We start from the raw sequence: 60,948 nt of genomic DNA on the forward strand, positions 1-60,948 counted from the left end.
GAATAATAGATAAAAATTGTGATTATAGTTACACTTTTGAAATAATTTTTACATCCACTGTGTTCTTTAATTTTGAAACATCTCCGTTATGTAGGTACTATAATCATCTACATTATTTACAGTTTATAGAAAATGAAACTGACTCAGAGAGATTCTTATTCCTGCTTTATTTCGAGGCTCAATTGTGCAATGGTATCTACTCATTAGACTGTAATTTGTATATATACACAAATATATGTCCTATGCTATGGTTACCAGTTTCACCAAATGAAGAAATTCTTCGTTGATCTTTCCAGTGAACTGCTTAAGAGTGTATTTGGTAAACAAGGAGCTCAATCTTTTCAGAACATTCTTCTTCCTTTTTGGAAGATGGCATTGGTGAATAGGTAAATTTTCTTTGTAAAGTGTAACAGTCAATAATCTGTTAAAAAAAAAACGTAGCTTGTCTCATCCCCTGATGGGGCAACATTCTATTAAAATCAGTATGAGAAATATAATTTGAATGATCTTTTAATCAATGGGAAGATGCCAATGAAATAATATCAAATAGGAAAAAAGCAGAATTGTTCCTTTCTTCTTTGGGTTTTTAAATATTTTTTTTTTCTGATTTCCCATAATGAGCATGTATTAATGTTATAATCAGTAAAATAATGTTAAATTATTTGAGAGATATATAATGTGAGATCACTTTTGTTCCCCAAATCACAGGTTTGTTGTGCTCAGTTTTTCTGGTCTCAAGTTTTGAATTTATCATCAACTAACTTGGCTGTTCTACTCTCACTTGAAAGCAACATTTCTAAAACCAGATTAAGTTGTCTCCCAAACCAAACTACCCTTTTTGGCATCCCTATCTCTGTACCTTTCATTCTGGATTTTTTTTTTTTTTTTTTTTTTTTTTTTAGTCCATCTCTAGCTACTTATTTCCTCCCCAACGTCTTTTCCTCCAGGGCTTGTCTTTGTCACTGCAAGTTGAAATTGCCTTGACACAGAATCCTTGTTTTGGGCTCTCTCACTTCTGGCTGGCATGCCATCACCGCAGAGCCATCTTTCAAAATTATATATTGGTTCATGTCACTTCCTTACTCAAAAACCAAGTACATGGCTTGTTGGAAAAAGAGCTATTCTGGTTATTTATAAATTCAAAATGAGCTTGGTACATTTTGTGCCAGGAAGTAAGGAGGTGTTCAAAGAACGACAGGGATATCTCAAAGGGCTTGACTTGGCAGGAATTGACTTGACAGGATGTTCTCACTGGCCATATTTGGACCAAATGAGCATCTAAAAGAATAATAACAGTTATGAATGATAACACATTGAATTAGAAAATCCATACATATACAATAATAGAGAAAGAGAGAGATGGGAAATGGAAGTTTTTCTGTGCAGAAAAGTAATAAGGTATAAATGCAGAAGAAATGATAGAATGAGATAAGCAGCACCCTGCAACCTGTCATTGTGACAATTAGTAATCAATGGATATGAGGCTCATCAGTGGATGGTAAATCCATCGTTGAAATGTCTTTGGGGGATAGGATATTACACAGTCTCAAAATATTACCTCACCAATTATTTACTAATTGCAAAGTGGAAAATATATGTTTATAGACCTGAAGGACACCACCTTAACCAAGAGGTCAAGGACATCACCAATAGCAGTGAGAGGTCCCTAAGGTATTCATGCCCATCAGGTGTTCTTGCCAAAATGTTTAACCCAAGTCTAGTTGTGAGGAAGAAATCAGAGTAGCCCAGATTGTGGGGGACATTCTATAAGACAACTGACTGGGATTGTTCAAAAACAATTTAATATTCTAAAAAACAAAAAGGCAGTAAGACTAATGTAGATCAAAGGAAACTAAAGAGATGTAACCCTGTGCATAAACTCTCATTGGATTCTGTACAAAAAAGCAAAACACAGTTGCAGAATAATAGAATATCTTTATTTTGGGGAGATATGTGCTGATGGGTTTAGGAGTGAGATATCACAGTATCTACAACCTACTTTCAAGTGGTTCGGGAACAGAAATGTGTAAATAAATACATACATGTGCATGGATATATACATACACATACAGAGAGAGAGCAAGCAAAAATGATAAAATATTCACAGAAGATGAGTCTAGACAAAGACTATACAAAGATACATTGACTCTAGTATACTATACTGTATGTTCAACTTTTTGGTAGATTTGAAAAAAAAAATTAAGTGAAAGGTATGGGGGCGGGGGAAAGCTACTTGCCCTGAAGGATGAAGCCCACCCTCCTTGATCCAGCATTCAAAGTCACCTTCTGCCTGCATATACCAAGTTGCACTCACTTTGTAAGCAATGCTGAAGGCTGGATTGTGTCCAACAGCCCCATTTCCCCAACATTAGCAAACGTGTCAATCTGGTCTTCATGAACTTCTCTCTAATGCTTGGTGGGAACCCTCTCTTAGATCACACTAATCTATTTACCCTTACAACTCTGCTTGTACTGATCTGCCTGTGAACACTGCTCATTCTCTCTACTCCAAGGAAAACACCCTCTTCCCCATCAATCTTATCCTCACTTGAACATAAATATGGCCATGTAGGCTAACACCTGATATTTCCCCTCATATTCCTGTAAGTGAAGGTATTCACATATCATCTTCACAGGAGAAAAGCCAAGGTCCTAGCTTCTGATTCTTAGAGAACCCACCCAATGTAGAAAAGAACGCCTTTAGTAAATATAGATGGATTGGTCACACCCTTTCACTGCATTAATGTATGATCATTATTTTGATATTGAAATTCCAGAAGAAAGGAAGAAATGTAGTAAATTAACTAGGATCCTCTGTGGAATCCCAAACAAAAAGTCATTTTAAAAACTTATTTTAAAGATCAGGTGGGTTTGGATTAAATGTTTCTGTTTTTCTGTGGGCATTTACACAGACTGCATGCAGCAGATTTGGGTGAGTAGGGGAAGGTACCTATCTGAACATTTATCCACAATACCCCCTCGTCTCATTCGATGACACCAACCTCCTCCACCACCTTCTCCTCCTCCTCCTTCCTCTTCTTTTTTTTTTTTTCTGACCTCCTTCTTCTGTGTTTAATTTAGACACTACTGTCGATGATCTTTTCTGCCCTTGGAATTGCTTTCTCTGGATACTGCCTGGTCATATCTGCTCTGGGCCTCGTTCAGGGTCCCTACTGCCGCACACTGGATGGCTGGGAGTATGCCTTTGAAGGCACTGCAGGACGGTAAGGAATAATTCTCTAAATCAAGGGGCTCAGAAAGCCAGAAACACCTGGCTTCATGCTCATGCTCATTTTCCATGGTCACTTTGGGTTTCCATGTGGGTATGTTAGTGCAGAATTTTCCTATTAAATAATAGACCAATTTCTTCCTGCATAGATCTCTGTTTAGACGTTTTTCCTCTCTCTCTCTCTCTCTCTTTCTTTGGCCAGTCTTTTAATGTCATTTGCATTCACTATTTTGAGGTTGATGTGGAGATATCCAAGTGAAAGGTGTGTTTCTTCCAAACTTCAGAGCAAAGCTTCGTGGTTTCTGTGGCCTGGCAACTGCTGGAGCCTAGGACTTCAATGATTCTAACAACTCAGTTTTGTTGTGTGGCCAGTTTGGATTGTGCAGTCTGTTACAGCTGGGAAGGGGCTTGTCTGGGAGAGAATCCCAGTGCCCTTGGATGGTGTTACCCACTCTATACCATCAGGGACAACACAGAGATAGAAGCAGGTAGCGTGAGCGGCCAAGTTCAGAGTGAGATCCGGGGACACGACCAGGTGCAGGGGTTTGTGGGGGAACCAGGAGAAGATCTAGTGTGGACTGAAGAAGAGTCTAGGAAGGCAGCCTTACTTAGAGGGCTGGTCGTTCAGTTAGCTGTTGGGGAACCCAGTGCTGGATTGCAGAACACCTCACACTGGCACTGTACCTGCCACCATCTGCAGAGACAGCTCTAGAGGAAGCAGGGCCATCTAGAGATGCAGGAGACGTCCATTGAATCTCTCTTGATCTTGTCCTATGCTCAGAATTCTAATGGTATAAACAGAGGGAGTGTCTGTACCACTCCCTAAGGAAGTTACAGTCTCTTCTCAGTTCCCTATGACTGGCTCTGTTGTTCAAGACCCACATCTATTTGAAGTCTTTCATGCTCAGCTAGGCCTGGATTGCAAAACTTCTTTTGTGCCCATAGCCACCTTTGTCCTGAAGGTTCCACCAAGTGCCACGTGCTGCGAGCAGAGCTCTCTCTCAGGTCGGGAGAACCTAGAAAATAACCTCAGGCATTTCAGACCACTCCTGTGGGACTTTAGGGGCTCAGGAAAGGGGACCCTAATGAAAAAAACCCCACTAGGTGCAAAAAATGATTTTTTTGTGCCATCATCCCCAGACCCCCAAACCAAAGAAGATTTCCCTTTCAGTGCAAGAATCTGAGATTGCCCACATGCCTCTCCATTACTCTTTTTTTTAAATTTTTATTGTTATGTTAATCACCATACATTGCATTATTAGTTTTTGATGTAGTGTTCCATGATTCATTGTTTGTGTATAACACCCAGTGCTCCACGCAGAACGTGCCCTCTTTAATACCCATCACCAGGCTAACCCATCCTCCCACCACCGCCCCTCTAGAGCCCTCAGTTTGTTTTTCAGAGTCCATCGTCTTTCATGGTTCGTCTCCCCCTCCGATTTCCCCCCCTTCATTCTTCCCCTTCTGCTATCTTCTTCTTCTTTTTTTTTTTAAACACATATTGTATTATTTGTTTCAGAGGTACAGATTGAAAGTTGCCCTTGATATTTGTATTCACCTGACTCCAGCTACGGACAAATATTTGGGGGTAAAACATTAGAAGCCATGAAGGGAAGTTAAGTCTCTGGTCTCCTAGAGAAGTTTCCAAACCTTGGCAAATTCTGGGTGGAACAAGTGTTAATGTTAAAGTTCCACAAATCAGTTATTCATTTGTATGTTTTTCAACAAATATTTCTTGAGCATCTACTGGGCCCAGGCCTTGAATTAGGTGCTACAGAATCAAAGATAAGTCACACAGTTTTACTTCCCTCTAGGAGCTCACACGGACCTGACAGAACGTTCTGCTAAGATGGAGGTTTTGGAGTGAACATTGCCCTCATAGCACAGGCCTTCAATGCTTACACATCTGGGTTCACGTCTTCCAACTGCTACTTACAAACTGTATGACCTTAGGGGCACCTGGGTGCCTCAGTCGTTAAGCGTCTGCCTTCAGCTCAGGTCATGGTCCCAGGGTCCTGGGAACGAGCCTCACATCAGACTCCCTGCTCAGTGGGAAGCCTGCTTCTCCCTCTCCCACTCCCCCTGCTTGTGTTCCCTCTCTCGCTGTGTCTGTCTCTGTCAAACAAATAAATGAAATCTTTAAAAACAAAACAAAACCGTATGACCTTAAACAGATATCCCTGAGCCTCTGTAAATCATTTCCACCTCACAGAATTGACAATTAAATGGAAACAAAGCACAGATTAAGATTTAATAAATTTTTAGGATAAGCCAGATTTTATGATTAACATCATTACCAAGCATAGTGTTTTATGGCTCCATCTGCTGGGTAGTCAGTAGACTCAAGCACGGGCATGGCGACTGCTGGGGATCCTGAATCAGTTCCATTCAACAAGCATTTGTGGATCTTTGCAATGCGCCAGGCACTGCCTTAGGTCTTAGGTCTGGCTATTCAGGGGTGTAGAAATCACGGTAGGGCTCTCAGAGTACACAGCTTAGTGAGGGAATAGATACGGATACAGATAAGACAGACTTAAAAATATAAGGAAGTAAATGCTGTGATAGAGCTCTATATGGAGGCTGTGGAGGGAGTACCAGAAATAGCGTCTCCATTCCTTCCAGACCCTGCTAGTGCATTTACTACTCTGTGGTTTACAGGAAGAATAAATAAGCACCACAGTCCAGAAGAAAAATCAACACCATGGAGGTCATCTTGCTTTCAGGTGTTGGATGATCTGTGCAAAGCATGTACTGAGAAGTCTTGAGTGAGGATCTTGAAGGGATTAGCTTCCCTGGTGGCTGAGACTGAGTTCAGAGTATGAGGGTGTATGGAATGGGTCTAGGGAAATGGTAACAGGAAATTTTATCTGTATCAGGCTTTACAGGTTCCATAGCATTTTTACACACCTTTCACTGAATATTCCTAATAACCCCAGCATTCCATAAGTTAATCCCATTGTCCAAATAAGACTCTAGGGGTCAGAGATGTGAAGTCTCTTGTCCAAGATCCTACAGAACCAAGAGCTCCCTACTGAGTACTTTTGCCCCTTGAGACCTAAGTGCCTTTAGAAAGATCAGGAAATTCTCGGAGTCCTTCTGAGGGTCCCAGAGCATAGAGAGTAGGAACTACAGAAAGGGAGGAAAGAGAACTAAAAGAAGGGAATAGGAGAGAAACGGGGTAGGGTGGGGGGGGGTAGGGGAGAAGGAAAAACAAAGAGAAGAGGGAAGTCATGGTGGTGGTGTTCCCTGAAATGCAGAATTCACCGGTCCCACCACAGACACCAATGCTCCAGGCCACTTGCCCAGTAGGCTCTTTGCCTTAGCTGCCATCTCAGGAAAAAGCATATTGCTATTGACAAGGTATTTATGAACAACTCTGCCCTACAAATAGGTTTGATTATCTTTGTTTGGAGAATTCTCTGAGGAGACCAGTTTTCCATTTTGATATCATTGAACAAGAGTGTGACCCTTAGGAGAAGCACTGCGGGTCATGCTGGATCCGGAAGTGGGCAAATGTCAGTCGGGTAGATTCAGCGTGCTTTCAAGATCATCTTGGGGCGTGGTGGAATTCTCACAATCCAGTGCTAAACTAGACTGACGGAACCTTCCGAGTTTTTGCATCCCTACCTCATCACTTAAATTTTAGCAGCAGGAGAGCGCAGCAGTGTTCTAAAGGAGAGGTGCTCGCCCTGCGGACTCCAAACCAACCGCAGCGGCAGCGACACTGGGAATTTAGAAATGCAAAACCTCAAGCCTCATCCAGACCTTCTGGATCAGAAACTTGGTGGTGGGCGGTGGGGTGGGGGGTTCTCTGCAAGCTGCATTTTCACAAGCCCTCCAGATAATCCTGGAACCACTGTTTGAAAGGGCTTTGGGGACAGATTCTAGGAGTTTCTTTTCTTTTCTTTTTTAAGCAAAATAAGGCTTATAAGGGATTTATTTTTTTTTAAGATTTTATTTATTTATTTAAGAGAGAGCACAAATGGGGAGCAGCCAAGGGAGAGGTTGAGAAGCAGGCTCCCCGCTGAGCGGGAAGCCCAACACGGGACTTGATCCCAGGATGCTGGGATCATGGCCTGAGCGGAAGGCAGACGCCTAACCCACTGAGCCACCCAGGTGCCCCAAGTCTAGGAATTTCTAGAAGCATTTCACTTTGTTATTTCGCCACATGTGTGATTTTTTGTATCTAGCACAAGTTCAGCCTTGTCCCGGACAGCCCAGGCTAACTTCTGGACTTTTAGGGAATGAGCAGTCTTTACCTTTCTTGGTATTGACACGTGCTGCCTTTTATTACTAGTGAATCCTTCAGAATGTGTCTTCTCTTCTAACTGAATTAAAATTGTCTCTGAGGCAGGATCCCTGTTGAAAATAAGCATAGCCCAATGCTTTATGCATGCTATATACTCAATATATGTATTTGAATGGTTTTTTAAATGCTTTCATTCACATTTAATATTATGTATTTCAGTCATATATATTAATTTCCCAAACATACAAACATCTGTAGCCTTCTTACTTGGACCAAGTATTTTGACTTGGCCATGAGTCTTGTTGATTATATTCCTCCTCTCTCTCAGTTTCCTTACAGATTCCAGCATATGGACCGAGTGCCTGGAACCTGCACACATAGTGGAGTGGAACATCATTTTATTTTCTATTCTCATAGCTCTCAGTGCGCTTCAAGTGATTGTTTGCCTCATCAGAGTAGTCACTCAGTTATCCAAGATACTGTGTGGAACCTATTCGGTCATCATCCAGGTAGTAGATCACTAGTAGCACCTGTACCTCCTCCATTTTACCCCCCATTACCCAAGATTCAATGACTCTGGTTCAAAGGTTTTCAGCCTCCCATCTTTTTCTTTCCATTCCTACTGCCCTCAACTAATAGCTCAATTTTTTTTCAATATTCCAATGTGTCTGTTGGCTTGCCTAGGTGGATTGAATCAATGGAATAATTATAAAATCCGCACTCAGTCCTGAATGGTGAAAACAGCACAAGTGTTTTGAATGAGCCACAGTTAGGTGTTTTGTGTAGAAATAACTCAGAGCACAACGAAGTCTTACTATTTATTGAGAATTTCCCTGTTCATAAGATAATTGAAGGCTCACAACATTATCCCATTGAAATAATTTCTCTTCTGAATGCTGCTACATTAACCTAATATTCTTTATACTGAATCATTAGTAATTGGTTTTAAAGTAGAGAAAGATGTTTTTATCCCTCCCAAACTGCTTCTGCTTCATTTGCTAAAATACTAATGTTAATTTAGTTATGGTTGAAATTGCTAAAACTACCCAGCAAGTCCAGAGTGAAGAGAAATCATGAACGAGTTATCTTGTGTCTTATTTAACAAAAAATAATGTATACCCTTCCTAGTATTTTCAAGTAGATATTTTCCTAATTCATCATGTTTTGAATATGAACTATGAATTTAAGTTGCTACCTGGATCATGGATCATTAATCAAGCCAAATTTACTACTTTATTCATTTTCTTTTCCTTTTTTTATAGCCTGGAATCATTTGAATGACAACAAAAATATTTTCCACTATCAAGATGCCATCCATCTGTCTCATATCTACTGTATAGACCTTAACGCAATATTTAAATGATGGTGATTTCTCCATTTGGTGTTTTTTGAGCCTGCTTATAAAATTGATAGTCCTCCCTGAAAGTGCCAACTATGTCACCCTTCAATTTGGAATTTTTTTCTAAGCAATATGTGCCAGGATCTCTAGGAACATCCATATTCTTTGGTCAAACAAATCCATTTCCAATAATCTATACTATGGAACTAAATAAGAATAGAAGATAAAACTTTATGCAAATACAAATAATACAATATTATTTAATATTCTAGAAAATTAGAAGTACCCCAAAGTTAAACTTTAAGGGAAGGACTAAATCAAGAGTAGTACATTAGTTGTAATATTATATAGTCATTACAAATTATGATACACAGTCATTACAAATTATATTTTAAGATTATGAATACTGTTAGTTAAAAAAGCAGATTACAAATTTATGTTTACAGTATAAACATAACCATCCAAGATAAACACCAAATAATCAAAATTTAGGAGAAAAACTCAGTCTAGAAGGATTTACAGAAAAATGTCAACTGTCATTTGTCTGGATGATAGGTGACCCTTCCTACTTTTCTATATTTCCCAAGTTTTCTTTATCATGTTTTATAATTAAAACATTTTAAAACTCATATTTTTACTATTAAAAATGTTTGCTTTTATCCATCCTTTAAAGATATATGCTTTTTCCACATGTTTTCCCACCATGAGTATCTGTAAACATCATAAAATAATGCTTCAACCCTTCAATAAGGAAAGTATTGAGATAGAAAAGAAAAAAAAAGGGGTGCCTGGGTGGCTCAGTCGTTAAGCATCTGCCTTCGGCTCAGGTCATGATTCCCGGGTCCTGGGATCAAGCCCCGCATGGAACCCCGCATGGAACCCCGCATGGAGCCCCGCATGGAGCCCCACATCGGGCTCTCTGCTTGGCGGGAAGCCTGCTTCTCCCTCTCCCACTCCCCCTGCTTGTATTCCCTCTCTCGCTGTCTCCCTCTCTGTCAAATAAATAAATAAAGTCTTTGGAAAAAAGAAAAGAAAAGGCAAAAAAAAGTTATACAAATTTATATAATCTAGCTGAACCTTTAACCTTATTGTCTCACTCCTGAGGATGAGTGTGATGGGTTGTAAGAGGTAGCCTTGAAATAAATGAGCAGTCGAGGACATGATCAATGGGTTAAAAAAAGTGACAATTGACCAGTTGATACCTATGTCATAGGGAGTTACCACTACCTGTATTTATAGAAAAAGAAGTTTTTAGTAAAACATTTAGAATCTTTCTATCTATACCCTATACTTACCATGACCTACTTGAGAACAGCAGCTGTGTTATATATTTTCCCATTCTCCTTAGGACATAGCACAAAGAAGTATAGTAGACACTCAATGTTGGATATTTATGCCAGGCCCATCTGCCCTTCATGGCTGCTCTGCTGAACACCTGTCTTCATCATAGGCCCCACTGGGCCATAACACTTCTGCCACTTCCCTGTTTCTCTCCTCCATGAACATTGTCAACAATGCTCTGTCAATACCTGCTCTGTGCCAAAGCTGGACAGCAGCCTGGGAGAAGAAGGAAAAATGCTTCTTTCCTTGGCACCTGCTCTGCCCACATCCTCCTTTAAAGGAAGCTGCCCTGACTGCAGCCTTTGCTGATGTAAGTGTCTTGAAAGCAAGCCATGTTGTATATCAGATGACCTCCATGCCTGGACCCAGCCAAAAGAACAGGGATGGGCACCCAAGCCATGGGCAGCCTATTGTCGCCCTACTAGCTCTGACTTAGCCAAGAGTGAAACACCATCCAAATGAGATTCGTGGTCATTCTTGCTTGAGAATTTGAACTCAAGGAAGCCAAGAATAAAGCAACCCAATCATTGCTGTCAGGAAAATAATTAAAGGATGAGAAAAGACACCAACATACAGAGAGTATCTGATTACTCCACCCAGCCCATAAACGTCATATTTATCATCCACCTTTCTTAGTTCTCCCAATGACTCCTTTACTTTCTGGTAAACAGACTTCTGGCAGGTCAACCCCACCAGTTTGTCTGACACACTCAGACTGTCTCAACCTTGTTTAGATTCAATATGGCACCATGCCTTGAGTGGACCATGAGCAGATTTCAGCTGAACGACTCCACCCCAGAACTGGAAACATTGCCTGAGTACAGGGTTGCAGCCAAATGCAGTAGAGTATTTGTATCAGTAAATTAAATATTAACACAGCAACCCCACATTTTTTATTTAAAGAGCATCTGCTAATAAGGCAGTTTTAAGGAAAAAAGCTGGATACAAATCTATGTGTGCACTGTGAGCCCAATTTTTTAATAACCATATGATTACATGTAGACATGTGCAAACCTTCAGATACAGACAAAAAAAGACTGGAACAATACCTAAATGTCAGTAGTTAATAATTATCCCCTAATGGTGGGATTGTGACCCATGTTTCTTCTCTCTACATTGTTCTATATTTTCAAATTTTCATTTGAAAGTGTGTTCCTTGAATAATGAGAAAAAATAAATACCATTTTAAAAGGAAGTAGTCTCTCATCCTTTTTATAAAATCTGCTTAAGGAGCTTAAAATAGAAAAGCACTAAACATGAAGGTAAGTGTGTGATAGTCCTTTTTCTTGTTCTTTTCATTTTCTCATTCTCAGAGAGACCGAATATTGCTAATTCTAATTGAGAATGAATTCTATTTTATGCATTTATTTTTTATATTTGCTATTTCTCTCTTATTTCCCTTGCTTCTCTCTCACTGTAATTTTTCTAACTTCTTAAATTGAATGCCTAGCTTATTAATTTCAAACTTTCTTTTTTTCCTTAAAATAATCATTTAAGACTATACACATTTTATTTAAGTGCCAATTTGGTTGCATCTCCCAAGTTTCAATATGTTATATTTTCCTTATTATTTAGTTATAAATTTTTCTACTTTTCTTTAGGATTTATTTTTCCATCTATGTGTTTTTAAATGTGCTTTAAAATTCTCAAATATATGAGTTTGGGTTTTTAAAAAAATAATCCAATCAATAAATCGGCAGAAGACATGAACAGACATTTTTCCAAAGAACACATCCAAATGGCCAACAGACACATGAAAAAGTGCTCAACATCGCTCGGCATCAGGGAAATTCAAATCAAAACCTCAATGAGATACCACCTCACACCAGTCAGAATGGCTAAAATTAACAAATCAGGAAACGACAGATGTTGGCAAGGATGCGGAGAAAGGGGAACCCTCCTACACTGTTGGTGGGAAGGCAAGCTGGTGCAGCCACTCTGGAAAACAGTATGGAGGTTCGTCAAAAAGTTGAAAATAGAGTTACCCTATGACCCAGCAATTGCTCTACTGGGTATTAATCCACAGGATACAAATGTAGTGATCTGAAGGGGCACCTGCACCCCAATGTTATAGCAGCAATGTCCACAATAACCAAACTATGGAAAGAGCCCAGATGTCCATCGACATCTGGTATACACACACACACACACACACACACACACACACACACACACACACGGGAATATTACTCAGCCATCAGAAAAATGAAATCTTACCATTTGCAAACTGAGGGTTCTAGAGGGGCGGGGGGTCGGGGAATGGGTTAGCCCAGTGATGGGTATTAAGGAGGGCACGTATTGAATGGAGCACTGGGTGTTATACGCAAACAATGAATCATGGAACACTCCATCAAAAACTAATGATGTAATGTATGGTGATTAACATAACAATAAAATAAAAACAATTCACAGTAAAAAAATTGATTTCCAACTTAATTGTATTGTGATTATACAATGTGGTCTATATGATTCTGATACTTTGAACATTTTTAAAACATGTTTTATGGTTACTATTCGTAAATATTTTATGTACTTTAAAAGTGCATATTTTTCCAAATATTGGGTGCAAGATTCTACAGTGTCCATTAGGTGAAGTTGTTAATTTTGTTGTTCAGAGCCTCAGTATCTTTCCTTTTGGTTGTTTGCTTGATCTATAGTATCCATGAAGATTATATGGGCGTATATATGTATACTAATTTGTATAATCTTATTTACATATTATATATTTATGTATCTCAGATATGTGTATCATATATATATATGTGTGTATATATATATCTCAGAAAACAGTGTTTGGCACATGGATGTGATTTATAAGTCTGTAACATAGTGGTTTAAAAATGGTTCAAAGATGGTTTAAAGTGGTTTAAAGATGGTTTAAAGATGTACTCTGGAGTCCGAATGCTCAGATTCAAATCGGGACTCTGCCTTATTAGTTGTACAATCCTAGTCAAGTTTACTTACAGTATCTGTGCCTCAGTTCCTGAATTTGTAAAGGAGGAATAATAAGAGAGTGTGTGAGCCTGGGTGGCTCAGTCAGTTAAGCAGCTGGCTCTTGATTTCAGCTCAGATCATGATCTCAGGGTCCTGAGATCAGCCCCATGGGTCAAGCCCCACACATCTGGCTCTGTGCTGAGCATGGAGCCTGCTTAAGATTCTCTCTCTCCTTCTCCCTCTGCCCCAACTCCCCTTCTAAAAAAATTATATTAAAAAAATAATAGAGGTGTTATGCAGATTGTGAGTTGGTACATATAAAGCTCTTAGAACCCGGGTGACTGAAATCAGAACTCAGTGTAGCTGGAGCAGATTTGGGATGGCTGAGACCTGGAAATACCACAAATATAACAGAAGGGGAAGGGAGTAAAGGAATGTCCTACAGTTCTAGGGAGAAGATAGGGTCAGAAGTCTGGGGAGGGAAAGTAGGCAGAGGTAAGAGGCAGGCATTTCTAGGCTAGACAAAGTGCAAGATAGGCTTGCACTTCCTTTTGTCACATGTTTGGAGAATGTAAACATAATAGCTGTCAGAATCAGGTTCCTGACTGGTTCAATGGGTTAAGCGTCTGCCTTCAGCTCAGGTCATAATCCCAGGGTCCTGGGATCGAGCCTTGCCTTGGTCTCCTTGCTCAGCAGAGAGCGGGCTTCTCTCTCTCCCTCTGCTGCTCCCCCTGCTTGTGCTCTGTCTCCTTCTCTCTCTCTCTCTCTCTCTCTGTTAAATAAATAAATAAAAATAAAAATAAAGAATCAGGTTCCTAAAACCTCAGCCTCTGGCCTATATACTTCCATCCCACTGAAAAGCCACAAGGAAAGGGGGCAACTCAAGGGTACTATTATGAAAACCCTAACTATTTATATTCAGAATGACTCTTGCCAGTTCTACTTCCTGCTTTGTGAGATGAAACTGAGAATTAGGGACAAGATCCCAGTCTCAGAGGAACGGGGATACTTGGTAGGAAACTGAGGCAAGAAGTCAAGCTTTAGTGTGTAATTGGGCAGGTAGGGCAGGGCACAAAAAAACCTGGCCACTGAAATCCTTTTATTAGATGTGGTGCCTGGCCACTGCGGTCAGAGCCAACCCAAGACTGACCCAGGGAAACATAACCAATTCAAGTCAAATGTTTTTTCTGCCTTAATATGAAAACACACACACACATCTAATTTCACTCCTGTCTAAAATCACACTAAATTTATAATAAAGATTTTTTAAAAGACATAAACCAACAAATATGCAAAGATCAGGAGAGGAGACAACAGCAATAAAATTGTGGAAGCTACAAAGCATACTGATAAAACATAACTGACAAAACCAACCCATGAAACATGAAAAGCCCAAGCTCTGGGAGTCGGGGTGAGGAGCAGAGAGCCAGCATAATTTACATGTCAGAATCTTCAAAAGACTCCCAAATGGATAGCACCAGATTCATCTGGAACTGGGAGTAAAGGAAGAGCACTAAAACAAGAAGGACTGAGTGACTCCCTGTATCCCTTCTCCTCTCTATGACACTAGAAAGTGGCAGACATTTTAAAGTTCATTCTCTGGAAAAGGTAAAATAGAGGGTCTCTGAATTGGAGGCAACTAAACTCACCAAAGATATGGACACTGCAGCAAAACCAGAGATATTAAGTGACTGGTGCATCTTGAATGAGGAACGCTGAGAGACACCTGCCCCAAACCCCTTTAATCCACTCAGATATCAGAATACTGGTAGCCAGCCTTTTACCTTCCAAGTTGGAGCCTCTTGTAGGGAGTCTGGCCAGTGCAAGAGGGAAAACTTCGATACTGATTGTGGTAGGCGGAATAATAACCCCCCAAAATGTCCATGTCCTAATCCCGGGAGCCTGTGAATATGTTGCCTAGAAATGGATTTTGCAGATGTGAATAATTAAGTATTTTTAAATGGGGGAGATTATCCAGGCAAATCCAATGTAATCACAAAGGTCGTTATGGAGGGAGACAAGAATATCACGTTCAGAGAGAGAAGATACAAGGATAGGAACAGAAATTGGACAGGGGAGAAGCTGCTACACTTCTGGCTTTGAAGATGGAGGAAGGGGATCAATCAAGGAATGGAGGCAGCCTGTAGAAGCTGGAAAAGTCAACGAAATGGATGCTCATCTAGAGCTTCCAGAAGGAACTCAGGCTTGCCAACATCTTGATTTTAGTCCAGTGAAACTGATATTGGACTTCTACACTCCAGAACTGTAAGATAATAAACTTGTGTTGTTTTCTGTCACTAAGTTTGTAGTTATTTGTCACCACAGCAATAGGAAACTAATATAGTGACATTTGCAATTCTTCAACAAATAGCTCACCCAGTTTACCCAACAGTGAGGTTCAGAGTCAATAAGCCCTATACACACACTCAACTTGCAATCAGCTCTTCCCTTCATTCATAATCATGAGCAGATAGACAAGGGTCCCCACAAAGCTAAGGAATGCCTCTTACATGAAAGATAGAGACTAAAGCAAGTATAAACAAACACTGATTTGGAGGAAACAAACTTGGAAAGAAGAAAACCTTAAAAAATATATATCATGAATTCCTCACAAAGATAATTTCTGTGTTCATGAGAAAAGACAGGAATGCTATTTAAAAAGAAGCATTCAAAGAACAACAACAACAAAAAACTCTTAGAAATTAAGAATAAGATAGCATAAATGAAAAACTCAGTAGAAGATTTGGAAAATGAAGTCAAGGAATCACTCAGAGACTAGAGCAAAAAGAATAAGAATTTTTTTTTAATGGAGCAAAGACTAAGGAAAATTAGAAAACCAGTCAGTCTAAGAAGTCAAGACCAAATAATATGAATTTCTAGAAAGAGACAACAGATAAAATGGAGACAGAAATAATTTTAAGATTTTATTTATTTATTTATTCATTTATTTATTTTAGAGAGAGTGAGAAAGAGCATGCACGAGTGGGGAAGGGGAAGAGGGAGAGGAAAAGAATTTCATGCAGACTCCACACTGAGCATGGAGCCTGACTTGGGGCTGGATCTCACGACCCTGAGATCATGACCTGAGCTGAAACCATGAGTCGGATGCTTAACCAAGCCACCCAGGTGCCCCCTGTAAGAAATAATTTTAATGCAAGAAAAAACTTCATGAAACTGAAGAGCGTGAGTATCCAGATAGAAAAGGTATACCAAATGAAGTTTTAAAACCTCTGACTGAAAGAGGATATTCCATAACCTTCTGGATAAAAAAAGAACAGCTCACATAGAAAGTATAGGGAATCATACTGGCTTTGAACTTCTAAACAGCTAAATTAGAGAAAGACTGGGGCAATGCCTTTTACATTTTGAAGGAAATTATTTCCATGACACATGACATTTTCTGATGAGTAAGTTCTCAAAATATCACCTTCCCAGGAAGCTCCTGGAGAACACACTCCACCAAAATGAGAGAATTCTCCCTCCACAAAGAGGAAGAAATAAGGTTCAGGAAACAGGAGATAGATTACAGAGGAGAGCTTAGGGGAATTCCCAGAAAGAAGGAAAAGAGTGTCCCAGAGTAACACCTGCTCACCAGGTGTAGAGCAACCAGTCCCCAAGCAGTAGGACTTGAGAGACAGATAGGTCAAGGGCAAGAGCCCTGCTGCAAATGTACCATCCTTTTAACTTAAGGACGGCATGACTGGGTGAGATTTTTATCTCTACTTGGTCTAGCTTCACCAGTGCTGCTGATGTTCCTGATCTCCCTTCTGTTGTCCACCATTTGCATGGGCTGAGGACACTCACTTCACTCTTCGGGACTGTTCCCCAGCCCACTCCCAAGGGCGGGCAGGCCATGGGAACCACACTCATTTGCACTGTTGCCTCTTTTCTAACACAGACAAGTTTATGTTTGCTATTATTTTTTTCTTCTTCAAAAGTAAATAACATATTGTTTGGGGGCCTGAATCTATCAAGTCCACAATGGTGGAAATCTCATGGAGGAATCTTTTTGTTTTTTAAAGATTTTATTTATTTATTTATTTGACACAGAGAGAGAGAGAGGGAGAGAGAGAGACAGTGAGAGAGGGAACACAAGCAGGGGGAGTGGGAGAGGGAGAGGCAGCCTTCCCGCCGAGCAGGGAGCCCGATGCGGGGCTGGATCCCAGGACCCTGGGATTATGACCTGAGCTGAAGGCAGATGCTTAACGACTGAGCCCCATCATGGAGGAGTCTTTTGTTAGCTCCTCCGAACTGGAAAATGAGGCTCCTTGGAGCCTTTGGTGTTCTTTGTTATGACAGGGCAAGTCTCACTGCTCTGCCTCTGAGTTCTAGACCTACTCTTCACCTATTTTGGCAGAGGCAGTAGTACCCAGCCCTAGGGATAAGGGCAGGAAGATTGAAGAAAAACATTTGCAAGAATCCTGGAGGCAGTTCCTGGTATCGTGGGTCAGTTTCTATAATGTCATAAACCCCTAAGGATCAGTTCTTTGGATCTGAAGATCTGAAAGGATAGCCAAGGGGAAAGAGTAAGACAGGCTCAAAGAGTTCAGGGACCCAGGTAAGGTTACTTTCATTAATTATAGGTTTTTTGGAACTCAGTGATTAGAGATAAGGTTTGATCCCTTATGTTAGTAAGAGTTATAAGCCACCTGGGTGGCTCAGTCAGTTAAGTGTCTGCCTTTGGTTCAGGTCATGGTCCCAGGGTCCTAGGATCGAGCCCCCCATCAGGCTCCTTGCTCAGCAAAGAGTTTGTTTCTCCCTCTGCCCCTCCCTGCACCACTCCTGCTCTCTCAAATAAATAAATAAAATCTTAAAAAAAGAGAGAGAGTTATGAATGAATGATAGTAAAATCATTGAGTAAAACTATGTTTGGGGAATAAGACATTCACTCAAATGTCACCTTTGAAATTACTTATAAATTACAAAGGGAGAAAAGATACCTTTTGAATGGAGACATCTGACATCACCTTCTCTAAGTGACCCAACTGAGTGGAGCAGACATGTCAGTGCCTCTCGCATTTCCCCCTGGTTCACCCTATAGGGCTTCTGCAGATAGTCCAAATACAGGCAGATGACTTTCTGCATTTCTCTACCTGAATATATTCTCTGGGTGTAGGAGCATGCTTGCACAGCAGATGGGAAGGCCAGAAGTGCCTAGGAGTCAACAGCCCAGCAGTGACCCTCCAGTGGTAAATTCCATACCCTCCTTGCTCTTCAATAGGACAGTTCTGAGGGGGTATTATTACCAAGTTTCTCAAAGAATCCCCAGCCTGACTGAGCCCCAGTTACCCACAGCATTAACTCACTCACTTTTTGGCTTCTCTCCCTTTCCTGCTTCACTTCCCAGTGCCAATTAAATGTAAATATTGGAGCACTTTCAAGTCATTGAAAGTAACAGAGAACTACTCAAATTACACACAAGGCCTTGACAAATAAGGATCTGGCAGAGTTAGGTTAGCAAATGTTTGAAGAAATGTCAAATTGTGAGAGGTTAAATGTGTCAAAAGAATAATTTGAGTATGATAGATTTAGAGATGCCCTTAGGATTCCCTTCAATATTTAGGCAAAATGACCCTCCCTGTGAAGGTGCTAAATATATCAAAAGTGAAATGAAGGAGTCTACATTGTGCTCTCTTAAAGCTTTGTCAACAAAAATGATAACATTTAAATCCAAGTAACACTTGATTTGTTTTAGCTTCACCCTAAGATTTGGTGCAGACTTATAGGACCAATCTAAATTGTGTTAAATATTAGATGAAACCATGTGAAACTCATCTTTATAAATCAAAAAAGTAGGATTTCAACTGATACAAAGTAAAATAAGCTTATTCTCTTAATTGGTTTCATTTCTAACAATAAAATACTAATCAAGTATTTTATTTCCAGTTTCAAATGGATTTACTTTAGGTGGCCATGTTTCAGTAACAATGATCTTTGGTTATTTTATCTACATTTGGGTTTACAATATCATTTGGAGGGCAGAGGTGGAATGCATCCACCACTCAGAAGACTACTTCATTGGGAGAAAAGTCATCCTGAGGTCCAAAGGATGAATTACAAATTAATTTTTGCAATCAACCCACTTTTTTTTAGCTGATAGCAGCTGAAGAGTTGTGAATGTGACACAGTGTAACTGTCTTAATAAGAAACACACCAAGACGGTGCATATTCTAGTGAACACAGATATTCTCAAAGTCATCAACCTGGGAGATTACACAGACATTTTCACAATAAGGTTATGTTTCCAAATAGTTGTTGGGTCTTCTCTTCTGGTCGCCCTAAAATTCTGTGGCAACAGTTTTTTTTTATAGTTAAATTTATTTATTTTTAATTTTTTTTATTTAAATTCAATTAATTAACATACAATGTCTTGTTAGTCTCAGAGGTAGAGGTCAGTGACTCATCAGTCTTATATAATACTCAGTGCTCATTATATCACATGCCCTCCTTAATGTCCATCATCCAGTTACCCCTTCCCCTCACCGTCCTCCCCTCCAGCAAACCTCAGTTTGTTTCCTGATTGTCTCTTATGATTTGTCTCCCTCTCTGCTTTCATCTTGTTTTCTTTTTTCCTCTCTTCCCCTATGAGCCTCTGTTTTGTTTCTTAAGTTCCACACATGAGTGAGGTCTTATGATAATAGTCTTTCTCTGATCTACTCATTTTGCTTAGCATAATACCCTCTAGTTCCATCCATGTCATTGCAAATGACAAGATTTCGTTTTTTGATGGTTGAGTAGTATTCCATTGTGTATATATACCACATCTTCTTTATCCATTCATCTGTCAAACGACATCTCGGCTCCTTCCACAGTTTGGCTATTGTGGACATTGCTGCTATAAACATTGGGGTGCAGGTGCCCCTTCAGATCACTACATTTGTATCTTTGCGGTAAATACCCAGTAGTGTAATTGCTGGGTTGTAGGGTAGCTCTATTTTCAACTTTCTGAGGAATCTCCATACTGTTTTCCAGAGTGGCTGCACTAGTTTGCATTCCCAACAGTGTAAGAGGGTTCTCCTTTCTCCACATCCTTGCCAACATCTGTTGCTTCCCTGAATGGTTCATTTTAGCCATTCTGACTGGTGTGAGGTGGTATCTCATTGAGGTTTTGATTTGTATTTCCCTGATGCCAAGTGATGTTGAGCACTTTTTCACATGTCTGTTGGCCATTTAGATGTCTTCTTTGCAGAAATGTCTGTTCACATCTTCTGCCCATTTCTTGATTGGATTATTTGTTCTTTGGGTGTTGAGTTTGATGAGTACTTTATAGACTTTGTATACTAGCCCTTTATCTGATATGTCATTTGTACATATCTTCTCCCATTCCGTCAGTTGTCTTTTGGTTTTGTCGACTGCTTCCTTGGCTATGCAAAAGATTTTTATCTTGATAAAGTCCCAAGAATTCATTTTTGCCTTTGTTTCCCTTGCCTTTGGAGATATGTCTAGCAAGAAATTGCTGCAGCCAAAGTCAAAGAGGTTGCTGCCTGTGTTCTCCTCAAGGATTTTGATGGATTCCTGTGTCACATTTATTTTGAGTTTATTGCCACAGACTGCAAGGATGTTTCAACATCCTTTCATCCATTTTGAGTCTATTTTTGTGCATGGTGTAAGGAAATGATCCAGTTTCATTCTTCTGCATGTGGCTGTCCAATTTTCCCAACACCATTTGTTGAAGAGACTGTCTTTTTTCCATCGGACATTCTTTCCTGCCTTGTCAAAGATTAGTTGACCATAGAGTTGAGGGTCCATTTCTGGTTCCTTTGATCTATGTGTCTGTTTTTTTGTCAGTACCATACAGTCTTGATGATTACAGCTTTGTAATAGAGCTTGAAGTCTGGAATTGTGATGCCACCAGCTTTGGTTTTCTTTTTCAGCATTCCTCTGGCTATTCAGGGCCTTTTCTTGTTCCACACAAATTTTAGGATTATTTGTTCCAGTTCTGTGAAAAAAGTTGATGGTATTTTGATAGGGATTGCATTGAATGTATAGATTGCTCTAGGTAGGGTAGACATTTTAACAATATGTGTTCTTCCAATCCATGAGCATGGAATGTTTTTCCATCTCTTTATTTCTTCCTCAATTTCTTTCATGAGTGTTCTATGGTTTTCCAAGTCCAGATCCTCTGCCTCTTTGGTTAGGTTTATTCCTAGGTATCTTATGGTTTTTTGGTGCAATTGTAAATGGGATTGATTCCTTGATTTCTCTTTCTTCTGCTTCATTGTTAGTGTATAGAAATACAACTGATTTCTGTGCATTGATTTTATATCCTGCGACTCTGCTGAATTCCTGTATCACTTCTAGCAATTTTTTGATGGAGTCTTTTGGGCTTTCTACATAGAAAATCATGTCATCTGCGAAGAGCGAGAGTTTCACTTCTTCTTTGCCAATTCAGATGCCTTTTATTTCTTTTTGTTGTCAGATTGCTGAGGCTAGGACTTCTAGTACTATGTTGAACAACAGTGGTGAGAGTGGACGTCCTTGTCATGTTCCTGACCTTAGGGGAAAAGCTCTCAGTTTTTCCCCCATTGAGAATGATATTTGCTGTGGGTCTTTCATATATGGCTTTTATGATATTGGAGTATGTATCCTCTATCCCTACACTGTGAATAGTTTTAATCAAGAAAGGATGCTGTACTTTGTCAAATGCTTTTTCTGCATCTATTGAGAGGATCATATGGTTCTTATCCTTTCTTTTATTTGTGTAGTGTATCACACTGATTGATTTGCAGATGTTGAAACATCCTTGCAATCTGTGGCAATAATTTTTTAATTTTTTTTTTAAAATGGCAGTTACTCATACACTGAAGATAGGTTGATTTTAGTAATGTGGTAAGTAAATAAGCCAGGCAATATATTTGAGAATACAAACAAGAAATGGGGTTTGTGTTTTTGTCTGGCCATGCTTTCTTTATGTGTGGTTCTACCATCAGCCACAGACACTCCTCATTCATTATACTGCCCTATTTTATAAATGTCATTACCCCCCTAGTGACTGGCATAAGGCTGGGCACATAAAAACTCTCCATAAGCATCTGCTGAATGTTGAATAAATAAGTGAAGACATGACTTCCTATTTATGAGTGTCATTCACATGTACCATGAAGTAGAAATGGCTCATAGTTGGTAAACGAAAGGGGCAAAAAAATTTTTTCCCAATACAGTTTTCTATTAATTCCACCATTTTATATCTCAGAATATCTCTGAGCTGTACCAGACTTCCTCAGTACCTCCCCCACAAAAGTCCTTGATTGCTCCTAAAAGCAGGAGTGGGGCCTCTGCTAGTTTTGGTTAATCTGGCTATTTAAAATTGTTCTGTTTTCTTTGAAGAACATTGATTTACAAAATCACTGTTTGCTCATTCTTACAGATACTAAGGGAACTTGGACAGGCAGGACTAGCCAGCATTGTATTGTCATAGCAGGAAAAAAAAAGTTTACTCATGCACGGTTGTGTGATATTTGCACCTGAAAATAGGAAGTAGGAATATTCTGAAGAATCTGCAACGTGGTGTCCACAGAGCCACCAGGTCCTAGTTCCATCAAGTCCTTATCTTATAACTTAGTCTGAAAACCATCAGCAAAGTAGATAAGATAGTGAAGCAGAGTGACATTCAGGTTTGTGGATATGGAAAGATCCTTTAAAATAATCTGGCACAACAGTTTGTAATGAAAAGGAAAATGCTTGAAGTACAGAGAGGATAATCCACTTTCTCAACATAGCACATTTTTTGTGAACTTGAGCTCTGGAGCCCAAATACCTGGGTGTTCAAATTCTGGCTCTGTCTTTCACCAGCTGTGCAGCCCTGGGCAGAAGTTTTTTTCTTTCTTTTTTTTTTTAAGATTTTATTTATTTATATGAAAGAAAAAGAGAGCACAAGCAGGGGGAGGGGCACAGGGAGAGGGAGAAGAAGACTCCTGCTGAGCAGGGAGCCCAACGTAGGGCTCGATCCCAGAACCCTGAGGTCATGACCTGAGCTGAAGGCAGATGCTTAACCGACTGAGCCAATCAGTCGCCCCCTGGGTGGGAGTCTTGCCTTCTCCCTGCTTTAGTTGTCTCACTTTCAAGGTTATAGAGATTAAATGAGTTAAACTCATGAAGTGCTTAACACATAGAAAGCACTCCAAAATTGTCATTATTGTTGCTGCTACTGTTTTTCCAGGTCACATAGCCAGTTTCAGGGTATCCTACCATGCATTCATTCAACAAATATTCATTAGGCACATACTTTGTGCCGAACACAGTTCTAGGTGCTAGGGATACATCAACAAACAAAACCAACAAAATTTTGTGCCCTTATGGAGCTTACATTTTAGTATAAAGAGACACACAATAAATTATAAACCTGATAAAGAAGAAGATTGTATAGTAACTTGGAAGATACATGCTGTGGACAGAAGGAAAAGTAGAAGGGAATCCCATGTGCTAGGGAGAAGAGAAGTGGAGCAGGTGTTGATATTAAATCATATAGTCAGGGTAGCCCTCATTGAGAGGGTGACATTTAAATTAAGACCTGGTGGAGATGAAGAAGGGAGCCATGAGGATACCGGAGGGGAAGTGTTCAGGCAGAGAAAAGAGTCAGTGCAAAAGCTTTCTGTTGCAGGTGTGGCTGGTAGGTCCGAGAAGCAGCAAGGAAGCAAGCCTGATCAGAGCAGAGTGAGTGAAGGAGAGAAGAGTGGAGATGGGAGAAAAGAGGTAATGGGAAGTGAAGTCATTAAGGAGCTTTGAAAGCCATAGAAGGGATCTTATACTGCAGGAAACAGGGAGTCATCGCAAGACTTTGAGAAGAGGAGTGACCTGATGGAATTTATGTTTTTAAAGGGTCCCTCAGGCTCCTGTGTTAAGAACAGACTGGAGGGAGGCAAGAGTAGAACAGAAAAACTATTTAGGAGGCTCTTACAGTTCCTTGGAGGGACACAATTGTGGCTTGAACCAGGGAAATATCCGTAGAGGAGGTGAGAAGTGGCTGGATTTTAGGTTATACTTTGAACGGGTGGCAGACTGGTTGTGAAACGTGAGAAAGAGAGGAGCTAAGGATGAATCCAACATTTTTGACCTGGCCTTATTAGAAGACTGGAGGTGCCATTAACTGAGATGAAGAAGGCAGTGAATGGAATGAATGGCTTTAGGAGGATGAGCAAGATCATTCCAGTTTAATAATTCTTATTCTTGTTTCTCTGTAGGGAAGATACTTTCCTCTTCCTAGCTTCTTTCAAGATTTTCTCTCTAGATTTGTTCTTTTGTGGTTTGAATATGATATGCTTAAGTATAGGGCTTTGTTTTTGTTTTTTGGTATTTATTCTAGCATTTGTTCTCTAAGCTGCTTGAATTTGTAGTTTGGTATTTGTCACTAATTTTGGAAAGTTCTCGGTCGGTCCTTATTATTTCAAATATTTATTTTACTCCATTTCTTTCATTCTTCTCCTTCTGGCAATCCAATTTTGTTATAGTTTTTGAAATTATCCCATAGTTCCAAGATTGTGTGTGTGTGTGTGTGTGTGTGTGTGTGTGTGTGTGTGTGTGTGTGTTGTTTGTTTTTTGTTTTCATTCTTTTTTCTCTTCGCATTTCACTTTCGGAAGTTTCTATTGACTGCTCTTGAAGCTCATTGATTCTCTCCTTGGCTGTGTCCAGTCTAATGAAGCCTCAGAAGCACCTTTATTCCTATTACAGTGTTCTTTGATTTCTAGCATTTTCTTTTGATTCTTTCTTTTAGAATTTTCATCTCCCTACTTGCATTACTTCTCTAATGGGTTTAAGAAACATTGTTGATTTCCAGTTTGTCCAGTGCTTCTTGTTATAAGGATGGCAGTGATGACTTCCAAGCTCCTAACATGTTGGAGCTAAGAATGAAAGTCTTAGAAGTTCATATTTGGGCATGTTGAGTTTGAGGTGTCTATTAGGTTGTTGCTATGGAAAGTATGGTTCATGGACCTGCAGCGCTGGCATCGCTAGGGAGCCAGCACAGAAATGCAGAATATTGGGCTCCACCTCAGACCTACAGAGTCAGAATTTGCATTTTGAAAGACCCTCAGATTTTTCTGGGGATTCATATGCACATAAGTGTTTGTGAAGTGCTGTACTAAACAGCTAAGTGAAGATGTCGAGTAGACCACCGTATATACTGGAATTAGGCAGAGAGGTCCAGGTTGGAGAGATACGTTTCTGAATTTTTGTCATGTTGGTAATATTTTAATAGTAGCCATGTTATGGATTTTTTTTCCCTAGGGGAAATTAGTGTCAGTACACTCTAATCCAACCACAGGACTACGCCTATAATTGACTAAGTTGTGTTTATTGCTTGTTGCAATGAAAGACAACACATACCATAGAGAATCACAAAGTATCTCGGAAAGAAGTTGTTACAAAGGATTTACAGGATTGGTGCTTGTGTTAGGTGTTTTGAGGGATGTTTAAGGAAGCAGGGCTTTGCTCTGGATTGGATGCAGGAGGGTCGATTCTATGATTGGATGTCTTAAATCTTATCTATAAGTCAAGAGGAACAAAGCCAAGCTAAAGCTATAATTGGTGAAGAAGCATTAGTCAGTTACAGCCAGGATAAGGGAATGCTTGGTTATTTTAAAGGTTTGGACAATGTTCATGTTCCTCCTGTGTGTTCAGACATTATTTTGGAGTGGACCTATTTTTGTCTTGACTCATTGTGGTCACAGTGGTGTAGTCTGATGTTAGAGTTCAGGAAATTTTATGTCCAATAGGAGAAGAACACCAGGGTCTAACTGTGAGTCCCAGGACAAGGCCCAGCTGATAGTATCAGGCCAGCTCCAAATATCAGGGCCTGCTTTTCTCTTTCCTCTTGGTCCTCAGCATTTCCCACTCTTTCTTTCTATGCCTTGTTCTGTGGGCATCTGGTCCCTCATGGAGTCTACCCCATACTGTAAAAGCTTGCAGTTTACATAGATGCGACCTGAGAAGGACACAGGGCTCTAGCCTAAGTGTACCTATCTGCCCCACCTGCCTGTTGCTCTACTTATTTAAACTCTTCTGATCTGGTTGATAGTTGCCCAGAGTTGCCCAGAGTAGGAGGTGGGGAGTTTAGTAGTAAGAACATCCACCAGGCTTTAAGGTCTGGGTTTAAATTTGACAATAACACCTACTTGCTTTGGTCAGTTCTTTAAAACCCCCAAGTTCTAGTTTCCTCAACTATCAAAAGAACTTAATGAAGTTTCCTTTCAGGATTTGCCGACACAATTAGAGTTACTGTTTAGAAAGTGACTAAGGACCATCTGACTTTCAACAAATAGTTGAAACAGAAGAAACTTGGCAGAAGAAACAGAAAGAATGGAAATGGATGTAAATGTTGCTAACATCTTCCTCATTGTCTTTAAACTCCCCATCCTGTTCCCACATCATTTATATCCCATTGGTCTGCTTTGTTGGAAGATACAATTAGAGTTATATGCTCTGAGCAAAACTTAGCATTTAGTGATAATACAGAAGTATACGCACTTAAATTATGGAAGCCAATTAATAAAGTCACACAGAAGAAACATTTGATTTGGAATCCAGGGATTTCTGTTTGAACCCTGGCACCATAACTTGGAAGTGTGCATCATGCAGTGATTTCCTAGACTTTCTGAGTTTTAGATACTTCATTTATTAAACAGATGTGAGAGTTGAGGTGAAGGAGAGTGTTTTGAAGATTACATTTTGAAGAATAATTTTTAAAGGTAATTTTTATATATTGTAAAGCTTTTTTGCAAACATAAGGTACTAGTGTCATTAGAACCTTATGCATATTTTCATGTGCTCTATTTCTTCTTAAACAATTTTCAGCTGTGGAATGGAAAAACCAGGAAGGAATCCAAATTTTCCTCCAAGGTGTTTGAACTTACACCTTTGGGCCAAATTCAACAAAGCTTAGCTAAGTAAGTTGCCTTATGCTCTTGGGCTACAAACCAAGAAAATAGCCAAATAATGGTGACCAACTTGAAATACTGCTGTACCAAAAGACGGATCTATTGAGGTCTATGCAGGAAGGGAACAGAAATTGTCATCTTTCCAAGCCATAAAATATAACATCACCTATGAAAAAGCGCTGCCTTCCAATCTCACCCATCCACCGCCACCCTCACACACGCACAAAAAGCCAGTTTTCCTAGTCATTTCTTGAGAAGAACAGTGAGTGTTTACCAGCACCATTTTCATTGTCTTGGGGAGAGGATGCTTAACTTTCTTTGATAGGCTAGAAGGTAAGTCCTCACAGCAGCCAGGAGCTTTAATTGTTACTACCTTTCTGTTACAGATAAGGGGACTTGGGTTCAGAATGATAATGCAACTCGTCCTAAATCACATAGCTAGTATATGGTGGAGTTGGGAACTGGGGATACATCTGTTTGATTTGAATACACTAGACTTTGCACTTCTTGGGGTGCTTACTAAATAAAAAGAAAAAAAAAAGGCAGCTGAATGGGTTTTCTATTATCCATGTTCCAAAGTAAAATTAATGTTTCTGGGAGGATGAGGAAAGAAGACACAGAATTTCGGGATACAGGGACATCGGAAAGCCCATTTAAGGAATCCCTCCCCCTGACTGCTGGGTGGTGGGTCTTTCATAACTCCTGGTCTAGGCTACAGTGACAGGGAAGGTCATAAGGTTCTTCCATATACAGAGCTAAATATGTGAGACTAGAGCTTCCAACTATTCCAACCCCTGGGTCTCCTCCTTGAGGCCAGAGAGGCTGTCCCTAATCCCTCTCTCATGTGAGACCCAGCAGGTCTGATGTAAGTCTTCTCTCCAACCCTTTCAACTGTTTCCCCAAGGGTACCACTTGTGAAACCCTTCCTCTTCTTGATTTTCCTGTGGGCAGCTTTTCCACACACCGAGGTCCCTCCAGGCTTAGCTTTTCTGAATTCCTGCCAGCATCTGCTGGTGACATTAAAACCTGCCAAAGCAGTGGACTGTTTACCCAACTTGTTTTTAAAACTCACCTATGAATTCACAAATGTGAATAATTTTTGTGATACAACAGCCTAGAAGTTTTGATTTCTGTAAAATTCAGCAACTATTGCTTATAAGGAAGATTCAGAGTCCCGTTATTTTTTAATCCAAGAAAGAAAAAATGCAAATACTTTGTTGATTTTTTAAAATCAAGTAATATAGAAATGTATCCTCCTTGTAAAAAAATAATTTAAATATAATAATCCTCTCTCTTCTCAGAGCTGTATTTAGTTTGATAGGTACCCTTTTGGGCACCTTCTTAAGTGTGTATAGACATCTGTATGTGCACCCAGGAAAAATATACTTTGATTTTGTGTGTTTTAAAAAATAAATGAATTACATTCATAATAGAAAAAAATGCTACAATTGGAATGAAGGAAGTAGACTTCTAGGCAGTGATATATAAAGGTCTCTAAGACACGTAGTTGAGGAATAAAAGCAAGCTGCAAAATAATACATGTTATATGATTGCCCCGCCTTCAATTTCTAAGTGTGGGTTTCCAAACCTCAATCAGAATACCACTCTAACTGCTGAAAGGCATTGTGGCTTTCCAGTTGTAAAGTCTCAAACAAGACCCAATGGTAATAGGTATCCCAATAAATGATGGTATACAAATCAGTGACAAAGATTCCTGTTCCTTTCCTTACGTACTGTAACTGTAGCCAAGGGACTTTATTTATTTGTTCCTAAAAATTTTAACATTTCTTCCTTGACATTTCTAGAAGATAACACAGAATAAAAAGAAGTAATCTCTAGGATTTATAATCTAATGGTGGTAGAGAAAATACATGTACATTTAAACAACAGTACAAAACTGTGTAGTTGATTACCAGGCCTGGACACAGCTGGTGAATTCAGAAAGAGAGAGGTGTCTACAGGCTGAAATAATCAGGGAGGTCTTCACTGAGGAGGTAAAGCTTCAGGAAGCTTGAAAAATGGGGACAACTTGGAGAAGCTGTGTCCCTAATAAGTCAACTTCCCAGAGGGAAGGGGTCCTGTAAGTGAATTATGGAGATGAACGTGGAATATCAGATTAGGGGCAGATTATGGACAGTCTTAAATTTCAAGAAATCGGAGAATAAAAGTATTAAATGACAAGGAATTTAAATTAACAACTAGAGCAACAAATTATTAAAACTAACATGTAATGAAGAATTTGGGAGAACGTGGAGGCTGGAGAATAAATTGGAGATGATTCTTATAACCTAGGAACAGATAGTAATTGTTGGGGGATGGTGTCGGGGGATAATCTGGTAGCCCATCTACCCAGTAATTCAAGCAAGCTCTAATACTGGCCAAGCACCAGTATTCTCAATGGATTGTGCAACATTTCACTCAGCCTGACTAATGAAAACTAAATGCATTTGGAATGGAAATGACGTATGTGTAGATGAAACATGATGGGCTCTTATGCAACTCCAACTTATGTAAATGGACACAAATAAAGGAAGAAAGCCTGGATTATAAAAGAAAGGCAGGCATCACTCACTTAGACTCTCCAGGATTAAGGTTTGAAAATGAAGGCCCTTTTACCATTAATCTTTCTGGTTTTTATTAGTTATCCAGGTTGGGCAAAAGATAGGCACTACAGCATAGGCATTAAAGAAACCACTTGGAACTATGCTCCTACTGGTAAAAATATGCTCAATGGGAAGCCTTTTTCAGAAGATCAGTAAGTAATACCTTTGCAATGAAAAAGTTACTCTCAGAAACAGAAGTTGGTAATTGTTATTCACTGATAAAATGCTAATGAAGAATTTCCCATCGTTGACCCTTTAAGGGCACATTTGCTATTAGAACTGCTTCCTTTGTTTTCTTCATAGAAATCAGAAATTATTCCTTCTTAGAATTGTCGCCACTTTTGCCAACATGGCACAATATTTCAAGGATCATCTCTAATTCTGTGTTTATCATCAATTTTGTTTGTGTGGTTCTCAAGATATAAAACAACACTTTTCCTTCTGATATGGAGGGTATGGCAGAGATTCTAAAATTGCAGCTCTGTTCTTGATTTCTCTTTTCAAGTAATTGGGAGGGAGAAATCTAGTGGTTATGCGTGGGGGTTTGGATTTACCATGTTTGTTGGCCAAAAAGACCCTAAGTCTACCGGCAAATCCACAAATCCGTATAAATAGGTAAACAATTCTAAGTCACTGGGATCGATCTAACGCTTGAGATCTAAAGTGACCTTCAAGTGGGATTAGAAGCCTTTTTGTGGCTCAGTATGGAGAGTTTGGTAAGTCTTGTAAACCAAAATGCCACGCATATTACTTGCTACACTCATATTTGATTCCTTCATCATAGACTCCACGTTCTCCTTGTTTACACCACCTTTTTTGATTCCCTTCACATTTCCTCCCGTGTCTGAGTTTTGTCTATCAAAATTAGGCTGTAAGGCTTCTTACTTCTAGTTTCAGTTGACTTAACATTTTTTTCTTTCCTGTCAAACTTTGTTAAGATTCTTTTTGTTTCTTTGTTTATTTTTTACAGAGAGTTTCAGTCCTATAAATTTCTAACACGAAGCCAAGACAGGATAGGATCTGTTTATAAGAAGGCTTTGTATTTTCAGTATACTAATGACACATTTCAAACAATCATTAAAAAACCATCCTGGCTGGGATTTTTAGGGCCGATAATTAAGGCAGAGACTGGAGACATGGTTTATGTTCATGTAAAAAATTTTGCTTCAAGAATGTATAGTTTCCATCCTCATGGAATCACCTACACTAAAGAAAATGAAGGTAAGTGGATCCTTTTTTCTTATATTTCTGAGCTGTTGCTTATGGGAAGTATGAGCCCAAGACCTCAGGGAAAGCAGGGTAATTATGAACTGGGAATAGTTTGGGGTGAATGCAGACTCTTATTTTTGATGTCTTTAATGTTTATACCTGACAGCCCTTTTTCAATTTTTCATCTTGAGTAAGTGCCCACCCTTGTGCAATTCTTAGGAAAGAAAACACACTTTTCACTCACAATAATAATAATACAAACTAATGAACATTCATGGCTTACTAGAAAAAGCATGGGTCACATTTTTTTTTTTTTTGGTAGGAGATGCTCATGAGCAAATGTTAGGTTGGCAGAAATACTATTCTACCCCCACCTCATTTCATTTTCTAATAGATGAGGATTAGCCTCTTGAAAGCATCAGTGTCAAGAGAAATCATTATTTTCCAGAAATACTATTCTACCCCACCTCATTTCATTTCCTAATGGATGAGGATTAACCTCTTGAAAACATCACTGTCAAGAAAAATCATTATTTTCCAAACAGTATCTTGTCTCCTACACATCTACACTCACAGCGGCCTAATGGTGTTAGGAAAAGAAAGGGAAGAGAAAGCCAACAAATAAGGTTTTATGTTCACCATGGAGCAGGGGGGTGCTCGGAGATGGGTTAAATATGAGAGGTTGGCCATGCTTCAAAGTCTTCTATTGAATGTAAGAACTTTATTCATAGTTATGAGGACTCTAGCCTCAAGAGATAAAGATCTAAGGCAAGAATTCTAGGAAAAGAAGAAAGAAAGAAGAGAAAGGCCCCAGATTCAGAACTGGGGTAATAGCTCAGGGTAATGTAAGCTATGCAGAGGGCCACTTTTGGGCTCCAGTGGTCTACTTGGAGGACACATGGATGCCTCTTGATGCCCTGGGTCCCAAGTCTGAAGAAAATATGGAAGCCCTCTCAGGAGTCTAGGTTTCTGTGTCTGAGGTCTAGGCATATAGTGGATATTCAGTAAATATTTTTGGAATCCATCAATAATGGTGATAATAGTCTGCAATTATACTGCCTATCTCATTCCAGTTTCGTCTAGAAAATAGACAAGCTGGATATTCAAGTGGAAGCCAGCTAAGGAAGAAGAGACAGGAGGCAGGAAAGAGGAGGGGAGAAATGCACACTTGATTCCAAAAATAGAAATTAACATACATTTATGGCTTACTAGAGAAGGCATGAGTCACATTCAAAATACAGTTGCCCAATGGTTACTCTGACCGCAGTGTGGATAATGTTTCCTAGGTGCCCTCTATCCTGATAATACTACGAGCCAGCAAAAGGAAGATGACCGTCTGCAACCAGGGGCACGATATACTTACAAGTGGTTTGTAGGAGAAAATCAGGGGCCTGGCCCCAGTGACAGTAACTGCGTGACAAGGATTTACCACTCCCATATAGACGCTTCAAAAGACGTGGCTTCGGGTCTTGTTGGACCAATTCTGACTTGCAAAAGAGGTAATATATTTTTAAAATCTCATTGTAGCAATAGAACCAGAGTAAGTGGGCTCTCCCCCTGCTCTCCTCGTGGAATTTTTCTATCAAATGAGCTCCCCTTTCCTGCCTTAACCTTGATTCTTCAGTCAAGAAAGTAAAGTTGCCCTCTCAGACTCCGAGCACTAGATGGCGATGGTGAGTCCAACACCTCAGTTCAAGTCCAGATTGGTCACTAGATGGTAGTCAAATCCAGTGAACTTTTCACAAAATGACTGACATCTTTCTCCTATAGAGAAGTGTTAAATCAGCAGGGTTGAAGAAAGTTGGAAGCCGAGAGGCTGTTTGCCTGTTCCTTGCATGCATTGTTCCTTAGAATTCTGTCTGTAGGTGTACAAGATTAAGTTGAATCAGTTAGAATCACCAGTTTATTTCATGGCAAAAATAATTGTTGCAAAGAGCAAGTTTTGTTGTTCTTTATGTTTCAGGCACACTGGATGGAGACACCGAAAAATATATCGACAGGTCTTACGTTTTGATGTTTTCCATAACTGATGAAAACAAAAGCTGGTATATCGATGACAATATTAATACATATACTGAATCTGGCAAAGTTAATGCTAACGATTCTGACTTCCAGGAGAGCAATCGCATGCCCTGTAAGATTAAAGAAAGCTTTCTTATTCATCATACCCTATGATTCTAACTTCGGTGATTCTATTTAGTGATTTCCTTTTGTTCAAGTTTGTGTGGTTGAGTTTACATTTTCCAGTTTTCCCTCAAGGTACGCTAGTTGATATGCAAGGCATCTAGTAAATTTTGCTGGTTTGCAGAGTTTCATTGCATGTAAAGTTAGGTAGATGCATTTGTTTTCTAAAGTCTGATCTTGATCAAAAGGAGATGGTAAAAAACAGGAAAGATATAATTTTAAGATAATAAAATATTTTGGAAGAACAAAAACATAACTGACCAGGTATTTTATGAAAATGTGTTTCTTTAAAAATGTGTTTCTACATAAGAATTTTTCAGAAAGGCATTCTCATTCTCTCAGTCCCCCACCCTTGTTCTCTTCTTTCCGGGACTTAGCTTCTTTCTATTCTTTTCCCCTCTTCACTGACCTCTGCCCTTCGTTCACTTTTCCTCCTCTTGCCTGTAATTCTTCGTGCTCCTGACACTTCTAATTATATACAGTATTTATGGCCTTTTCATGTTTGAAACACCAATCAAATCCCACGTTAGATTATGTATGAGAATGAAGCTGACATCGCGAGGTTTGTGTAATGAGGAAATGTGCTATAAATGTATAGTATTTGGTCCTCATCTACCGTGTGTGAGACATTAGCACACGTTTGTTTACTTGGCTCAGTCAGGACAGCATGCAACTCCTGCTATCAGGCTCATGAATTCAAGCCCTGCGTTGGGGGTCGAGTTTCCTTAAAAAATAAAAAAATCAAATAAAACATATATTTGTTTTCAGCAATAAATGGATACATGTATGGAAATCTGCCCAATCTCACCATGTGTGCTGAGGACAGAGTCAAGTGGTATTTTGTGGGCATGGGTGGTGTGTTGGACACACACTCCATCTATCTGCACGGACAAACTCTGATATCGCGGAACCACAGAAAGGACACCATTACTGTCTTCCCTGCCTCGCTGGAAGATGCCTTCATGGTGGCCAAGGGCCCTGGAGAGTGGCAGTTGAGATGTCAGATACACGGTAGGGATTTGTGACCTTTACATAACACAGCGTCAGAGAATTTTCAACGTTGCAACCCCTCACAAATACCTTCTCTTCCAAATGATTGAAAGCGATTTCTAGGGAGGTGATGGGGTTGCCTTTTGGAAAGGCAGTGACAGGATCAGAACTGGAACCCGGGTCTCTAACACTTAACTGCATAGTAATGAACACTTCTAGGTATATAGGGGTGCTTTGTTTCATGTGTACGAAAAAAACTTTTATATTTATTAGCCCTCGAGCCTTACAAAAAGCCTGGATGGCAGAGCAGGTATCATTACTGTTTGTTTTTAAGTTGAGGAAACAAGTTTCAAGAGGTTAAAACATGTGTCCAAAACCCTGTAGGAAGAATTGCCAGGAATATTGTGGGACTAAATGATACTAATCCAGAACTCAGGAAACCTTTGTATTTCCATTTATTTCCCTCTTCAATCACACCCTCCATTGAATCATACGATGGCCAGTTATGAAGTCATTCATCTTTTCTATACTTAAATATGACCAAACTCTACATATAATCATGCACTCTTTTGTCTTACCTTTCGATCAAAAAACACGGTTGTTCTTACAACTGAAGAATTCACTTTTCTTTTTTTATACAAAAATGGGTTTACTTCTGTGATCAAACCTGTCTTCTAAGTCTCATACTTTGGTTAGAATCATGCTTCCACTAGTTACGGAAATAACTACACAGCAAGTATTTGTCAGGATTTCCTACGTGCTGGGACCCTCGAGGGCTCTGGGGAAAAAGGAGAACCACTCGCAGCTACTGCAGCTGGAGGACTGAGTTTAATGGTGAAAAGTTTCTCACTTAGAAAGGAATATCATTTTCAGGTGAAAATGGACACTCAATCCCACTCTTCCTATTTACTGACTTTGCAGATGGTGTCTTCGAGCCAGGTCTGGCCCTCAGCTCTGCAGAAAGAATAGGGTCAGCCCTTGGCACAATTGAGAAGCTTCTGAGAGTTCCTTGGCTGATTTGATTGACTCCATAGCTTTCCCCTGTATTTAATCTCTTTCCGTGTCCTAGAGTTGTGTGTGGTTTTTAAAATTTACTTCCAGTCTTTTTAAAATTTGTATTTAAAATGTTTTTATTTAAAATTTATTTAATATTTTATTTTATTTTATTAGTAATTACAAGAATACATGAATAGACTTTGGCTGGAAAGAAAGGAAGGATGGAAAGAGGAAGGAATGAGGTGGGGGGTGGATTCGGGGGGTGGGCCATAGGCAGAAAAAGCAAAAATCTAATGTGATGTAAGGGAGCCAGCTCATACCAGCTCAAGAGGGCAGAGAATTAAGTCAGCCAGCTGGTAAACTCTTGGTAACTTCAAACTGGTCACAGTGGGAGTGTTTAGACCACAAAAATTAGCAAAATAAATCAAATGTGCTGTCTTTTTGTCTTTAGAGAGCTGGTTTAAGAACACACCATTAGTCCAACCCTCCCATTGCCATCTTTGTTCCTCTCCAGAGAGTAAACACTGGGTGTGAATACTTGAAAATCTGTTCACTATGCATTCTCACACAATATATATGAACATGTAGAAACAAAAAAACACATGGCCATATTTTGTGTTTTGTTTTACATAAGTAGATCACGCTGCATATAATTTTCTGCTGTTGCTTTCTTCACTTATCAATGTTTTGAAATCTTTTCCCTGACATTCCACATACATCTAACTTATTCTTTTACACTGTTGTATAGTTTTCCACACTGGGGATGTATCCTAAGTTATTTACCCAATTGCCTACTGGTAGGCATTTAAATTGCTTCCACGTTTTTTGCTCATTAACAATGTTATAGTTAACATCTTTTTATTTGTATCTTTTTATGTTTTAACAAATGCTGCCCAGATTGCCTTCCAAAATGTCTGTCCTAATTTACACTCCCACCAACAGTATTCCAAAATCAAAGCACAGGACTGGTGCCCTTGTGGAAAGTTACCTGCCTTGATTTTCTTTCTGCCGGCTTCTAGTTAATCTAATAGATAAGCTAATTCATTAGTGACTAATGGTGATAATTTTATACCCCTGAGGAAAGATGTTTTTGGCCAAATAGACTCTCAAATTCTACTCAGTAGACAGGCACCATCTTCATCTAGGGACTGGTCCAAAGGTGGTGATTATTCCCCGGTAATATATGTTCCTCTAACCTTTATCTTTGCATCCTGCTTTTTGTATTTGTTTCATACATTTTAGGTTTTTACACAGATTCCGTAAGTAAAATGCCTCAAATTTCTCCAAAAAGGAGAAGATGCAATATTGTTGGCTAAAATATAAAATATATATGGAATAAGAAAAATGTTGCAGTAACATTCTCTGCTTGGGTTTACTGTTTTTCAGATAGTATGAAGGCCTTTTTTAACGTAAAGGATTGCCAAAAACCTTCAACAGATGTTCCTGGGACATGTGTTATACATTACTATATTGCTGCTGAAAAAATTGTTTGGAACTATGCTCCCTCTGGTGTAGATTTCTTCACTAAAGAAAATTTAACAACACCTGGAAGGTAATAATTCAGTGATTAAAATATTCGTGGTTAGGGGCGCCTGGGTGGCTCAGTCGTTAAGCGTCTGCCTTCGGCTCAGGTCATGGTCCCAGGGTCCTGGGATCGAGCCCCGCATCGGGCTCCCTGCTCAGCGGGGAGCCTGCTTCTCCCTCTCCTACTCTCTCTGCTTGTGTTCCCTCTCTCACTGTGTCTCTCTCTGTCAAATAAATAAATAAAATCTTTAAAAAAATAAATAAAATAAAATATTTATGGTTAAATAAAGATAATCTAACTTTTTCATAACCAGCTACTCCTAAGAAGGATTTAGGCATCTTATCATAAAAAGATACCGATAAAACAAAAGGAGAAAAATAATTATATCAATAATTAGAAGATGTTGAATTAAAAGATCACTACCACACAAAATTTTCCTCTAAATGCCTTGGCAGCCAGTGCAAAATAAAACATACTGCTCATTTTTTCCCCTAGCACTCAGTTTTTAAAATAGATTTATTATATGTAATTATGAGGCAGTGGATAATGTTATCAACAACAATTTTACAAAAATTCAAAACATTCTTCATGTATAATTTATACTTTCCTGCTAAGATCTGAAGGCATAATTAAATTATTGCCCATGACATTTTTTATTACTTTTTTCTTTCCTATGGCATTCTTAAATCATGTTTTTGTTTTTTGGTTTTTGTTTTTAAGATTTTATTTATTTATTTGAAAAAGAGTGAGACAGAGAGAGAGCATGAGGGGGGGGAGGGTCAGAGGGAGAAGCAGACTCCCTGCTGAGCAGGGAGCCTGATGCCAACTCGATCCCGGGACTCCAGGATCATAACCTGCGCTGAAGGCAGTCGCTTAACCAACTGAGCCACCCAGGCGCCCTTAAATCCTGTTTTATAAATATTTTTTATTCCAACAGCACCTAAGAATATGTTACCAATTACTATTTTAATGACCAAAAACTACGACCAAAATACATTACCACAGCACAACATTTAAAAGTACACAAAAAGTTTTTTTGATAGTCCAACTGCTATAATTATATTTACCAACTCAAAGATTACAGCAATTTTAATCCTTCTGGTCTATTGAATGAAAGTTACATGTCAGAAAATATCAAGTTCTGAAACCACCAAGCAGTGTTTCTCACGGTAATTATTTTTCTCTAATTTACTCAGAGAAAATTTGCGAAAACTAAGAATGGTATGTCGAGTGAATATTTTCACTTCTTACTTCAACTCATCAATAAATTATTTAATCTGTGGGATGGAAATTTTATATGAAGGGTATCTGGGCTTAGAGCAAAAATTAGATTCAGAGTTAGGTCCAGCTCTCATTTTATATTGACTAAAATAAGTATGAATTAATAGATTTTTTTTTTCAGCTTGCTTGATTGTCCTGGCTATGAAATTCTATGATGTGTTAGCATGACAAGTCACTACTTCACTGCTAAGGAGCTCTTTTTCTCAGGGGACCCCATTTAATTTTATTATAATAAAATTTTTTTTTATTTTTTAAGATTTTATTTATTTATTTGACAGAGAGAGACAGCGAGAGAGGGAACACAAGAAGGGGGAGCGGGAGAGGGAGAAGCAGGCTTCCTGCGGAGCAGGGAGCCCGACGTGGGGCTTGATCCCAGGACCCTGGGATCATGACCTGAGCCGAAGGCAGACCTTTAACGACTGAGCCACCCAGGCACCCCTACTATAATAAAATCTAAAAAGAAGAATGACATCTCTCATCTTACTATTCTAACATCTCTGCACATAGTTGTTTTAGAAGTGGTGTTTGTTACTATCTGACTGAAAAAAAAAAAAAAGAACCTTGTGTTCCAGAATAAAGTGTGTGGATAGACCGCCAAGTAGACAGGCATAGATACTTATATACACACACGCATAGATAAAAGACTAAGAAATCCATGGAAAATGTTGACAGTGGTTATATGTAGATAATGGGATTAAGAATATTTTAATTTGGGGGGGTTTTCTTCTTATTTAGTTTTCTTCTTATTTTTCAAATTTCAAAAGCATGCATTGCTTTTATAAATATATTACAAGTAATTTAAAACAGATTCTTGCTTTCTTTTCACGTGATCACTGTTAATTTAAAAGTTCTTTGTGTATCTGCTTTCTCTGCACAGTGAATCCCGGGTACATTTTGAACAAAGCCCAACCAGAATTGGAGGATCTTACAAAAAACTGGTTTACCGTGAATATACAGATGCTTCCTTCCGAACACAGAAGGCGAGAGAGGAGCACCTTGGAATCCTTGGTAAAATTCCCTTCATAGCTCTGCAGGGTTATAACCACTGTTTATACATATTCTGTGCAATCAAAATAGTATTCACATCTCACAGTTTTAGAGATTTTAGGCTGTCATCTTACAACCTTATGAAAACAGTACATTCTGATTCACCCAATTTTAAACTACATTCTTTTGTCCCTATACATCCAATAAGATTAATATATTCATGTGATCCAGAGTGACTTTCTAAGACTGTGAATCATCTAGAGCTCTTGCAGTTGGAGGCATTCCTGGTTCATGGCATTATCTCTTTAATTTGTTCCTAGAAGAAACTTACTCAAGTAACACACCTGACAATTGTTTGTGAAAACCGAGGACAATTACTAATTCTGTTGGTCTCTAGGCCCTGTTATTAAGGCAGAAGTGGGACAGATCATCAAGATCACTTTTTATAACAAGGCTTCCATACCACTCAGCATTCAGCCTCATGGACTACGTTACAAAAAGAGTAACGAGGGCTCCTTCTACAAAACGCCTGGAGGAAGTAAGTAATGCTTGAGGGAGGCCAAAACAAGCCACACTGCAATATAATGTCAGCTAGAAAATAAAATTTCTCCTCAAATCATGATGCAGCCCACTTTTCACATCATAACAGCACTGTGTCCTAATTATGGCCGTGATTCCTTTAGCCCCTTTCAGCTGTCACCCAAGGTGCTACAAGGTGAGCAAGATTAAAGGTCCTTGCTCTCAGAGATCTAACAGCCTAGACTAGGGTACTTCTGGTCCTACGTCCTATTTTACCAATATTTATTTCTTACTAGGTACTCCTCCACCCTCCTCACATGTAAATCCTGGCAAGACATTTGTCTATACATGGAAAGTTCCAAGATATGTGGGTCCTACCTCCTCAGATCCCAACTGTCTGACCTGGTTATACTATTCCTCAGTAAACATGACAAGAGACATCAACAGTGGCCTTGTAGGACCTCTCCTCGTGTGCAGAAATGGAAACCTTGGTAAAGATGGCAAACAGGTGAGTCATGGATCTATGTCCAGATAGGTCTTGGTGAGAGGTTGCCTAAGACAGAACTGCAGAGGCAAAGCAATGTGGCAATTGGCAGGTTCAATTTCTTCTGTGGGCTGATTTTCTCAATTCTATCCTTTTCTGAACTCCAGAACTGCATCTTCCTCTGCCCAATGAGCACCCACCCTAGCGTGTACCAGACACCTCTATTTCCTCTTGACTGCTTTAACTCTTCATCTCCCTCTGGACAACCACCACCTGCCCCTCTCTCCTTCACTCTGTCTCTTTGTTAATGATACCACCCAGCCCAGGATTTCCATCAACAACTCCTTTCTCACCTCCAACATTAGTCATCCAACTCCCAATACCACTGCCTTCTTGGGAGGTACCATCCCCTCTTTCTGAACTCCTCTAACCTCCTGACCCCTGGTTCCACTCTCACCCTGCTCCACGGTAGCTCCACACCACTTCTTTTCAAATCCAACTATAGCACGCTCCATACTCTGCAGTTGGCTAGCTCCGAAGTCAGCACAACAGACCCCCATCGGCCCCTCCAGATTCATGCCTCCTTCCCTGCCACACTGTGCAGAATTAGCTTGTTAGTCCCTGAGGAAGAAAAGCTCGTTCACATCTCTTTGATTTTGCCCTCTTCTCTCTATTGGGAATGGCATCTCTTCACGGCTTTGCCTGCTGAGAGGGGAGACCTTTTTAAAACTCCGACTGAAAGTTCCTTCCCGCCCTTCAGACAATATTCACTAACTAAAGTGGTTTCTGTCAGTTACCATAGTTCCTTGTGTATGTTTCCACTGGAGCACTTATCCATGCAATTATATTTATTGGCCTTTCTGTCCCACTAGACCATAAGTTCCTTGAAACCATACATGAGGGGTTTTTGTTGTTGTTGTTGTTTTATTAATTTTTTGTAAAAACGACTGACCTCTCTGGCATGTAGTAGGTGCTTAATAAATGTTCGAGGGATGAATTTCCCTTGTTCCTCACTCACGAGTGAACTAATATCTAATTTCTTTTTTGCACTTATAATTTATAAGGTAATAAAGCCTAATAAATCTCCCCAAATAAATATATGTATAACAATGTATATTTTATCTAAAAATGAGATGATATATTAATAGGCATCCATATAATTCAAGCATTATAAGTCTCATAATTCTTATAGCACATGTAATCTTTCTATTTATCCAAAAATATAAATATGTGTACATATTTAATTTCTTCATAAATGCTAAAAATGCAGACTTTCTGGAATTGAAAACATTTTATTTAACTCACTTTCTACAAAGCATCCTATGAAAAGCCACTATAAACATCTATGATCATAGAGTTTAGTTTTATGAAGTTCAGCTGTAGGGGTCCCTAGAGTAAGAGCTTTATATGAAAACAGCTATAGATAATTCTCCTAACTTCTTAGTTCTGTGATAAATCCATTCACTGGGATTCATGCCTTTATCTGTGCCTGGATTTTCCAGGAGTATACAAAACACTTTGTATAGGAAATCCTGTATGCAGATCAACTATCTGACTAGACTTTGTATATAGAGCATCTATATTTCATGTCTATTTCTTTCTCTATTCTCATCCACAGAAAGGAAAAGACAAAGAGTTTTACCTGCTTGCCACAATATTTGATGAAAATAAAAGTCATCTCTTAGATGAAAATATCAGAACATTTACCACAGAGCCTGAAAACGTGGATAAAAAGGATCCAGACTTCCAAAAGTCCAACTGGATGTATTGTGAGGGAATATGCAATTTACAAAATAAATGCATTAAGCACTTGTTTAATTTCATTATGTCTAAAGAATTACAGATTAAGAGAGACATACATTTTTCCCCAAGGGTTGGCTAATATATTTCATATTTCTTTTAAAGATAATTTCTCAACAAAAATATTACCTACTAGGATGATTATGTTAAATTCAACTTACTAAATATTTAACAATGCCTTGTTGGTGCACTATATTGTTTAGCTATTAGTAAATGTGAGATAGAAAAGTCACGTATTTTTTTACTGCCAAATTTAGTGGCACTGGTGGATGGAGTGTTTATTGAGTTAATTAGGTGGTTGATTGGTTGGTTGGTTGGTTTTTGAAGAATGCAGGTGTAGGGAGAAAGGACTGGTCTAGAATCTAAAGACTTGGACTTTGATCTTAACTGTTCCAAAAATAAGCTTAATGACACTGGACAAGTAATTGCCTCTTTGGCCTTAGTTTCCTCAAATCTAAAAGGAAGGGGTTAACACAGATAATCTTGAGATTATCTTACATGATTGAGCTACCTTAGGATTAGTCCTTTGTTGAGTTTGAAGAGATGCCAATTATCAATAAATTAAATATAATTTTCTTTGTTCCCAATGTCTTGTAGCCATTAATGGATACATGTATGGAAATCTGCCTGGACTGGACATGTGCTTAGGAGACCACGTTTCATGGCACGTTCTCAGTGTGGGATCAGAAAAAGACTTACATGGGATATATTTTTCAGGAAATACCTTCACTTCCTTTGGTTCAAGGGACGACACCATACCTCTGTTTCCTCACAACTCCCGAACACTTTTTATGACACCCGATTCCATAGGTAAGTAGTAGATCTTCTCTTTCACACTGAAATGTGCCCGAATTATGAAAAAGTGTCTTGACATGCACTGAATATTGTTTGTACAAAAAAAAGGGAACTTATATAAATAGTGTTTAAAAAGCCTTTCTCCTGCTCCATGTAATTTATAGGAGCAGTAATATATCATTTCCCAGATCACAAAAATCCCCTCCACCCCTCTCGGTTTTCTCTTCCTGGGCTCCAGACTCTAAATCAATCCACACTCCTCAAAAGTGATGAAGATGCTTTGAAGCATTTTAACCTGTTTTCACTCTATTCTCTATCCGTTTGTTTCCCAGACCTGCCAGTCTGCTTCTGCCTTCTCTCTACTCCTCTCCTTGCTGGCTTGGTTCTCTAGGAAATGTTTTCACTTCAGTGAGGTCGATTGCTCCTGGCAATTTTTTTTTTTTAAATCAGAATACTGTTAGGGATGTCAGAGGAACCTCCCCTCTGCTCTGAACCTAATACCCTCATTTGTAAAATAGGGATTGCAATAATTTACAATCTGCAAAAAGGAATAGACAAGGACCAGGTGAGATAGATGCAGTGTAGTAAGGTGCCTGGTGTGTGTTAGACGTTCAATAAAATATTAGTTCCTTCGTTTATCCTGCAGATCCACCTTCACCAAAATAAAATAAATAAATAAAATACAAATCCATTCATCTTGGTCAAAAACTACTGGCACCAATCAAATGCTGGCTACATGATAAGCTAGCTACTCCATAAATGCCATGGGTTGGTATCTGAACTCTTGGTGATACCACAGATTCATTTGATTACATTTTCTACATGTAAAAATTTTTTATTTTACTTTACAAACAAGCAGAGCCTGGGATTAAGAGCACTCAGAGGGAAACAAGAAAGAAATCTTTTCCAGCACTAGTTCTCCTCTCCGCCTTGTGCACTTACTCGGTGGCAGGTGATTTCCTGCCCCTGCCCGCCCCACTTCTTCCTCTCCTTTTCCCTGGAGATGCTTTCCTGGACTTAAAAAAAAAAAAAAAGTTTGCTTCGTTCGCCATCTCTTTCCTAAACGAGATCAGCTGCAGTAAACATGTGGAGACACCTGTTAGGTGTCAAGTGCTGTGCTCTATGGGCATCAGTTCATTCTAAACAAATACTTCTTCCCAAATCCTTGAGTCTGAAGGTTTTGTTCCTTGTCAGTCTTCCTGAATCTTACCCTCTGCAAAAAGTAACAGCAACAACAGAAACATGTACAGAGATGGAAGAAAATATTGGTGATGATAAAGGTAATTTTGAGAAGCAGCGTTGGCATGCAATCAGCATAAAATTACCAAAATCAAAGAAAGACAGCTTGAATTCAGGTGGAATATACTGGTCTGAACCAGGCTGCAGTTTTTTTGTTGTTGTCATTGCTTGGGGATCTGAAAGTGTGAGTCTGATCGCCTCCCCCTGCTGCCACTCCGATCCAAGCCCCACCATCTCTCATGGATTACTTCGTAGCATCCTAACAGGTCTCCTTCCTTCCACACTTACCCACTACCATCTGTTTCCCAAGGGTCCATGGTACCCAGCCCTCCAACCCACACCAAGCTTGTTTCCTCTCACCCTTGCTCACTCCACTCCAGACACGCAGACCTCTGGAATGGTCTGCAGACACACCAAACAGGCCCTCAGCTTAGAGATTTTGCTGAGTGTTTCCTCTGCCCGGATTGCTCTTGCCGGGGATCCATCACTCACCTCTCATCTTTGTCCCGGTGTCACCCTTCCATCAAGGCCTACCCTGATCATCCTATAAAATATTGCTCATTTCTCCCTGGAGCTCCCCCCTGCCCTGCAGCACCCTGCCCAGGATTCTCAATCCTTCCCACACCGGTCTGCCTTTTTTTAATCCATAGCACTTATCAGCTTCCAACATCCATAAATGTTACCTGCTATGTTTATCTAGGCAACACCCACCCACCCTGCCATATAAACCCTTAGGACATGGATTTTTAACTGTTTTGTTCACTGATGTTTCCCAAGTGCCTAGAAATAAGCCTGGCATAAAGAATAAGTAACTATTTGTCAAATTAATGAAAAAAAAAAAAACAAATGGACTATCTTACTGTATTACGTTTGGGGGTTTATATCTTCTAGATGACTTCACAGAGAAAAGAAATCTGAATGCAAAGCTTTATGCATTCTTTTCTTACCTCCAGGAACTTTTGATGTGGTTTGTATGACAACAGAGCACTATCTAGGAGGCATGAAGCATAAATACCACGTGAGCCAGTGTGAGAAGCCAAACCCTGATCAAACACTGTATGAGGAAGAGAAAACCATTTACATCGCTGCTGAGGAAGTTCTGTGGGATTATTCTCCTAGCAGGAAGTGGGAGAAACAACTGCAACATTTACAAAGAGAGAAGTATGGCAGTTAACTTCCATCTCTAACCGAGAAGGGTTCCTTCTGGAGTCCTCCACTCTTTCTTTTCAGTCTCACACATGCGTGCACGTGTGTGCACATGTTGTATATTTGTTTGCTACGGTATGTGTGTATGGTGTGCATGTGTATGATGGGTGTGTGTGCATGGTACGTGTGAGGCACGTGTGTGCTTAGGATACATTCCATTACAAATCACAATGTATCTGTGTATCTTACCTTCAATTATAAATGACTTTAATTCTTTCTAAATATCTGCATCACTTACTTCTGTGCCTTGTTTCTTGCTTTCTTTTCACTCCTTGCATCCAGTCTTCCTGACACGTGTTACCATCCAGCCTGACCACTCCAAGGTGTAATAAACATCACTTCAGCTACATTTAATATGTGGCATCAGTCAGATTTTCCTTTTGTTTTCATTTGTCTCTGTCAATCTCTCTTCTTCTGGGAACCTCAAATTGAAGACCTTTGTTTTTCTTTTTGTAAAACTTGATTTCTCTCTCTGATTTTCACTTTTTCTATTTATTCATTTATCAAAACTAAAATTTCATCTGGAAAACATGTTTTAAAGTACAGAATGAATATCCAGCCATCTTACCAGTAGTAATACTTTTTTTTTAAGAAGAAGAGGTGAAGTAGCCTCTAGACATTAATCAATTGTGTTGTTGCAATAAGGAGTTCTTACATATGAGAATTTGTCTAATTTAACAGTTAAATTAACTAACTTTGTGTTTTTTTTTTTGGTTTTGTTCTTATTTCCTTAAAGTAAAACAAGCATATATTTGGATAGAATTGAGACGTATCTTGGGTCCAAATACAAGAAAGTCATATACCGTCAGTATGATGATATCACATTCAAGAATCTAACACAGAGAACTGAAGATGAAAAACATCTGGACATACTAGGTATTGATACACGATCAGACTGGTCTTCAGGTTTTTCTTCCTGTCCTCAGCCACCAGAGACTGTTGTACACATTGAGGATATTATCAACCTCCACCTTGGCAGAGGAAAGTGCCTATAATGCTAATCCGAATTTGTTTGCCGATAGGCACTTTTACTGGGAAAAGAAAACTGATTCGAGTGTTGTTTCATGGAAATTGAAGGGACCATAGAAAGTTAATGTGGTCAGTTTCAGATTACCTGGCTTCTTAGAACTCAAGAACTCTAGAGAGACTTCAGAAGTAGCATCTAGAGATCATTTCACTGATATTAAAATGAAGCCCAGAAGCCCCACTATAGTGAGAAGGGGGACCTCTTTGTTTAAATTTAAGTGTTTAATTTAAAAATTTTATTTATTTATTTTTATTTATTTGACAGAGAGAGATGTAGTGAGAGAGGGAACACAAGCAGGGGGAGTGGGAGAGGGAGAAGCAGGCTTCCCACAGAGCAGGGAGCCCGATGCAGGGCTCGATCCCAGGACCCTGGGACCATGACCTGAGCCGAAGGCAGACGCTTAATGACCAAGCCACCCAGGTGCCCCTAAGTGTTTAATTTAAACACAAAAAGTGTTAATATTTAGTTTCTTCTGTCCAAGAGCGAGGAAAATTGCAGCCCTTTCTTCTACCCTTGACAGGTCAGCTAGGAAAACTACAAGTCACCCCCAAGCACCTACATGCAACATTTCCCTAAGTCCCCCAGCATTTCCAGAGGTCACATGATGTTTTCATATGTCAAATGACATGTCTGTATGTTGCATAATATTTCCAGAAGTCACATGGCATTTCCATATGCTCAAATTTTATTTGGGTCCTGATATCTAAGTGTCTATTGGAGACTATTCTTCTTCTTTTTTTTTAAAAGATTTTATTTATTTATTTGTTTGCTTATTTGTTTGAGAGAGAGAGCGCGTGCACGCACATATGTGCACACACTCGTGCACACAGGTGTGCAGAGGGAGGAACAGAGGGGGAGGGAGAGGGAGAGAATCTCAAGCAGACTCTGCACTGAGCGAGGAGCCTAACATGGAGCTTGATCTCACAACCCCGAGATCATGACCTGAGCCAGAACCAAGAGTCAGACACTTAACCGACTGAGCCACCCAGGGGCCCCTATTAGAGACTCTTTTCTGATGTGAGACCTTGAGATTTACATGCTGTTGGAGAAACTCTTACTCTTCTTGGCTCCTCATTGACCTCTTGAGCTTGTCCCTTTGCGACCCCCAGAAGGAGGGCTGTGCTGTCCAGTTCCCCCTGCTATTGGGCAGGCGCCTATCTTTAGTAACAGCAGGATGTTAGTTTTTGCTAGGATTCTGGCTGAATGCATCAAGATAAATAACACGACATGACCCTCTCTCTAGATTCCATTATTATTTACACAAAAAAAGAAAAAAACAACAACCACTTTATAGAAAAGGGGAAATAATTCTCTAGTGTTTGGGAAGGTGAAACAGCCATGAGGATAAAGAGAGGATGTCCCGAGCTAGAATCTAATGTCCAGTACGTATCTTCAGCAGATTTCAGTAATTATAGTACAAGTTTGAAGAGTATTCTTACTGCTTATTTCATCTCAAAACCACCCCTGTTTCAGAATTTTTAGAGTCACTGACATAATCTGCTTCTAAATAGAAAGAAGATTTAAAACAATTTTTTTTTTTTTTACCTCCAGTTCTTGGCCTAGGATGGAAGGGAGAGAGAATACAGAGAGGGGTTTTCAGTCTTGAGAGAAAAAAAAAAATCACTGTTGGTCAGTAAAAAGGCCTCCAGCTCCTCCCAACTCTCCATTAAGGTGAAGGGGAAAAGGATAAAAGGTTTAAGTGATAAGGTTGGTCAAGAAAGAAAATAAAAGAGTTCATTTCTAAATTGTGTGTTTTCGGAGGCATTAACTGATGCTCATCAAAGTAAGTTTTCTAAAGACTCAAGTTTTCCAGGCAAAAACCATGTTTCATAAATCACCAATGATCCACTTGTTAAAAGTGTGTTTTATTTGGCTTGCATGTTAAGGAAAAAGGATAAAAATAAGTCTCCCTATAAATACTTAAGAGGACAGATGATTCATAGTTTAAAATAAATAACAATTTCCACACATTTTCCTTTTTATATTCCCTAGGTCCTTTAATATTTCTCACTCCTGGTCAAAAAATCCGAATTATCTTTAAAAATAAAGCCTCAAGACCATATTCGATTCACGCTCACGGAGTGAAAACAAAAAATTCCACTGTTGTTCCAACACAGCCAGGTAACTGCTTCGGAAGAGGAAAGAAAGCTTCAAAGCTTTTATGAAGGACTATGTGCTAATGTCCTTTCTTAGGTATAGGTGTAGTTCTTGACGAGAGAGACCAGTGGACTAGTAGGAAGGGTCTAAAGAAGGAGTTGGGGAGCGAGTTCCTTTTGCAAGTCTTGAGTTTGCTTCCAAGATGGGTACCATGGGCAAAACAAATGCTTTTTAAAATTAATGCCCAGGGAGCAGACCCTGAAATGAAAATTTGTGGGCAGATAGTGCTCTTGGGATCAAAAACAATGAAACAGAATTGGGCAGGGGGAGAGCTTATGCAGAGATGCAGCCTCAATAGAAATCACAGCTACCCCTAGAAGTTCTAAAGAGTGGGTGATCCTCAGCTGTCCTGAGTTGGGGTGAGAAAGCTGGGCCTTTCTGTCCCTGCATCTGTCATTGGATGTAAGCCTGGGTAAGGTGGCTCTCTTCCACCAAGGCTGTCTTGGAAGAGGGTGGACAGCCTGTGGAGCAAAAATTCCTTCATTCTCAAAGGGGCACCTGGGAGGGACATCCAGAATCCAGTTGCTTACTGAAACAAGCAGTATCAAGGAAAGAGCCAAATTCAAAAAGGGAAGATGTGTGGGGCAGAGAGATGAAAGAGAGATTTTGATGGCACGTGAAATATTCCCTTTTGATTTTAAAAACGAGACAGTCCCACGGTAGTGCCAACATGAATCTCCTATCCAAGGTGTTTGCAAGCCAGCACTCTATTCTCAGTAGTCAGAGAAGGATCCCATTGGGTACATTCCACAAACACTGCTGAGTATCTGCTGAACCCAGGCACTGCGTGGTGTGGTGGAAGGGGAGGGCTGGTACTAAGTAGACTGATAGTTGAAGATTTGGAAGCAGGGAAGTTGGGGATAGGATCAGTTAGTGGAGGTGCTTGGGAAAATTAATTTAAGCCTCTGGAAGTGGGAGATGCAGGATTATACAGCAAGGGGCAGGAGTGGAAGGAGGTGTCCCAAAGAAATTTTCTGAAATAGGCAAGAGTATAGGACTTAGATTCAGTAGGGCTAATGCAAATGCTCTGGGAGCAGGGAAGAGCCCCATGTGATCTATAAATTGGAAGGTTCAGAGCTGGAATTCAAAACAAGGCTGTCACGTTTCAAAGGCTACATTATCTTCACTACAATAAATACTTGTTGAACAAATAAGTTAAATACGTAACGACTGACATTTTTCAATGGCAAAATCACTATAAGGTTTTGATTCAGTAACCCTGAGAACATGAGAGCCAGCTGTGATAGTTATATCAACTTCACCCTGAGACCCAAGTAATGCCTTATTTGGACCATCTTGTCTAATCCCTACATTCCCATTTTATGTTCAGGAGGAAACAGAAGCTCAGAAACTGTAAACACATTGACCAAGACCACAGAGCTAGGAGCAGTAGAGCCAGAAGTGAAAACCAGGACTATGCTGCCTAATATTTGTATAGCTTTGGGGTTTGCTCATTATCTGGTTCTCCATAAAAACATGTGCTTTAGAAGATTCTGTTTATATACACTGTATTTGTCTATTTTAGGAGACATCCAAACATACATTTGGCAGATTCCTGAAAGATCTGGCCCTGCCTCAAAGGACTTTGAGTGCATACCTTGGTTTTACTATTCGACCGTGGATGTGATTAAGGTAAACTTTAAATCAAGTCATCGTTTTCCTCCTATCTCCTCTTAGAAATTATAATGGAAGAAAGAAGGAATTTATTTGTGTTAAAAAAATCTTAGTTCTATGTAATCTTTCATTTAAGCAACCTAAATACTGCTCAGCTTTTAATTCTACAGATGTTTGCATTTTCCAAGAGCAAAATCATTGCGTTATGGTTACTTCGATTCATGATACTTTCCAACATGTCACTGTGAATTGGAAAACATAATAATATCCTCTTATTTTGTTGGATTTGGATTACAGAAAACAAAGTATGGAGTTAAAAGTCTCTGATGAATGAGAAATAAACACATACAGATTTATATTTTTTTTAAAGCCATCAACGCTCGAGTTCAGTTTATTTTCACTTAACAACAACAACAACAAAAGGCTCATCTCCAGACTTTTAGTTATTTTGGCCTGCTCTCCGCCTAGAACAAGAATCTACATGGACATTCAACCCCAAACCAAAAGGAGTATAAACAAACTAAGGCTCTCAGCTGGAAGCAGCTCTGGGGGCAGCGGTATCACATGACCAAGGACCCGAGACCTTTAGACTTCGCTGCTGGCCAACTCCAGTGCCGAGAAATTCTAATTAAAAACAAAGCTCTGGGCTTTTGTTTTGTTTTGTTTTGTTTTGTTTCAAAAATAGAGCTAAATCCACTGAGGAATGTGACTAAAATTCCTCTCAGGAGTTAGTGGTTCTCATCAGACTTCAACTCGAATGAGTGAGCTGACCATTTTTCCTTAGTCAAGGATCTAGCATGTCGAACATTTTCTTCCTTACTCTCAGAATCCTACTAACTACAAACTTGGGATCTGACCTCGCTAGAACTCAACCTTGACTCGACTCATTTCGCTGGTTGGGGGACATTTTTAGTTTTGGGCACAGTTGACAATCTTGCTTTGCCTCTGCAGGATCTTAACAGTGGACTGGTAGGCCCTTTGATCGTATGTCGCAAAAACACCAAAGCCAGCATAGTTCACCGTGTGCTCCACTTTATGATTTTTAATGAGAACAAATCCTGGTACTTCGAAGAAAATGTTAACACCTATTCTTCAGATCCGAACAACATAGACAGGAATGATGAACTGTTTGACCTCAGCAACCAAATGCACGGTAATGTCCACTAGCTGCCTCAGCAGCTGGAGCCTGAGGGGTGTCTCACACAAAGGGAGCAGATGAAGGTTCACCCTTGGCTGACTCAGCAGTTTAGAGAAAGCAATCGCATGGGGCTGTGGCATAGATCCCATGGACCAGGGGCTGGCAAACTTTTTCCATAAAGGACCAGAGAGTAAAGAGCGTAGACTTGTAAACCACACAGTCTCTACCAGAGGCTATATTTTACTCTGCCATGGGGCACAAAGGCAACCACAGACGAGACATAAAGAAATGGAAGTGGCTATGAGCCAACCAATAAATCTTCATTTATGGACACTGTTTGTATTTCATATAATTTTCACATGTTGGGAAGTATGCTTTTTGGTTATTTGGTTTTTTCCAACCACTTGGAAATTTAAAAACCATCCTGTACTCCCGGGCCACAGAAAAACAGGAAACAAGAGGGCTGGATCTGGCCTAAGGGCTGTAGACTTAGCAGTGAGGCAAATTCCAATGCTTCTGGAACCATACAGGTGACGTAAAACCAAGAATACCAGCTATCATTTCTGGAGGGATTTCCTACACACTTGTCTAAGTGTCTTACCTGGACAGACACAGGGAGAGGTGGGGCTTGTGGCAAACCAGAGAGCACATGGCCCAATCCAATCTTCCCACCAGGCAGAACTTTAAAAAACCCCATGCTCATCAACCAAAATTCTTTTGTAGGTGGCTTGTGACTAGGCACGTCCTGTTTTTTTATGTCCCCCCTCCCATCTAGAATCATAGTAACGAGACAATTATTCAAAGAAAAAGCACATAAACAATCTCACTGAATCATAGTCACATTCAGTCGGACTTCTGGTCCCAGTCCTTTCACTGGAGGAAGCTTGGGGACGAGACTAGATGAGGGATCCTTAAGTAAGGCAAACCCAAATGTGATCTTTTTCAACTTCTTCATCCCTCTCCCCAAGATACATATAGTAAATTTGAAATTAATTCAAGGACTGCATCCTTGCTACCCATCATCTTTTAATAAGTTTCATGGAGGGCACAGAGCACCATACTCATGCTGAGGAGATAGGAAGACCAATTAGATGAGGCATCTTCTCTCAAGCTGCTCACAGAACAGGGCCAGCCTATTTCTGCTGACTTGGCAGGGGCGGGGGTGGGGGGTTGCTGTAACAGAAATACCAACACAGTGCTGTGTTTTAAATTCTTATTTGGAAGAAAGTCTTCATGAAGGGGAGGGGAATTTTACGTTGAGTTTTTTTTTTTTTAAAGATTTTATTTATTAGAGAGAGAGAGAGCACAAGTAGGCAGAGCGGCAGGCAGAGGGTGAGGGAGAAGCAGGCTCTCCGCTGAGCAGGGAGCCCCATGCAGGGCTCGATCCGAGGATGTTGGGATCATGACCTGAGCTGAAGGCAGACGCTTAACCGACTGAGCCCCCCAGGCACCCCACGTTCAGTATTTAAAGATGCATGGGAGTCTGTCTAGTAGAAAGGGAGGGGGATGACATTCCATGTAGCCGGAAGAATGTGACCTAAGAAAGAAAGAAAAGAAAAGCCCACAGAATTGTGCGAGACCTTGAATACCCTGTTAAGGATTTAGACTCGCTCTAAATTGGGGTTTCTCAAGCCTGCCACTATTCATATTTCGGTCTGGTAACTATTGTGGGGGGCTGTCCTGTGCATCGTAAGATGTTTAGCAGCATCCTTACCCTCTGACCCCCAGGAAGCCAGTAACACCCTCCCCCCAAGTTGTGCAACCTCAGAATGTCTCCAGGCATGGCCAAATGTCCTCTGCGGGACAAAATCCAGTCAAGAACCACTGTGCCAAAGGCACTAAAGGCACCAAATGAGGGAACAGTAGGAAGAGATGTGTACTGTAGGAATGGCTCGGGCACTCAGCTAGGTCTTTGCGCTCCACGTGTAGTCCTAGCAGCATCAGCGTCACTGGGGAGCTTGTCAGAAATGCGGAATTTCAGGTGAAACAGACCTAGTAAGTCATAATCTGCACTGGAACAAGATTCTCAGGGCACATGCACATTAAAGTCTGAGAAGCACGATCTAAAGCAGAGTCTCCTAGTTTTTTCTATTATATCCCTCCATCAGCTAAAAGTTAGAACCCAACCTCCCTAGATATATGGTTATAAATTACATATTTGTACCACTGTATTAATGCATTTTTGGCATTTCAAAAGAGGAACACAAAATAGAAAAGTAAAAAGGAGGAAATATATATATAATTATATATAACTATATAATTAAATTAGTAATGATTATATAAAATATTTTATTAAAATTTATTTTAATATTCAATTATAAAATCTCAAATAATATTTAATGTTTATTAAAATAATTATTTATATGTAATTATATATAAACATTAATTATATAATTTATATAATATATAATTTATATAGTTTATATATAACTATATATGATTTATATATATAATTTATATATTATTTATAGTTTTCATATAAATTTATATAATTTATAAATTTAAATTTAAATTTAATTTAAATATTATATATTTATACATTGATATTGATATTTTATAGTTTATATATATATAATTTATATATTATTTATGTAGTTTTTATATAAATTTATATAATTTATATATTTATAAATTTAAATTTAAATATGATATAATTTAAATATTGATATGTTGATATATTGATATGTTGATATATTGATAGTTATATATTAATCTATAATTTCGTTATAGAGTATTAATTGTTATGTATTAATATTCATATGTTATATAGTTATATATGATTAATGATTAAATTATATATTACATATATAATTATATAATTAAATTAATATTTTCTTCCTATTACTCTTTGGAAACCACTCCTATAGAGGATTAGAGAGAGAGAGAGGGAAAGACAAAAGGCCCAGACCTCAACTAAAAGGCCATTCTAATCATACCAGTGACAGATCCTGAAGGTCTGACTTAGAGCAGTTAAAGAAGAACACACTCAATTTCTAAGCCTCTTGTGACCGCTTTACACATACTTTAAATATATAGACACATTTAAGTATCCATCAATTTAAGTATCCATAGTGGTGAAATATTCTAGTGCAACCCAATCATTTAAAACACAGTCAATGCTTCATTTCCTCAGGCAAGAAAAACTGTCTAAAATTAGACTCACCCACATGAATGGATGGCTTGGTCATGTTTAACAGTTTCCTTAGGCTGACTTTAACATCCTCATGGCCTCCGAAAACATCTGTGATACTTTCTATGAGAACCTACATTATTTTAAATATTTGTTGAATATAATAAATTGTGTCCCTTCACAGCAATTAATGGAAGAATGTTTGGAAATAACCAAGGTCTGACGTTCCACGTTGGGGATGAAGTGAATTGGTATCTGATTGGCATGGGGAGTGAATTTGACCTGCACACGGTTCACTTTCACGGCCACAGCTTTGAATACACGGTAAAAGCCCTGGGCGTCTTTGTTTAATTATTGTCGTGTCTTGTGAAGCAGTTACTGGGGCAGTGTGGCAGGATAACAGGACTAGAAAGGAAATGACCCAGCCAGAACTGAAGTTCAATATCTACAATCTATAACATATCAGGTGCATGTAAATAATTATACATTTAGCTCTTTGTGCCCATGGACACTCAGTAAATGCTTACGAATGCATGAAGTGCACTTCTCACTCTAATATGGTGTTACTTGATAGGTAAATAAGACTTCTATAATCATCTCGAGTTTCACTCTTTCTGTCCCAACTTTTTTTTTTTTTCAAACCCTTAGTAACATAAGAGAAAATCACTTGGAACACTCATACATGTTGCCACATTTTCTTTCTTTCTCTATTTTTCTGAACCCAATTTAAAGTAAATTGCAAACATCATGGTTCTTCCCCTCTAGATACTAAATAAAGCCATATGCATCCTAAGACTAAGGAGAATCTTTGCCCCATTGTGATAACCTTACTACACCCCCAATGTTAACATTAATTCGGTAATATAATCTATCATATAATCCACTCAAATAGCCCCAGTTGTCCCCAAAATGCTCTTTCTAACAATTTTGTTTTGTTTTGTTTTTAATTCAGGATCTAATTATCTATACATAGCATTTGGTTGTCATTGTCATATCTCTCCTAAAAGAAGAGTTTTTTTTTTTTTCTCGATCTTTCATGGCATTTCATTTTTGAAGGGTCCAGATCAGTTGCTTTGTCGAATGCCCCATATTCTGCCTTGGTCTGATAGTTTCCTCATGGTCAGATCCATGTCAACCATTCTTGACATGAACAGTACATAGGTGATATTATGTGCTTCCCATGCATCACACCAGGAAGTACATCCTGACAATAGGTGCTGACATTACTGGGGTTGTTTGATAACTTTATTGAGGTGATGCCTACTATTTCTCTCCATTTATAAAAGCATCATCTTCCCCTTGTAATTAATAAGCAAGCTGTGAAGTGATTTTTTAACCATATTTTATTCTCCAACTATATTTTACCCTGTAGTTATAAAAAGGATCCATTGATGATTATTGCCAGAATCAATTTTTACAGTGGGAGTTATAAATGGTAGCTTTCTAATTCTATCATTCCTTCAGCATTTGTTATAAAATAAAAATGTGGAATTAGGTGACAATTGGCTTTGTGGTAACTTTTTAAAATAATTATCTTCTTTTTCTCTTTTATGTATTCTTAGTCTCTTTATATCCTCTGTCTGAATTGTTTTTCCCCCACCGCACCTTCATACTCTTTACCATTGTTGTTTTACTGACCATCTTTGCCTGGCCACTTCTCTAATTTATTACAAGTATTTTAAGGTTTATCCTTCCTCTTTTCAGTATCCAAGTTAGTGTCATTTATTTATTTAAGGAGCATTTTCTTTATCTCTTCATCCTAGTCCCTTATATAAACATTAATGTACAATTGAACACCAATTATATCTCATGCATTTGACGCCTCATTTAGTCCAGACACTTGGCATAATACAGCCCACCTTTTGGCATTGGTAAAAGTTTCACATAAAGCCTTCCTGGATTCTAGATGTATTATGTTCATCCAGCCTTCCTGGATTCTAGATGTATTATGTTCATAGCTTCTGTAATGCTCAAAGCCTATCTTAGACAAATTCAATGAGTCTGCATGACTTGATTTGCACCAAACTTTATCAGTGTGCTGCTTCTTTTCTGTCCTTTAATGAACACATTTAGTCTTCTTTAACTTATTTGTTTTGGCTTAAAAACTATTTTTATTATTCTAGGGAATTTTACATGACAGACGGAATAATATAATGAACTCCTTTACCTACCACCCAGGGGCCAACAATCATGACCTTCCTGTACTTCCCTCTACATTCCTCATGTTTTTGAAGGAAAAGCCTTGATACGAGGGTTGTTATTCATAAGTGTTTACATTAGACTTTAAAAATTAGAACAAAAGAGAGAGATTTAAACTCTGGTTATAGTTTTTACAGTACATTTGATGTTCAGTTCAGATCAGTTCAGTTCAGCAAATGCATCTGACATTCCTAGAACCATGCCAAGCGTTGTGTGGAGAAGAGAGGAAATCAAAAGAGTTAGCTCTCAGGGGCTATCTCTACATAAATGATTATATTATGAGGCATCAAATTAAGTGGAATTTGTGGTAGCATTTCTATAATGTTGATTAAAGCTAACCTTGATTAAGTACTTCTTATGTGTCAAATGCTATGCTTAGTTCTTGCATGGGTTTCTCATTGAGCCTTCCCAGAGATAGGCACTATTTTTTTTTTTTTTAATTTTTAAGAGCCATTTTTATTTCCATTTTTTTGGTGAACCTGTTTGTCCTTTTTTCCTGTTGGATTATCAGTCTTACTGATTTGTGGGAATGCTTTATGCAGTAAGGAAGCTAGCTATTTTTTTAGTGGAAAGATGTTTAAAATTTAGATGCTTTGGCTGATGCCTGCATTTATTCTTTTTTTAAAATTTTTTATTGTTATGTTAATCACCATATATTACATCATTTGTTTTGGTGTAGTGTTCCATGATGAGATAGGCACTATTTTATCACTGTTTTATAAGGGAATGAAATGAAGGATTAACAAGACAAAGAACTTTCCCATAAACAATAAGGGGTACAAGTAGGATTTGAACCCCAGCTCTAGAGTCCCTCACTCTTAACCTCTTCACAAAACTGCTCTTTTCAGAGCAATCCTATTAAATTTAAGAAACAAAATGAACAAAGAAAAAAAGAGACAAACAGAAAACCAGACTCTTTTTTTTTTAAGATTTTATTTTATTCATTTACTTGAGAGAGAGAGAGCACAAGAGGGGGTACGGTCAGGGGGAGAAGCAGACTCCCTGCTGAGCAGGGAGCCCGATGCAGGACTTGCTTGACGTCTGTCCTCACCTCAAATTATTCCAGACCCCGTCTTGAGCTGTACTCTTTAACATGCCCCCATCCTCCAAATACCTCCCATTGCATTATTCAGAGCAATTCATCTCCTTCCCATGCTCTTCCAAATCCATCCTAATCCAGTCAGGCCAGGCCCCGGAGCTTCGTCTTTCAAAATCAAAGTAGCCTGCCAAGGAGTTAGTCTTCTGAACATCTGGTTCTCTGCTTAGGAGAACAAATAGCCCTTAAGGCCCTCAGTCTTCAGTCCCGACCCCAGAAGGCAGATGAGCTCCTCTCCTTCCTGTAACCATGAGTTTTCCTGATTAGCTATATCTCAAAAAATGGTCATCTTCACATCACCAACATCCTTAGTTAGAAAAAACTTCAGTTAAAGATGAATGGATAAAGAAGATGTGGTATATATATATGTATATATATATAATGGAATATTATGCAGCCATCAAAAAATGAAATCTTGCCATTTGCAATGACGTGGTTGGAACTAGAGGGTATTATGCCAAGCGAAATAAGTCAATCAGAGAAAGACAAGTATCATATGATCTCACTGATATGAGGAATTTGAGAAACAAGACAGAGGATCATAGGGGAAGAGAGGGAAAAATGAAACAAGACGAAACCAGAGAGGGAGACAAACCATAAGAGACTCTTAATCTCAGGAAACAAACTGAGGGTTGCTGGATTGGTGGGGGGTGGGAGGTTTGGGGTAGCTGGGTGGTGGACATTGGGGAGGGTATGTGCTATGGTGAGCGCTGTGAATTGTATAAGACTGATGAATCACAGACCTGTACCCCTGAAACAAATAACTCATTATATGTTAATAAATAAATTTTAAGAAATTAAATTAAATTAAAAAAAGAAATAGTTAAAACTTTTGGGATTTGTAAGACCGGATGTTGTCTGAAATCTAGAGCTTTCTTCCACAGGAGACGCTGACAAGGTATCTAACACCAAGAATGACACAAGATCCCTTTAGAGTGAGATGTTTCTCTGTGGCCTATCCCTGAAATGTTCTCAGACTTGCTCCTCCTCTAAACCCTCACTTGTACTCAGAGGAGAAGTGCAATGGCACCTAATGCTTTCTAACTGTCGTCTAACAAAGCATATTAGAATTGATAGGATGTATAAATGACTACTACCTTTTTTAAGTTATTTAATGGTGTTTTGTCTCCTTATTGAGGATGTGGGACTGTATCGCTCTGACGTTTATGACCTTCCTCCTGGAGTATATCAGACTGTAAAAATGTATACAAGAGATGTTGGGACCTGGTTATTTCATTGCCATGTTAGTGTTCACATTGAGGGTGGAATGGAGAGCACTTATACTGTAATCAGATGAAAAGGTAAGCCAAATTAATTTGAAGTGATCATATTTAAATAAGTTCAACGTTTATATAAGGATATCTGATCCACTGAACATTTACATGATCATTCATTCAAAGATTCCTGTTTTGTGGGGTGCCTGGGTGGCTCAGTCAGTTAGGCATCTGACTCTTGATTTCTGCTCAGGTCATGACCTCAGGGTCGTGAGATGGAGCCCCTCAGTGGGCTCTACACTCAGCACGGAGTCTGCTTGAGATTCTGTCTCTCCCTCTCCCTTTGCCCCTCCCCCACCACACTCTCTCTCATTTTCTCTCTCTCCCTAAAAGAAATAAATAAATCTCAAAAAAAAAAAAAAAAACCCAAAGATTGCTGTCTTGAGATGACCAAGGAACTCTGGTTTTATCTTCTTTCTCAAACTTAGATAACTGTTTCTGATCTGATAGAAGATACTCTAGAGTTAAATGTGTTATTTCCAGATTCATACAACATATGCATAAGGATTTGAACAATTTATAGAAGATGAAACACAATTGATTACTGAACCTATAAAGATATCTAACCTTGCTAATAAATCAAATCACTTAAACATGGCATTTAATTAACAGTCAGATACAGTTGTTGAATAAGTAAGCCATTGATTTGGCAAAGATTTCTTTTTTCGAAGATAATATCAATAACAGTGTGGTGAGATGGGCATTACATATACTCTGGTGGAAGTTTAAAGTGTTTCTACAACTCTTGAAAGAAACTAAATAATGATTACATATTTTTTTCATATTCAAGTGACACTTTATTTCTTCTCATTCTTATCTTCCCTTTCTCCAACACATTTTACTAGCAACTTTAGGATGAAAACAGTATCTTTTTTTGAGACTTTCATCAGTTCCTTAGTTACTTAGGCTATCCATTAAGTCATTACCCTTTAGTCTCTTGATACGATGATTGTAATTTTTTGACTCAGTTACTTCTTAGAACATCATGAAACTTTCTTTTCCACAGCATAAATATCTTTCTGATATGAGTGTTGACAAGTCAATGAACAGAGCAAAAGCTGCTGAAGAAGAAACACCAGAGATAAAGGAATCTAGGAGGGCCTGGCTGAAGATTCATGGCAATCTACCAGGAAAACGAGCTTGAAATAAATTTTTTTTTGTCAGTTTTGTGTGTGAGCTGCTTTCTCTTTCTGTAAACTGTGTCACTGGAGTAGAGTCTGTAGTGGCGTAACAAGGTTTTCAACACACAGGAGGGGGCTGAGCAAGAGGAACAAAGAGAGCAGGTACATTCTGAAGTCTAGCTCAGTTAGAAAAAAAAAAACACAATCCAAGACTAACCCTGCACCATCAGCAAGCATCAAAAAAATGAAATTCTCATAGCATGGTTGAAAATTTGTATCAGTCTTTTAAATGCAAATCCATATATTATTATTAGACTGCAGGTTACAGAATGTATAAGTGCCAGTTTTCCAGAACCAAGAATAAGGACTTGTGCTCTGACTTTGTATCTAACAATATTAACATTTGGGATATGCTCTGCTACAAGTAACAGAAAACCCAGCTATGGGGATTATCAGTGGTGTTTGTCTCATATTTTTAAGTAAGTTAGGAGGCTGCCAGGGTTGGTTCAGCAACTTGATGGTGCAAGGGCCAGTGTCTTTAATGTCCTTGGCCTTTCCCTCATGACTGTTGCCTCATGGTTGCAAGATGGTTGTTGCAACTCCAAATGTTGTATACACATTGAAGGCAGAGAAGAAGGAAAAAAGAGTAGCACCAACCACATATTCTCCTTTTATCAGGAAAGTAAAAGTCCTCTGAGGAGACCCAGCCGACTTCTTCCTGTGTCTCTTTGGTCAAACCCCTCTTATATGCTATTCCTAACTGCAAGGAAGGCTGAGAAAGAGTTTTTGTAGCCTTTGTAGAGGAAATAACAGGAAGAGAGGACTACACATGTCTTGTGCGTTGGCTAACAAACAGCTTATGCCTTAGACAATAAGAATATTTGAAATCAGAAATTAGTTAAATAAAAGGATTCAACGTGAGAATTGAAACCAAAGCCAGACTCTTCATTCCTTTTACTTTTTAACTTCTTAACTACATAAGTAATATATAAATACCCAGAATCTTATCAAGCAAATCCTTGACATCATTTCATTTTACCCCAAGATACTCCAACTTGTGTCTCCAGAAGAGTACTTCTAAAAATTAATATGCTAGTAATGCTATTATAACATTGGGCAAAAGTAACAATACTACTTCACTCTCTGCTGTTGAAACTAATAAGAACCTACAAAATGTGGATGAAACTAGCCATGTCCATTCCCCACAAGAAGCATTCCAGTCTGAGAATTTTAAAGGTGTTGCTGATAAAACTACACTCTTCTGTAAGAAATTGCTAAAGGTGCTGCCCCTGTGTCACCAAAAGTAATGCTTACTTCATCTACTCATTCACTTAAGAACACAGTCCCAGGCTTTGGGATTCAGAGATGGCAGTAGTCACAGTCTAGTAAAATAAACCGTAATTTAATGGA

General features: G+C 39.1%; 2 protein-coding genes across 2 annotated transcripts in view; both read left to right on the forward strand.

Annotated features, from left to right (window-relative positions):
• The window catches only part of TM4SF18 (transmembrane 4 L six family member 18), a 15,860-nt gene extending 7,019 nt beyond the window's left edge, over positions 1-8,841 (forward strand). Inside the window, exons 3-5 of the mRNA XM_088023102.1 lie at positions 3,082-3,224; positions 7,818-7,987; positions 8,741-8,841. Coding sequence (XP_087879228.1) covers positions 3,082-3,224; positions 7,818-7,987; positions 8,741-8,841 — 414 coding nt within the window. The remainder of the gene's footprint in view (positions 1-3,081; positions 3,225-7,817; positions 7,988-8,740) is intronic.
• Positions 8,842-29,564: 20,723 nt separating this feature from the next.
• Positions 29,565-59,561, forward strand: LOC114209049 (ceruloplasmin-like). Its single transcript, XM_028103088.1, has 19 exons — positions 29,565-29,719; positions 30,538-30,788; positions 32,063-32,275; positions 32,740-32,910; positions 33,729-33,971; positions 36,333-36,498; positions 38,630-38,760; positions 39,137-39,277; positions 39,555-39,766; positions 41,361-41,511; positions 42,140-42,352; positions 44,530-44,737; positions 45,519-45,658; positions 47,802-47,930; positions 49,492-49,598; positions 50,532-50,733; positions 54,033-54,172; positions 58,282-58,428; positions 59,424-59,561. Exons 1-19 carry the CDS (start codon positions 29,565-29,567, stop codon positions 59,559-59,561), a joined length of 3,258 nt encoding a protein of 1,085 aa, XP_027958889.1.
• The last annotated feature ends 1,387 nt before the right edge of the window (positions 59,562-60,948 follow it).

The sequence above is a fragment of the Eumetopias jubatus genome, unplaced genomic scaffold (assembly GCF_037043125.1).
Source record: "Eumetopias jubatus isolate StellerSeaLion01/CBP00866 unplaced genomic scaffold, mEumJub1_p1.0 scaffold_1, whole genome shotgun sequence".
Taxonomy (NCBI): domain Eukaryota; kingdom Metazoa; phylum Chordata; class Mammalia; order Carnivora; family Otariidae; genus Eumetopias; species Eumetopias jubatus.

Excerpts from the sequence above, each read along its gene's own strand:
- LOC114209049 (XM_028103088.1), top strand. The coding sequence starts at position 29,565 with ATGAAGGCCCTTTTACCATTAATCTTTCTGGTTTTTATTAGTTATCCA. Across the intron at positions 29,720-30,537 it reads AAGCCTTTTTCAGAAGATCA|AGAGTTTCAGTCCTATAAAT; the intron begins GTAAGTAATACC and ends TATTTTTTACAG. Across the intron at positions 49,599-50,531 it reads CGACCGTGGATGTGATTAAG|GATCTTAACAGTGGACTGGT; the intron begins GTAAACTTTAAA and ends TTGCCTCTGCAG.